General features: G+C 41.9%; 1 protein-coding gene across 1 annotated transcript; it reads left to right on the top strand.

Moving 5' to 3' along the window:
* The first annotated feature begins 12916 nt into the window (after window positions 1–12916).
* On the top strand, window positions 12917–33275 carry xkr9 (XK, Kell blood group complex subunit-related family, member 9). The gene is made up of 3 exons (XM_073040675.1): window positions 12917–13805; window positions 19248–19435; window positions 31414–33275. Exons 1-3 carry the CDS (start codon window positions 13510–13512, stop codon window positions 32157–32159), a joined length of 1230 nt encoding a protein of 409 aa, XP_072896776.1. The 5' UTR covers window positions 12917–13509; the 3' UTR covers window positions 32160–33275.
* The last annotated feature ends 27673 nt before the right edge of the window (window positions 33276–60948 follow it).

Genomic DNA, 60948 nt, shown 5'->3' with positions numbered 1-60948 from the left:
TGGGGGGAAGAGGTGGAAGAGTGAAAATAATAAAATTGAGTGGGGGGCAAACACGAGGAAATCTGCAGATGCTGGAAATTCAAGCAATGCACACAAATGCTGGTGGAACACAGCAGGCCAGGCAGCATCTATAGGAAGAAGTACAGTCGACGTTTCGGGCCGAGACCCTTCGTCAGGACTAACCAAAAGAAAAGATGGTAAGAGATTTGAAAGTGGGAGGGGGAGATTTGAAATGATAGGAGAAGACAGGAGGGGGAGGGATTAAGCTAAGAGCTGGAAAGTAGATTGGCAAAAAGGATACACATCTGGAGTAGGGAAAGGATCATGGGATGGGAGGCCTAGGGAGAAAGAAAGGGGGAAGGGAGAACCAGAGGGAGTTGGAGAACAGGCAAGGAGTGATTGTGAGAGGGACAGAGAGAGAAAAAAATAGAGGGAAAAAAAGGGGGGGGAATAATAAACAAACAAACAAGAGATGGGGTAAATTGAGGGGGGTGGTTTAATCTAAAACTGGAAATGTCAATTTTCAAGTCATGGGGTTATAGACTACACTGGTGGAATATAAGGTGCTGCTCCTCCAGTTTGGTTTGGGCTTCATCCTAGCAGACAAGGTGGCCAGGGGCAGAGGTCAGTGTGAGGAGAGTTGAAATGATGTCCCTTTGGGAGCTTGGGATTGCCACCGTGGACTGAGTCTCGGTATTGTGCAAAGTGGTCACCACGTCTCTCTTGATCTCACTGATGTAGAAGAGGCAACATCAGGAGCATCAAATGCTGTAGACAAGGATGAAAGAGATGTGTGTGCTTCATTACAGTTTTTATGGGATATTAGCATCAGTGATGTTGCTAACAATTATTATCCATCTGCATTATTGAGGTGGTTTGGTGATATGGAGGTGAAACTTCTAAGCAGGAGCAGGAATAAGCCTGTGATGTGGCCTCGCTAATGTCCTGTACAACAATAACAGGACATCCCAATTTTTATACTCAATGCTCCGACTAATGAAGGCCAACGTGCCAAAGCCCTTCTTCACCATCCTGACTACCGATGAGACCACTTTCAGGCAAGGAAAATATCTTCCCTATATCTAGCCTGTCAAGCCCTTGAAAGATTTTATGTTTCAATGACATCTCTTAATTTCCTGAGCTGTAATGAGTACAGTCCTAGTCTATACCATCTGCACACAGCAAACCTACTGTCCATGGAACTAATCTAGTAAATCTTTGAGGCACTCCCTCTATGGCAAGAACTTCCTTTCTTAAGTAATAAGATTCAAACTTCACTCTTTCAGGTGCATTCTCACTCAGACTATATAATTGTAAGTCTTCTTATTCCTGTAATCAAGGCTTTGTGTCGTGAAGACTAATATATAGTAACATATGTCCTTTAATTGCCTGCAACATCTGCACATTTGCTATGTACAAGTACCACCCAGGTAACCTTAGTGTAAATACTATCGACCCTCCCACTGTTTAGCAAACATCCCACTTTTTCATTATTTGCATTAAGAGGATGATTTCACATTCTTCCACCTTGTATTCCATATTCTCGCTAACTTACTCAGTTTGTCCATTTTCCCTTAAAGCCTCTTTATCTTTTTTTTCCCCTGTTCAAAATCCCACCTAGTTTAGTATTGTTAAAGATTACTTGGGACATCTTTAGGAGTTGTGGAATAAAGGGAACAGCTAGTAATTCAAATTCAAATTTGTTAAGAGCACCAAATTTCTTGGTGTTCACCTGGCAGAGAATCTCACCTGGTTCCTCAACACCAGCTCCATTGGAAAGAAAGTCCAGCAGCGTCTCTGCTTTCTGTGAAGGCTGAGGAAAGTCCATCGTCCACAACCCATCCTGATCACATTCTACAGGGGTTGTATTGAGAATATCCTGAGCAGCTGCATCACTGCCTGGTTCGGAAATAGCACTATCTCGGATCGCAAGAACCTGCAGTGGATAGTGAGGTCAGCTGAGATCATCGGGGTCTCTCTTCCTGCCATTATGGACATTTACACTACACACTGCATCCGCAAAGCAAACAGCATTATGAACGACCCCAAGCACCCCTCATACAAACACTTCTCCCTCCTGCCATCTGGGAAAAGGCACCGAAGCATTCCGGCTCTCACGACCAGACTGTAACAGTTTCTTTCCCCAAGCTATCAGATCCCTCAATACCCAGAGCAGGGACTGACACCAACTTACTGCCCTCTACTGTGCCTATTGTCTTGTTTATTAATTATTGTAATGCCTGCACTGTTCTGTGCACTTTATGCAGTCCTGGGTAGGTCTGTAGTCTAGTGTAGTTTTTTTCTGTGTTGTTTTTATGTAGTTCAGTATAGTTTTTGTATTTTCTCATGTAGCACCACAGTCCTGAAAAACGTCTCGTTTTTACTGTGTACTGTACCAGCAGTAATGGTGATTTGACTTTAGGATTGGTTTTTAAAAAAAAAGTTCACAGTTTACCTTCCACTGATACTTTAAGGATATCAAAACCAGTCATCAGGTGTGATTGTGATCCTGTACCACTATAATTACACAGTGGAAAACAGGAAAAGAATGTTCATATTAATCACCCACATTGAAAACCTCATAATGAGACGCTGGAAGACATTAAGAGGCCATTTCCTGTGGTAAGACTTTGTCCCTGTCACTCAATGCACAACTCAAGACATGCCTACTTTGTAAATTCATATCTTGCTTGTTTGCATATTCAGGGAGCCATATCTCAACTTAGTTTTAAAGAAAAGTATTCCAATCACAAACAAGAGAAAATCTGCAGATGGCTGGAAATCCAAGAAACACACACTAAATGCTGGAAAAACTCAGTAGGCCAGGCAGTATCTAAGTACCGTCAACGTTTTGGGCTAAGATCCTTCAGCAGGACTGACCAAAAATGAAAGTATATTTACAGTGTTTGCTGTTTTATACTCAGACTCTCTTGGACCAGCCACTGACATTTGAATTATCAAAGGGTTCTGTCATTAATGATTTGCTTCCATTATAAATACGTACTAGTCTGCATGTAAAATATTTAATTAGGTAACTACAGCCATTGAAATGGCAGTTAATGATGGTCTTTTAAAAAGTATGAAAAATTTTTATGCTGTGGAATATGGGGAGAAGAGAAGTAGATTCTCCAGATCTGCTTTTGCAAGACAGAAACCAAACAAGATTGTATCTACACTCACTGCTAACCAAATTATAGGCAAATTAGAGGACAGCACCCACAGAAACGGACAGCCCACGGTGGCTCCCACTGTCAGTACTGATGTACGCAATGTGATCATGATGTACACAGCAGTTTTATTACGGACCAGCAAAACAACTTGTTAGTGAACAAGGCCATCAGCATCAGCAACTGACCTATCTTGCCTAGAACTGGAGAAGCTATTGTTATTATTAGTGTATGGGGGGGAGGGACAATAAGGATGCAGATGCTGTAATCTGCGGTGAGCCTGGGATAACTGAGATGGAAGGAATGTACCTTCCAGTGGATTTCTTGGTATGCACATACACTGCCTTGGGGATAGATACATTTGGTAAGGCAGGTGTCATAGATTTGGGGAAAGGAGAGATTCTCTGGACAGCTCAGAGCCAGCAAACTCTGAAATCCACAACACGGCCCTTAGGAACACAACAGGCCCGATCAGGGACTGGAGCCAGAACAGTGAATATGAATTATATCGCAAGTATAATCAAACTTGAAATTGGGACATTTAGTTCCTCCAGCTAAATCACTGAAATAAATTGTGTCATGTACCCCGTGACCGGGTTAAGAACCAGCAGAAATGGAAAACACTTTGGAGTCTGGTATTACTGTAAACTAATAGTGTTTATTAGTAAACTAAGCAATACAGTACTATAAAAAGCAGATATATGAAACAGGTTAGCAATAATATATATACAGAAGTGTGGAAATAGGAACCAAAACCAGGCTCTTTCAGAGCTAGGGGTAAATGGATACAGTCTTACGATATGATGCAGAGTTCAGTTCAGGTTGAGGTAATTGAGTATCATTGGAGAGAGTGAGAGGTGATGCCATTGCTGTCGATCTTCCCGTTGTCTTCCTGTTGTGGTCACCGACTATGACCGTACCATGTATGACCATTCTTCAGTGGTGGACCTGTCACCCAGGCGAGGATGGACACACAAACAGTTCCCCACCGGTCACACCTTTACACACTGTGAGCCACTGATTGATTCCCCGAATTGATCCTCCAAAACCCCCACCTTCACATGGGTGCACAAAGCTCGTTCAGTGTCCTGTGGTGTGTCTGTCTGTGTCTTAGCAGACCTGCTTTTTATCTCAACATGTCGGACATCGGCTGTCCATCAACCGGCTCCGCCCTGCTGTCTCAGCAGGAATCTTAACAAGCAGGCAAAGTGTCCTTGGAGAAAGGTAAATAATCAGCCGAAGAACCATAACATTAAATCTTCTCTCTCTCTCTCTCTCTCTCTCTCTCTCTCTCTCTCTCTCTCTCTCTCACATTTGCGTTGGATGCCTCCCCCTCTCTCAATAGCAGCATAGTTCATGGGGTCAATTCTGGACCCCTTCTCAAACTCGGTTTGCCCATCACAATTGTGAAACAAAGATATAAATATTCTTTTCCCTGATTGATTGCTCAATAAACTGTCTCAATTTCCATGAATGTGTCTTGTATTCCATGCAGTCATCCATAATTACTTCATTGCTTCTTTTACAAGCAGCTCTAATTTCTTGATTTATGTCACTTCTAATATATTAACTACTTATTTGGTGACCAATTGCTATTTCTTAGTGTAACCTAAAATGATTCAAATTGTAAATCTTGATCTATCATGCCAAGTTTATTTTTCACTAATGCACTAATCTTCTCTCTGACTAATACTGCTATACTATTTGCTTTACCTTTTTGCCTATCTTTTCTAAATGTTGAAAATCTCGGTCCTTGGCCTTCTCTTGTACCAAGATGAGGTCACCCTCAAGGTGGAGGAGCAACACTTTGCATTCCATCTGGGTAGCCTCCAACCTGATGACATAAATATTGATTTCTCCTTCCAGTAAAAAAAATGCCTCACTTCCTCTGTTCCCCACTCTGACCTTTTGCTTCTTCTTATCTGCTTATCACTTCCCCCAGTTCCCTTCCTCCTTCCCTTTCTCCTATCGACCACTCTCCTCTCCTATCAGATTCCTCCTTCTCCAGCCCATGACCTCTCCCACCTGGCTTCACCTATCATCTTTCAGCTAGCATCCTTTCCCTCCTCCACCTTTTTATTTTGGCCCCTTCCCCCTTCCTTTTCAGTCCTGAAGAAGGGTCTCGGCCCAAAATGTCAATCGTTTATTCAGTTCCATAGATGCTGCCTGACCTGCTGAATTCCTGCAGCATTTTGTGTTTGTTGTTTTGGAATATTTAACTCAGCTTTTGTCACCCTGCAGCCATGTTTCCATAACTGCAATGAGATCACACCCATTTACAGAAAAGAGAAAATCTGAGCAACACACAAAAAATGCCGGATGAACTCATAAGGCCAGGTAGCATCTATGGAAAAAAGTACAGTTGACGTTTCTGGCCGAGACTCTTTGTCAGTCCAGCATTTTATGTGTATCACACACATTAATTCTATTTACAACATAAGTTCATTTATCTTGTTATGAATCCCAAAAACATTCGGATAGAACATAGTTAATTTTATAACTTTCATATTTTTCAACACTCTGCTTTTTTTGTGCTGTCTGTTCATTTACCTTCCTTTTTTTTTAGCATCCTCTTTATGCTTTTTTTCTCTCCTTAAATTTCTAATGAATTCCCATTTTCCCTGCCACACTAGATTAAATCCTCCCTGATAGTATTGGCCTCAACTTACATCTTATTGCAGAAATGAAAATGCAAAAAAAAAGCAGACACTTAAAAGTTAAAACAAAAATCAGAAAATGCTGCAAAAATCAACAGGTTAGGTGGCTTTTGTGGAGAGAGAAACTGAGTGATTCAGATTGAAGAGCCTTTGTTAGAACAACAAAAGAGAGAATATCATATTTAGTGGTAAAGATGGAGGGGGCCTGAATAGGACAAAGAAGAAAGCTTCAAATTTAAAGCAAAAGATATTTCAATAACCAACTCTGCCATCTTCATCAGGGATCATCCCTGATGAAGATGGCGGAGCTTGTCATCGAAATATTGGTTATAATCCAAACCTGTACCTGGCTGGAAGTCCAAGAAGAGTTTATTTGTCATATACGCTGAGAAAGTACTAGATCCTTTTTCATTTATACAGTACTTCACAGTTAATCAATTTGGGACAGGGACATCATTTCATATACATATTTGCTTCAGTAACTCGAAGACTTCCACTTCTGCAGAACTAGTTAACAGGATGCTTTATGTGGGCCTCATAGCTATTTCCATGGGCCTATTTAGGGTAAGTTTCCAATTATTGGAAACAGTGGTGAAAGAGTAGGTTGATTCAGGACTAGACTGGGATAGAGACACCAAAATCAGGTTATGTCATGTCCTGAGTGCTCCATGTAACTGGAATCTATCAGTGAGAATGGTCTACCATGCTGCCAAATTACAGCAATTGGCCTCAGCTGAGCAATCCTGAGTAGTATCAAGGGATCTCTGTCACAATTCCTTTTTCGTTTTCCCCAGTAGTCTCTGATTACTGTAGATGCGAATTGCTGCACAATTCAGAGCCCAACATCTCTTATGCAGTAGGATGAATGACCACATAGAGTCATAGTGCACTACAGCACAGACCCAGGCTGTTCGGTCCATCTAGTCCAGGCTGACCTGATTTTCTGCCTCGTTCTATCTACCTGTACCCAGAATCTAGCTCTCATAACTCCTCCCATCCATGTGCCTATTCAAATTTCTCATCAATGCTGCAATTGAACCTGCACCTACCACTTCCACTGGCAGCTTGTTCCACACTCATCACTCTCTGAATTCAAATTTCCCTTCAGGTTACCCTTAAATATTTCACCTTTCACCTTAAACCTATGACCCCTAGTTCTAGTCTCAGCCAACCTCAGAGGAAAAAGCCTGCATGCAATCACTCTATCTATACCCCGGTAATTTTGTATACCCCTATAAAATCTCCTCTCATTCTCCTATGGTCCAAGGAATAAAGTCCTAACCTTTTCAACCTTTCTCTGTAACTCAGGTCCTCAAGCCCCAGCAACATCCTTGTCAATTTTTTTGCTGTACTCTTTCAAACTTACTGATATCTTTCCCATAGGTAGGTGATCATAACTGCACATAGTACTCTAAATGTGGCCTTACTGACATCTTGTACAACTTCAACATAACATTCCAACTCCTGTACACAGTGTCCTGATTTATGAAGGCCAATGTGCTGAAAGCTTTCTTTACAATCCTATCTACCTGAGCTGCCACTTTCAAGGAATTATGGACCTGTATTCCCAGATATCTCTGTTCTGTGGCACTCCTTAGAGCCTTACCATTTATTGTGCAAGTCTCAACCTCGTTTGTCCTCCCAAATTAAATTTATTGCATTAAATGGATCACAGCATTAAATTCCATCTGCCATTTTCAGCCCAGTTTCCCAGCTGATCCACTTCCTGCTGTGAGCTTTGAGAGTCTTTCATGCTGTTCACTACATCCCCAACCTTGGTGTCATCTGCAAATTTGCCTATCCAGTTTACCACATTATCATCTAAATCATTACTATAGCTGATGAGCAACAATAGACCCAGTACCAGTCCCTGTGGCACACCACTCTTCACAGGCCTCCAGTCAGGGACAACCATCTACTGCTACTCTTTGGCTTCTCCCACTAAGCTGAGATTGAATCCAGTTGGCTACCTCATCCTGAATGCCAAGTGATATAACCTTTTTGACCATCCTCCCAAATGGGACTTTGTCAAAGGCCTTGCTAAAACCCATGTAGACAAAGTCCACTGCATTTCCTTCATCAACCTCCTCAAAAAACTCTAAGATTGGTTTCACATGACCTACCATGCACAAAGCCATACTGACTATCCCTAATCAGGCCCTGTCTTTTGGATATAAAGGTTCATGTTCGAGCTGGAGAGATGAGTCTATTAGCAGGACAAAGGGAGTAGATGGAATGAAGAATTATTAACAAGAAGATAAATAAATGGCAAGAGAGCAGGGAGGAGAAAAAACAACAAGGAGTAATGAGTTATAACTTGAGCCTTTTTCTTCAAAGAAGCATACATACAATGAAGCAAATGAAGTGAGAGGTGAAGAGAAAGTGATGAATGGAAGTGAGAGAGCAATGAATGACAAAACAAGGGCAAATGAAGCTAGTAGGAATGGAAATGTGAATGGAAGGTGACCAAAGTGAGATAGAAAATGTGAATCAATCCAAGTTTAATTGTCATTCAACCATACAGGAACACAGTCGATAAAGAGAGTGTTACTCCAGGGCCAAAGTGCAAAACACAGTACTAACAGTCACACACAGCAAAAAGCACACATGCCACATACAAGATAGCAAGCACATGTAAGATATCAGTAAAATATCACCACGCAAAAATTAGTCCAATCCCTGAGTCCACGAATGCCACAGAAATTTGCAGTCGACCGCAATTCAGCTTGTCTTTTGCCGAGCGAATACAGGGGCGTGGGGGGGGGGGGGGGGGGGGAGTGTAGCACTGACTCCAGTCTGGACGTCTGGTGGAGCACACTGGCTCCACATCGCTCTTCTGACAGCTGTAAACAGGCGACAACAAGGCTTGAAGCCTAGTCCTTGCTATGATCGAGGTCACACACAGTTCCCCCACCGTCTGCCAATAAATTAGTGAATGAGTCTTGCAGCATTCCACATTAACAGTATCCAAAAGGGTCTTGCGATCACAAGAAGGGTGACTAAGACAATCACTAGACTGCATGCACCGACTCCTCTGAAGTCTCTCTGATGCAAGCAGTGGCACGAGCTGCACCAAGTCCACATCTTCAGTTTCTTTACCAGTGAGAAACTCACTGATGGGGTAGACCTGCAGGTCATGAAGTTCTTAATGTCTAGAACAATCTTGTGATCATAAAAAAAGTTTAAGAAGGACAGTAGCACCCTTTGTTGACCCCATAGAAGATGCTGTGATCAAATGTGCTCAGGGTTGGAAGAACGGGTGATTTCAAAGTTCAAAGTAAATTTATTATCGAAGTATATACTCTATATGTCGTCATATACAATCCTGAGATTCATTTTTTAAATGGGCATTCTCAGCAAGTCCATAATAGAATAATAAGCATAATAAAATCAATGAAAGACCACACCAAGTTGGATGTAGAACCAGTGTGCAAAAGACAACTACTCATTTGCAATTACAGAAAAAAGGAAATAATAATAATAATAAATAAATAACCAATAAATATCAAGAACACTAGATGAAGAATCCTTGAAAGTGAGTCTATAGGTTGCGGAAATGTTTCAATGATAGGGTAAGTGAAGTTAAGTGATCTTACCTCTTTGGTTGAAGAGCCTGATGGTTGAAGGGTAATAACTGGTCCTGAACCTGGTGGTGTGATTCCTAAGGCTCTTGTACCTTCTTCCTGATGACAGCAGTGAGAAGAGAGTATGAACTGGGTGGTGGGGTTATCTGATGATGGATGCTGCTTTCCTGCAACAATGCTTCATGTAGATGTGCCCAATAGTGTAATTAAGAGTAAAGGCAATCTATATGGACTCTTGATCTCACAATCCACCTCGTTATGATCTTGCATTTTATTGTTTATCTGCACTGCACTTTCCCTGTAGCTGTTAGCCAGGGTATTTCTTGTCATAAATACCCTTTTTGTGCAAGATAGTGGAGCCATAAACCTATCTCCAGTTGAAGCCACCGACTTCTGCAGCTCATCCAGAGTGACCGTCGGCATCACAGTAGCCTCTCTTACAAGTGCAATTCCCCTTTGGCAACTAAGTTTAGAGGGGCAGTCTGACCCAGGCATTGTGGCTGTGGTTTTATATTTTTTCCACTTTTTCACAATGGACTGCACTGAGCTCCGAGGTATGTTCATGCCTTTGAGAAGGTCTTGTAGCCGTCCCCAGATTTGTGTTTCTCTATTTTCATTTCCATGACTTGTCTTGAATGTTCTTTTGCTTTCATTTTGGATGGGTCTGTTGAAAATCTACCATACCGTTGGACCTTACAGAGAGAAGGAATGTTTATTCTTATGAATTCATTGAAAACAGGTGATCCTCTGATTTTCTACATCAACAATTGAGTGAGTTGGTAAGGTAATACTGCACCTGAGGGAAGTTAGCGTAGTAATTACAAAGGGGATGAACAGTTCTTCAGCCTCGCAATTCTGGATTTTAATTTTTTTGTAAATTGTTGACAGGTTTTGGAATTTTTCTTTTGATTTGACACGATGCACACCATTTTGGAGATTAGTTCAAAGATCCTACTTCAATATATTTTACATTTAGAAAGTGGGACAGTAAAATGTAAAACGTTATGGGGTCTGTATGCTTTTTCAAGACACTATCTGAAAGTAAGAAGAGGTGTGAAGCTAGGTAGGTTTTCTAACATAGCACAGGTATAGACTCAGAAGACTGTCAGGTTGTTATGTGATTTAACTCCCCTGCAACTCCAACCTAATTATTGCATTATGCAACAAATGCATTGTGGGCTGAATGGTCTTTTCTCCTTGCATTATTCTATGATCCTATATATTATTTTGTCAGTGAAAGAATTTTGAATGTTTATGAATACTTTAGAACGGCTATCATTTTCCTGCAACAGACAATACATTATAATCTAGTTCACATGAAAGCAGGAAAAAGTAAGTACAAAGAATGCATTTCCATTGTACTGTTATTAGCATGATCCAGTGGTAGATGGGTTTCATTGGAATAGCATGAAATAATAAAAGGAACTGGATTTTACTTGTATTATCTCCAAGGGCACAGGGCAATTAAAATAATATTACAATCTCTTGAGTGTAAGTTGGGAATTAACTAACAGAATTCTTAGATGCAGTTGCACAAAGCTATCACTTAGTTTTAAAAATGCAAATAATGCTTATTGACTCACAGAAGTCCAATGCTCTCTCTCTCTCAATCTCTCTCTCTCATAATCTCTCCACTAAAATACTAAGCTAAAACTACCCCAGGAAGAAAAGGTCTTACCATCTTCCTTTGACATTCAATGATATGACTATTGCAAAGTCCCCCACAATTCACCATTGACCAGAATCTTAAACAGACCAACTACAAAAGAACATTGGGCTTGTGAGATCAGATAGAGAGACTGTACTTATATTACTGAGGCAAGTGACTCACCCCCTGTCACACAAACTCTTTTCACCATCTGCAAGTTCAAAGTCAGGAGAGTGATTAAGTACCCTCCATTTGCCCAGATAGATGGAGTTCCAACAATACGTGGAAACTCCCCCCATTCAGGACATCCAAAAGTTGTGGGGTTGGGAGGTGCTGTCAAAGTAGGCAAGGTATTTTTTTGAAAAAGGTTCACATGGCAGCCCCAGTGCACTGGCTGTGGAGGAAATGAATGTTCAGAATGGTTAGAATACCAATCAAGTTTTATTTAGGGAGATCACGTACAAATCCAAGGTTAGTTCATAATTTAGTTCTGCTGGTTGCTGCCACATTTCTCAAGTGCTTGGTGGTTTCTACAGTTCTGGATAATTCCTAAAGTCTTTAGGAAGTGGTGTTGGGGGCACTGAAAATGCTTACCTTAATTTCAAGGCATCTGCACCAACAATTGCTCGCCAATATGGGTGCTTTAATACACACTCACGTTGGAACCCATACCATACTGAGGGCACACAGAGGAGATGCTTCTTGAAGGAGAGGGAGGAGGATGAGTAAAAGCCAATGGGAAGATTGCTCAAGCAAGAGAAAATCTGTAGATGCTGGAAATCTGAGCAACATGCACATTTCCTATCAGAGCCAAAGCAATGATCTTCAGCAGGGAGGAAATCTACAACCTGCTGCAGACATTATCAGAGCAGGGCAAGGGCAGAAATATCCAGTCATTGTGACTGCAGTCATAAAGTGTCAACAGATTGTTTGAATGTTTCTTTGTCTCCGAGTTCACCCACATTTCTTGCGTAGTCTTGAATATTTGGGCCTTCACAACACAGAAGTACCTTCTTCTGACACAGCCAGTGATCCGCAGATGAACTCTCCACCTTCAGCCAGTGCCCCTGAAGTTATTTCTTTCAGAGCCCAGTGCATGAGAGTAACCTGGATCAATGCAGCAATGAGTCCCCGTGAGAGACATGTTTCTCAGTCTTTGCTTATATATAGTTTTTCTTTGTTTTTGTAGTTTTTGCATTGTTTCATGTAGCACCGTGGTCCTAAAAAACGTTGTCTCGTTTCTACTGTGTACTGTACCAACAGTTATGGTCGAAATGGCGAAAGTGACTTGACTTCTATTGTACTCTATCTTTCTGTAAACACCTGTAAGAAAAAAAATCTCAAGGTATTATATGACTTATATATAGTACGAACTTTAATAAAGGTTGGTTGGCATCCGTCTGTCTGGAAGGACAATGGGTGATGATGATCATCATCACAAGCCTGGGCGGAAGGTACGGAAAGAAATCCTGAGATGCCCACTCGTCAAGATCCCCCTCTCGGCTTCACCAGTTTAATATTAAACTTTGTTAATAGCTATGGCTGAAGTGTTTCCATTATCTTTGGAGAATCTATCCGGAAGGGTTCCTACGCTGTTCATACATGTGCAGGAAATTATTGATACCCCCTGCTTAAACGCTAGGGCTCTTTGGGGGAGAGGGGGTGGGAGGCTAGACTGCAAGCACCCTAAACTGGTGTAATTGTCGGCGCAAAGTTTCGCGCTTCTTGCATCCAGGTTGTGTTAGGACTTGCACTTGTTCCCGTGACTACGCCTGTTTCCTCCCACATTTCAGAGACAGGCAGATGTGTAGATTAATTGGTAACTCTAAACTGCTTCTGGTGTGAAAAGAGAGTGGCGGAACCTGGGCGGGGTGATGGATGTGGGGGAAAGAATGTCAATGGGTTTTTAGGGGTTCGCTTCCGTGCTGTATGACTTTCTAGGAGTCAGATTTTTCACTAATTTGTTTAATTAGAAACTTGAATTCCAAGTCGAGAAAGCAGACCGCCTCCAGCGAAAGTGAAAGCCTTGTGTTTGAGTCACTGTCAGGGCTTTTATGAGGTAGGAAGCCGTTTGCCTGTGGGAACTTTTAACTGGCCAAGTGTTTTCACATTAGTAATTTAGAAAAAAGGAAGTTGCAGAACTTCTGAATAAGGATGTCAGAAGACTTCTAAACACATGAATGAGCAACAGTTGTCACGTTCGGATGTGAAGGCACGGAAACAACACGCTGAAATCCTCCGCCTCTTCGTCAGTTTACATATGGACTTTACCCCAAACTCTGGAAATAACCAGTGTCATCTGACGCTCACGCTCGTCCCGACCCAAATGTAAACTAATCTTAACGATGAATCAATTAAAGCGTCATTTCTGAGAACCGGGTCACAGAAAACGGAAAGGAACTCTTCGCCAGGAAAGGGTATGGATTGAAAGCTGGGAGGATTAACGGTGGATTATGATAATCGAGCGAAATTTTGGCAAGTGCAGCTTTGCGCTGACCCTACTTGGATTTCTGCTGTACCTGTCCGACATTGGGACCGATCTCGGGGTTGCGGCAGTGTACCTTATCGATGGACACTTTTTCCGGTTTTCGCTGGTGCTGTCTGTGATCCTGGTTTCTGCTATAATCCTGCAGAGTTTCAGTTGGTCGTGGTACAAAGATGATGAGAACAGTTCACATGGAACACACGCCCGAGGCTGCTCGTCGTTGTTCGGTGCACTGCATATTTTCCAGATGGGCGTGCTGCTACGGTGAGTACCACTCAACCACTCAGTCTCCGGTTTGTCCAGTTCGCTTACATCCATTTTTTATAATATTCGTCTAGTTGGTGCGAATGATCGTGAAATTTAGCTGACTGGACAGACGTGGCAAATTTAGAATTACTGGGAATTGGAAGGGAGGCATATTTTATCTCAGTTATGAAAAGCTTGTGAAATTGAGCGGGTGGCAATTTGCTAACTTCCTAGCCCATCAAGGCTCACTTTTATTCCGGGGCAAAAATCACTCACCCAGCTCGAAACCACATTGTTTTACACTTTGAAAGGACGTAGAAGGGGTCCAGTTCGGGAGATTCACACAGTATATCATGAAATGATATTGGCTATTGGTAGTTCAGGATGGTTGACAATGATCACAAATTGCAGAAACACCTCCCACACCCCATTGTTACCCATGTGGAGATCTGTTTGACGATACCACCGGCTAAGGTAGTGTAGATGTTACCACCATAGCAGTGTTAACGATCTTTCCCTTGGACCCATCTAGTCTGTTAGCTGTGGTTTCCAAGTGCCTGGCCCTAATGCTATTTGCAAAAGCTGTAAAAAGTGTTGATTTAGTGTCCCCATTTAGTACCTGCTCACCAGAATTGCTGACAATTGGAAATTGTTGAGAGTTTGAAAGTTGTGCTGAATCATTCAGTGTTGATGGACCAACATGTTTTGTACATGGACCCTACAGATATAGATCATTATTCATCTTCCCACATGGCTTTCTTAATTTCTTATTGCAACTTATGTCTTGCAATGTGCTGCCACTACAAAACAAATTTCATGACATACGTCAGTGATAATAAACCTGATTCTGATTCAGTTGTACATGAAGCCCAAAGCTTCACATGCAAAAACAGTAATACTATCACAGCACCATCAACACAGGTTCAATTCCTACCACATTCTCCCTATGACTGTGTGTGGGTTTCCTCCTACATTTCAAAGATGTACAGGTTAGGTTAATTAGTCACATGCATGTAATTGGGAAACGTGGGCTTGTTGGCGCAGAAGGGCCTGTTACTGTGCTGTATTTCTAAATAAATAAATTAATGAAATCCGCTCTGGATAATTATTATAGACAAAAGTCTTTCTTTCACTTTGTTGGCCAGAAAGAGTGACAGTTTACATACAAATCAGTGAATTCAAATAAGTCAAGGACAGTGGAAGTAGACAAACCAATTGTCTTTGTCCTTGCCATGAAGTTGGAGGAATGGAAGCTGCCATGTTGTGGAGCTGCTCTGCATCCTCCATTTTGTGAAATGGTTTTGCTTGGTCGAATCAGTGTTTTTAAGCAGAGACAATGATGCTCCAGGAAATATGCAGGACTAGACATCATTTCCAAATTAAAAAGTTATTTGTGAAGTGTTCTTTGCTATGATGTAACATGCAGGCTTTTGAATGATGGGGTCTGAGTGATTTGAGCTGGTTACTGGTTTGGTAACCTATTTTGAACAAGGAGCCATAAATTACCAGGTGTCTCTTGTGGAAGAGGGCAAGAAATGGATGCTGGCTTGGACCAAAGCCAATAAGAAGGTGATATAGGTCAGTCAGGTGACCCACAGCCAACAAGACTGAATTGTGACTCTTGAACTGGTAAGAAACTGTATTTAACAGTACTTCCCCTATGTTATTATGTATTGTGTTATACTGCTGCTGCAAAGTTAACAAATTTCACGACATATGAAATGACTAGCATGAGAGGGCACAGGTTTAAGGTGCTAGGAAGTAGGTACAGAGGTGATGTCGGGTAAGTTTTTTACGCAGAGAGTGGTGAGTGCATGGAATGGGCTGCCGGCAATGGTGGTGGAGATGGATACGATAGGTGGATATGATTAAGAGACTCCTGGACAGGTACATGGAGCTCAGAAAAATAGAGGGCTATGGGTAACCCGAGGTAATTTCTAAAGTAAGGACATGTTCACAGCTTTGTGGGTCGAAGGGCCTGTATTACAAATACAAATACTTTATTGTCACCAAACAATTGATACTAGAGCGTACAATCATCACAGTGATATTTGTTACTGTGCTTTGCGCTCCCTGAAGTACAAATCGAAGTAAATATAAAAAACATTTAAATCATAAATCATAATTAGAAAATAGAAAAGGGGAAGTACGGTAGTGCAAGTCAGGTCCGGATATTTGGAAGGTACGGCCCAGATCCGGGTCAGGATCTGTTCAGCAGTCTTATCACAGTTGGAAAGAAGCTGTTCCCAAATTTGGCCGTACATAGCTTCATGCTCCTGAACCTTCTCCCGGAGGGAAGTGGGACAAAAAGTGTGTTGGCTGGCTGGGACTTATCCTTGATTATCTTGGCAGCACTGCTCCGACAGCGTGTGGTGTAAAGTGAGTCCAAGGATGGAAGATTGGTTTGTGTGATGTGCTGGGCTATGTTCACGATCTTCTGCAGCTTGTTCTGGTCTTGGACAGGACAACTTCCATACCAGGTTGGGATGCACCCTAGAAGAATGCGTTCTACGGTGCACCTATAAAAATTAGTGAGGGTTTTAGAGGACAGGCCAAATTTCTTCAGCTTTCTCAGGAAGTAAAGGCATTGGGTGGCCTTCTTGGCAGTGGACTCTGCTTGGTTAGACCAAGTCAGGTCATTTGTGATATTCACCCCGAAAAACTTAAAGCTGTAGGTTTTCTATGTTTCTATGAAAAGAGTATAAAAGCAAAGGCTTCGAATGCAAAGCAGCGATAACTCCCCAGAGACCAACCATCACGTGGAGATCAGAGCAGGACCACGAGGAATGCATGGCCAGCATAGACTTCTTTTACTGCCATTACCTTTTCTATTCTTTGACTCTTCATGGAGGCTCAGGAAAACTTAGGTGTGCACACAGGTGTTCTGTTGTGTAACACAGTAAAGGTACTTGTCAGCAATTACAGGTTCTCTCTATGCCTCTCTGATCATTTTTACTAAGGGGTAGATCCTTGTAACAGCCTCAAGGTTAGATCAAGGCCATGGGCAAGTCATGTTTGTCATGAGATACTGGGCTATTAACATTGTGATATTGTTGTTGGTTTGAATGAGTAGCTGGAGTTGTGTAGGAGGTGAGAATCAGTTCTGGTGGGGATGCTGCTGCTAGGTTTGCCTACACAAGGATTGCCGGGAAAAGCATCTGATGTGGTGAATGAATTTGAGACAATGTTAACTTGACTACATACATAAGTCCCATACTTATATCAAGTTTTACTTATTGATGTCAAGTTGTCAATTAAATTGTATGTAATTCACTTATGTTCAGTTTCTAACACCCTACAACAGCTTTTATGCCCATTACCATAATGTACATTGAAAATACCTGAAGGGTTTAATTTGGTGCCTCTTTGCCATTCACTAAATCATCGAAAGATGCAATGATAAATTCAACCTTCACCTTCACTTGACTTCACCTCTGTCTTTACCTCCTGTTCTCCCCTGTCTGTAATTTGTCATATTGGTTACCTGACATCAAGCAGAACTTTGTCAGGGAATTGGAAAGATAGCAACATAAGTAGAGAACTAAGTTTCCATGACATCACCTTTCCTTTAACTTCCAGTGAATATAGTTCTGGTACACTCAATCTCCCTTCCTATCAATATCAGAGGATCTTGGTTGGTGAATTGTTGTTATACTGATGTGTATGCTCCTAATGAAGATAAATTGTAGATTCTGGATATCTGAGGTATTCAAGGTGCATTTATTATCAAAGAATGTATAAATTAGACAACCTTGATTTGTTTGCTTACAGGCAGTTGCAAAGCAAGGAACCTGAAAGAACCCAATTAAAAAAAAGACCAAACCCCACATAGAAAGAGAGAGAAAAAAACAAATCATATAAACAACAGAAGTGAGCAATGACAACAGCATTCCGAACCAAATTGAGTCCTTAGATGCAAATCCCCGGAGCAGCCCCAAGTAAGCCCAAAGTTTATTCGGTTCATCATATTAGTGGGGCAAATTGATGCAAAGTTCGCAGACATGAAGCACAGCAGCTGGGGGGCAGTTTCTTAGCTGTAGTGTCATGGGCAGAGGAGTCCACGGTCTATCTGGGCCGGTATTTAAATTGTCCGCACAGCAGATTGCACCTCACACTAGGACCCGGGCCTCATCACGGCGATTTGCTTTGGACCTAGATTTTGTTGCCAAAGAATCCGTTCTTGGCCTCTCCAAATTGGCTCGGCACTTGGAGCGATCCACCCTCACACCCAGGCCAGCTGGAACTCTCCATCAGGCCAGGCAACTTTTGTAGATAGGGAACTGAGTAACATTACAGGGCCCAAAATCAGGACCAGGAAAGAAGAAGGAAAAAAAAAACAAAATTAGTTTGGTTAGCTGCGAAGGTGGTGGATGTACAGACAGAACAATGGGAATATATTTGATACGTTGAGACCAGATGGCTGAATGTGACAGTTAAGTAGTAATTAAAATCAAATTACGGTAAGCTTTTTATTTTGTGTCCTTGAGGCCCTCTGTTGGGCTCACATGGATGTTGCATCCCAGCTGTCCAGGTGATATGCAGGCCAGGGCAGTACAATATGGAGAACGATCTGTTGCTCATGCGGCAGGCTCTCCCTCGCCGTACAGCTGATACAGCAGAGACCGATACAGTTTGGCACCGGCGGCCTCACGGGAGTTGCCTGTCAGCATTAATCTCAAGGTTGCACTGACTAAGAGACTTCAGCTCCAGATTTTTCCTCTGGGTTTGCTCTCAGCGCCTTCCCCATGGATGGGTATAGCCACAGGCAGCGGAGGTTTGAGGTCAGAGTTTTCCTTCTTGCAGGTGAGCTGTCAACCATGGCTGATGAGCCCAAAATGATTGGTTTTAAGGTGACAGTAACCCACCTTTGCCCCTTCCGCTACCAGTAGAAATGATTCTGCCAGGCTTAGCAGCTAAGCCACATGTGCAGGCCAGGAGCTGGACTTGATTGTTAGAGGCTATTTGAGATGCAGACTTTTGGGAGCATTTAATAGGTACTGGGAGCTTATCCCTACTACTGCCCCTGTCCAAAACAACCTAGCAGAACCATTCTTTCTAATGTGTTCTTAATGGCACTTTTGTGGAACATACATGTGTTCTGTTTCATTTGTTTATTCCTATTCCCTGCAATATTTACATGATAAAAATCTGTTGCCCTACACGACTTTTCTTAATCTATCAAATCCTATATTTAAAAATATATTCTGAATAATTACAGAATCCATTCTTCTTTACTAACATCCAGCAGGTCTGGTAGTTTTGTTTAGGACATGATTCTGAATTATTTATTTCAAATCCTTTAAAATATAAAGCACATTAAATTAATTTTCAGCATGAAAATTTAAGGCTTTCTATTGCACCTGTGCACTTATGTACTTGTGCTTATGACAATGAACTTGACTTTGACTTTTTGACTTTGCTATTATATTGAGAAAAATAGCTTTTTCCTTGTTTTCAAAGGTTTATCGAGACACTTAAATATGGATACAAGGCAGCGTTCAAAAAAGAAGAGACCATCATGGATGCCATATACTCAGCTACAGATTTAAGCATGTTACGATTGTTTGAGGCATTTTTGGAAGCAGTACCTCAAGCTGTTCTTCAGGGCTTCATTCTCCTGATAGATAATAATGGAAAATATATTCAGTGTAAGTTTGCTTTTATTAAACCTGTTATTGCTGTTACGTACCATTGCTTAAAATTGGTTTATGAATTAAACAGTGGATTTTCCTGGGTCTAAGCACAATTGGTCCCTGTGCTATATTCTACAGTTCTGTCTCGTGGTGCTCCTTTGATACACCAAAAAAAATTAGGTATATTCTTCCATTGTTGGGATGGGATTTCCACAGAAATTTTCAGATCTCCCATTAGAACTTTACTCACCAAGTTACAAGCTCCCACCATTTATCATCTAAAGTTAGAAAATAATTGAAAGCAATAATTTACCTTGCAGTGTTGTATTGAAACCATAGCCTTTATTCATGTTGGCAGCTATACATTTACCAATATCTAAATAATTTTCCAATTTGCCTTATGCCTTAATAATTAAGTACAGCTTTTGTATTCTTCTATGCAACCATTCCTGGCTCCTGGAATTGAAGCAGTAATGTTTTAGTTTATGTTTGAGAGGATTCGAGTCTCAGCATGTGACTTGTCCTTATCGCCTAGGTAGAGCAATAGCATACTTTTTGTATTTTATTAATGGGACATGGGTATAGGTAGCAGAGTCAGCATTTATAGCAGCTTGAGTTACCCCTGAGAAACTCATGTTTAACTGCCTTACAAATATATTCAATGTTGTTGGAGCAGCACCCATCCCAGCAATTGGAGAGCATTTTCATCACACATCTAACTTGTGCCTTGTGGAAGATGGAAAAGCTTTGTCTTAGGAAGTGAAACACTTGCTATACAATACCTAACCTTTAGCTGGCTTCTGTGGCAAATCATTTGTATGTCTAGTCTAGATGAGTTTCTGGTCAAATCCATCCCCAGAATCTTAAAGGTGGGTTGTCAGTGATGCTAGTTACATTGAACATCAAGGGTAGATGGTTCCACTCTCTTGTTGAAGATGGTTGTAGTTTAGCATTAGCATTGGTAAATTTAACCTGTCGCTTCTCGGCTTCTGCCTGAATGTCTAGAACTTGCTGCGTGCAGGCAGTTATTGAGGAGTTGCAAATGGAATTGTAAATTGTGCAATCATTAGTAAATATCCATATCCCTGACCCTATCATGTGAGGAAGGTTATTGATGACTGAGTCAAATAAACTCCCCATAGGAACTCCTGCAGTGATGTACTGGCTTAAGATAATTGATCTTCAGCTAGAGCCTTTCAACTTCAGTTTGTGAACAGTTTTCCTCTTAATCCTAACTGATTTACCTGGGTTATTTAATACCATACCCTCTTAAATTCTGCCTTTATGTCAAGAACAGTTACTGTCACCACGTCTTTGGAATTCTAATCATTTGTATATGTACTTGGATTGGTTCTGTAATGTAGACTCAACAGAATGTAAAGGCTGTTGAAGAATAAGTGCAATTGAATCATTTAGTTAACAAAACTTTCAATTTTTTTTTCTTGATGAGTGAGCCCAGGCTAATGCCATGATAATTATTTGCATTGAATTTGCCTTGCTTTTGGTGGACAATTCATACCTGGGCAATTTTCCATGTTGCTGTATTAAATGGCTGATTCTGGACCACGGGTTTATGGGACTCAAGATGGCATGATGTCTTGTGCCACAGCTTCACTCTATCCATTGCTCTCAGCTGTTTCTTTCTATCAAATGAAGGGAATTGAATTGCCTGAACACTCTTCTGTGATGATGGGATCTTAGAAGAAGCTGAGATGAGTCATCCTCTCGGTGCTTCTGAAGGAAGATAGTTATAGCCTGTTTTTGGTACTGGCTTCTGCTAATGATAAAGAAGGAAATGAACCATCTAGTAGATATTCAGTAGTTCCACCCTGGCTGCTGGACCTCTGCATTTCCATTCATTATTGGTGGCATAGCCTAGCTTTGTAGGCTGTAGAACATATATGCCAACTTTTGTTGCTAGTTGCCTTTTTGGCTGTGTATCCTCACCATTATATCAGTAGTTAAGGAAGAGGGCTTTGGACAGCTGATGCAGACACAAGAATGTCTCTGGTAAGGACCTCCTGTCAAAGTAAATTTATTATCAAAGAATTTGTAAATTATACAACTTGAGATTTGTCTGCAGCCACAAATCAAGAAACCTGAAAGAATCAAATTGAGTCCTTAAATTCGTATCTCTGGAGCAGCCCAAAGTAGGCCCAAATCCTCGGTCTCAGTTCATCATATTAGTGTGGCAAATCGCCACGAAGCTCAGACAGAAAGCACAGCTGCAGGAGATATGTCACAACCTTAGCTCCATGAAGAGAGAAGTGAACATTGTAGGAGAGTGAGTGAAATCGGTCTGACATCCTGCCTTTCCAGTCTATTTGGGCCAGTGTTTAAGTTGTCCAAGCAGCAGATTGTGCCCTGCATTAGGACCTAGGTAATTGCTCTGGCATCCCCAATTATATTGCCATTGCCACCACAGGAGCTGATTAGTGTGAGACTCATTTAATAACATTGATGGTCCTACTGTGTCCTTGATGTCAGTTCATAGCTGATTGTTCTATAAAGAATTCCATTTATGTTACAGGCACAACATGGTGGCTAGTGCACTGCCATTCTGGGGCCAATAAAATGATGTAATTTTGTTGTAATATTAAATATTGGTTCAATCAAGTTTTCTGCAACAATTTTCAAAATCATTACAGATGTTCTAAATATAAATACATATGGAGTGTAGACTCAGTTTTAAAAATGGGTTTGCTTGGAAAACATTCATTTCAAGACGAAGATTGATCGCAGTTCCTCACTTCCTCCCTCACCACCATTCAGGGCCCCAGACAGTCCTTCCAGGTGAGGCGACACATCACCTGTGAGTCGGCTGGTGTGGTATACTGCATCCGGTGCTCCTGGTGTGGCCTATTATATATTGGTGAGACCCGACGCAGACTGGGAGACCGTTTCGCTGAACACCTACGCTCGGTCCGCCAGAGAAAGCAGGATCTCCCAGTGGCCACACATTTTAATTCCACGTCCCATTCCCATTCTGATATGTCTATCCATGGCCTCCTCTACTGTCAAAATGAATCCAAACTCAGGTTGGAGGAACAACACCTTATATACCGGCTGGGTAGCCTCCAACCTGATGGCATGAACATTGACTTCTCTAACTTCCATTAATGCCCCTCCTCCCCTTCTTACCCCATTCCTGACATATTTAGTTGTTTGCCTGTTCTCCATCTCCTTCTGGTGCTCCCCCCCCACCTTTTCTTTCTCCCAAGACCTCCTGTCCCATGATCCTTTTCCCTTCTCCAGCTCTGTATCACTTTCGCCAATCACCTTTCCAGCTCTTAGCTTCATCCCACCCCCTCCGGTCTTCTCCTATCATTTCGCATTTCCCCCTCCCCCCACTACTTTCAAACCTTGTACTATCTTTCCTTTTGGTTAGTCCCGACGAAGGGTCTCGGCCCGAAACGTCGACAGTGCTTCTCCTTATAGATCCTGCCTGGTCTGCTGTGTTCCACCAGCATTTTGTGTGTGTTGTTGTTTGAATTTCCAGCATCTGCAGATTTCCTCGTGTTTGATCGCAGTTTACAATGTGGATGGGGATTATCTGATTAGTGGTATCCTCTTCAGGCCTTTTTAATGGCAACTAATATCATTTATTTGGTAGAGTCTAGCTCGATGGGTGTGCTGGCATTGGAGAGGGTCCAGATGAAGTTCACAAGAATGATCTCGGGAATGGAAGCGTTGATGTATGAGGAGTATTTGAAGGCTCTTGGCCTGTACTCGTTTGAAGAATAATAGGGGATCTTATTGAAACATATTGCATATTGAAAGGCCTAGATAGAGTGGATATAGAAAGGATGTTTCCTAGAGTGGGGGAGTCTAAGACCTGAGGGCACAGCCTCATAATACAAGGATGTCTCTTCAGTACAGAGATGAGGAAGAATATCTTTAGCCAGAGGGTGGTGATTCTGTGGAATTCATTAGCACATACTTTTGAGGAGGCCAAGTCTTTGTTTATATTTAAAATGGAGGTTGAGTGTTTTTTGATTAGCAAGGGCATCAAAAGTTATGGGGAGAAGGCAGAAAAATGGGGTTGAGAGGGATAATAAATCAGCCATGATGGCAGAATAGACTCGATGGGCTGAATGGCCTATTAATGCTCCGATATTTTATGGTTTATCATCATTACTTTTTCCTTTTATTTTTTAATCCCTTCATGATTAAGTGCAGTAAATTAGCTACTCTGCACTCTCACTGAGAGGGTGAAAGAGCTCTGCCCTTGATAAGGGTGAAAGGTGCTCTCAGTCTCCCCAATGATTTTCAATTCCCTGTCGCTGACCGCCTCATTTTTACCATGGATATCCAGTCCCTGTGCACTTCTATCCCCATCAAGGAGGCCTTAAAACTCTCTGGTTCTTTCTCAGCTCAAGACCCAACCAGTTCCCCTCCACCATCATCATCCTCCATCTGGCAGAACTGGTCCTCACCCTCAACAATTTATCCTTCTGCTCTTTCCACTTTCTCCAGCCTCAAGGGGTAAGCCATGCACCCCAGCTGTGTCTGCCTTTTGTTGGCTGTGTAGAACAATCCATGTTCCAATCCTTCCCTGGTAATGCTCTCCAACTCTTCCTGCACTACACTAATGACTGCATTGGTGCTGCATCATGCACCCATGCTGAGTTTGTCAATTTAATCTGTTCTGCCTCCAACCCTGCCGTTAAATTCACTCAGTCCATTTCTGACATGTCTCTCCCCTTTCTCAGTTTCTCTGTCTCCATCTCTGGAGCCAAACTGTCCACAGACACCTTTTGATAAACTTGCTGATTCCCACGGCTATCTTGACTATACCTCTTCATACCCTGTCTCCTGTAAAATGCTGTTCCATTTTCTCAGTTCCTTGGTCTCTGCTGCATCTGTTCCCAGGTTGAGGCTTTCCTTTCCAGGATATCAGAGATGTCCTCCTTCTTCAAAGAATGGGATTTTCCTACCTCCACCATTGACACTGCCCTCGTCTGCATCTCCTCCATTTCCTTTACATCTGCACTCACCCCATCTTCCCACGGCCTTAACAGTGATAGGGTTCCTCTTGTTCTCACCTACCACCCAATGAGCCTCCACAGCCAACAAATGATTCTCCACAACTTCTGCCATCTTTAACAGGATCCTACGGTCAAAAAAATCTTTATCTCCCTCATACCCACCATTCTCCACTTTTCACAGGGATTGCTCCTTCCATGATTGGCTCCATTTGTCTCTCCCCTCACACTAATCTCACACCTGGCACATATCCCTGCAATTGACAGAAATGCTGTACTTGCCCATTCATCTTCTCCCTTACCACTATTCAGGGCCCCAGCAGTCCTTCCAGGTGAGGTAACAGCCAGTAGCGACCCATCTTAATTCCTATCTTCAATCCCGTTCTGACATGTTCTTCCTCTTCTTCCATTATGAGGTCACTCTCAGGGTGGAAGAACAACACCAATAAGACAGGAGCAGCGTTAGGCAAGTGTGCCCATTACATCTGCTCTGCCGTTCCATCATGCTGATTTATTATTCCTTTCAACCCCATTCTCCTGCCTTCTCCACATGATCATTCATACCCTGACTAGTCAGGAACCTATCAGCCTCTGCCATAAGTACACTGGATGACTTGGCCTCCATTGCCACCTGTGACAATGAGTTCCATGCCACAGATTCACCACTCTCTGGCTAAAGTAATTCCTCCTCATTTTCATTCTAAAGGGACGTCCCTCTACTCTTAGGCTCTGTGCTCTGGTCCTAGACTCCCCCACTACAGGGAAGTTCCTCTCCATATCCCCTCTATCTAGGCCTTTTAACATTTGATAGATTTCAGTGAGATTCCCCCTTGTTCTCCTAAACTCCTGTGAGTACAGGCCCAGAGCCATCAAATACTCCACATATGATAAGCCTTTCATCCCCGGAGTTCGTCTCGAGAACCTCCTCCCAACCGATTCCAATGTCAGCACATCCTTTCTTAGATAAGGGGGCCAAAACTGCTCACAATACCCCAACTGAGGCCTCATCAGTGCCTTATTAATATTTATATCCTTGATTTTATATTTTAATCATCTCAAAATAAACACTAGCATTGCATTTACCTTCCTCATCACCGACTCAACCTGCTAGTTAACCTTTAGGGAATCTTACACGAGGACTCCCAAGTTCCTTTGCATTTTGGATGTTTGAATTTTCTCCATATTTAGATAATAGTCTAAGCTTTTATTCCTTTTATGAAAATGCATGACCAACACTTCCTGACACTATTCCATCTGCCACTTTTGCCTGTTCTCCTAATCTCTTTAAGTCATAGAAACATAGAAAACCCACAGCACAATACAGGCCCTTTGGCCCACAATGCTGTGCCAAACATGTACTTACTTTAGAAATTACCTAGGGTTACCCATAGCCCTCTACTTTTCTAAGCTCCATGTACCTATCTAAAAGTCTCTTAAAAGATTCTATCGTATCTACCTCCACCACCATCACCGCCAGCCCATTCCACACACTCACCACCCTCTGCGTCTTTAAAAAAACTTACCCCTGACAACTCCTCTGTACCTACTTCCAAGCATTTCTATAGCTCCTCTAAACTTCCTCTACTTCCTCAAAATTACATGCCTATCTACGTGTCCTCATATTGTCTGCAAACTTGGCCACAAATCCATCAATTCCATTTTTCAAATCATTTATATATAACGTAAAAAGAAGCAGTCCCAACATCGACCTCTGTGGAACAGCACTAGTCACTGGCAACAAACCAGAAAAGGCTCCCTTTATTCCCACTCTTTGCCTCCTGCAACTCTGCATATCAGCCAATCCTCTATCCATGCTAGTATCTTTCTGGTAATACCATCAGCTCTTAACTTGTTAAGCAGCCTCATGTGCGGCACCTTGTATTCTGTCTAGAAAGCCTCCAATCTGATTTCTCTTTCCAGTAACTTTTCCCCCTCCTTCTTTCCTCCACTTCTATTCCCCACTCTGGCCTCTTTCATCTTCTCCTCACTTGCCTATCCCCCGGTGCCCCCTTTCTCCCATGGTCAACTCTTCTCTCCTATCAGATTCCTTTTTCTCCACCTGGCTTCACCAATCACTATCTAGCTAGTCCTCCTTCCCTTCCCCCCACCTTTTTATTATGGCACCTTCCCCTTTCCAGTCCTAAAGAAGAAACTTGGCCCAAAATGTTGACTGTTTATTCATTTCCATTGATGCTTCCTGACTTGCTGAGTTCCTCCAGTATTTGGTGCACATTGCTCTGCCCTCTCTTCCCTGGCTTCATTTTTCCACACTGCCCAGAGTCCATGTCATAGGCAGCAGTTTGCTTTTGAAAAATAATCTTATTTTCCTATTTATTTTGGAACATTAATGTTTACCTTTTAGAGATCAGTGAGCTGGAATGAATACTTCTGCATGCTCCTCTGATGTAATTTTTTTTGGAAAAGTATTTTGGAACACAGTCTGACATCGTATCTTCCACTATGTCCCTAATTTTCCATTCGGGTCTCTGACGTCTGAAGCACAGAGGTATCAAATAGTGGGGGCAGAGCAGTTCCTTATTACAAGTGCTTTCATGCAGTCGTAGTCTTACTCAAGACACGAGTCCTTTAGTTAAAGAGGAGCTGTTAAGGCAGGACCCTGTCCATGGGTCCAATGTTGGTGCTGGAAGCATGGTCACTCTTGTGGGTTGACCCTCAGACTGCATTGGTCATTATCACAAATGACCCCTTTCACTGTATGTTGGCCAGTAAGAACTACAATCTACAAATCAGTGAACAGGAATGAGACAAGGGCAGAAACAGACAAAGCAACAGTCTTTGTTCTTGCCTTGTGGTGGCAGGAATGGAGGTGGCCATTTTGTGAGACTGTACTTGCAGCCACCATTTTGTGAACTGTGTGGTGAATTATTCTTTTTCCCTGATAACTTAATCAGTGCAGTTGAACATGGACACAGAGTTTCTGCTAAGGATCTGCTAAGCCTGAGACTACTCTTAGATAAGCAGCTGCTTATTATGTAAAATGGCAGTTTTGCTGAAGGAACAGTCTATGATGTGATCATCTGGGCCCCGTGTTTGTTCCTCAAATTTGAACCCGTCTGAGATGGGGGAGAAAAACAAAAGGAAAATCACCTAAGACATGAGGCTTGAGGAAAGGCCATGAAGGCCCTGGGCTACATCCAATTATAATCTGACAAGTGACCTCAAGCCAACAAAAGTGAAATATAGTAGATTGATCGGATAAGGAAAATAATAAGGTGGAGAATTGTGGGACCAACAGCTCTGGAGACCCATCACCACAGATGTGAATGACCCTATGTCAGACATGTGGAGATCAGGTTGGGACCATGCCTGTCCAGCATCAACCTTTATTTTTCCCCCTGGGTATTACCTTTTCTATTCTTTGACTGTTCATGGAGGGCCAGGGAAACCTCACGGATATGCATACAGTTAGTCTGCAAATTAATATGCTTGTTACTGTAATTGAAACAATAAAGGTACTTGTCAATAAATACAGATTTTCTCGGTGCCCAACTGATCATTATTGTTGAGGGTAATCCTTGTAACTGTATGTTTTGAAACTTTGTGCATGTGACAAATATAGCTAAATCTTTATCTTTAAGCAGCTGATTGTTACTGTAACCACCACCCCCTTCCTCATCTGATTGTGACTCAGCACTTTTGACCTGTCCTGACCATCAGTGTCCTTAACCTCTTTCCCCTGACCACTTCCATGATAATCTGGCCCCATGACTTGCTGTACTTCTTTCTTTGCCTTTTGATGTCGCACCACACACTCAATGTGCTCTTTCACGTACCAGATGATTTCATGGTCACATATTTTATGCATGGATCAGCACCTGTTCCTTTGCTAATGGTGCAACTTTGACTAAGGAGGCGAAACTCTTCATTTGCTGATGTGAGCCTTATACTGCTTGGGACAAAGGCTGTCTGTACAAGAAAACCAGGTATGACTTGTGGAGGGCTATTTCGAGAGCTAAGAAACAATTCCTTCAAAGGGAGGATAAAATTACAGTTATGAGGATCCCTGCAGCACCCGGTGACCCTGTGATCTCTGTCTCAGAGGCCGATGTCAGACTGTCTTTCAGGAGGGTGAACCCTTGCAAGGCGACAGGCCCTGATGGAGTTCCAGGTGAGGCTCTGAAAACCTGTGCCAGCCAACTGGTGGTGGTTCAAAGATGTTTTCACTCTCTCATTGCTACAGTCAGAAGTTCCCGCCTGCTTCAGAAAAGCAGCAATTGTACCAGTAAGCAAGAAGAGCAGTGTGAGCTGCCTTAATGGCTACTGTCCAGTATCACTCACACCTGCAGCGATAAGATGCTTTGAGAAATTGGTTATGTCTACAATCAACTCCGGTCTCAGTTTGCCTATTGCCTAAATAGGAATACAGTCGATATGATCTCACTGACTCTCCACGCAGCCTTGGATCATCTGGACAATAGAAATATCTATGTCAGAATGCTGTTTATTGACTACATTTCAGCATTTAACGCCATCATTCCTACAATACTGATCAAAAAGCTCCAGAACCTGGGCCTCTGTACCTCCCTCTAACTGGATCCTCGATTTCTTAACCGGAAGACCAAAATGTGTGTGGATTGGAAATAACATCTCCACCTCACTTACAATCAACACTGGCACACCTCAGGGATGTGTGCTTAGAACACTACTCTACTCCCTCTCTACCCATGACACACACAGCTCAAATGCCATCTATAAATTTGTTGACAATACAACCTTTGTTGGCAGAATCTCAGATGGTGATGAGAGGGCATACAGGAGTGAGATATACCAACTAGTTGTGTGGTGTCACAGCAACAACCTTGCACTCAAAGCCAGTAAAACCAAAGAACTGATTGTGGACTAAAGAAAGGGTAAGATGAGGAAACACATACCATTTATCATAAAGAGAGCAGAAGAGGAGAGAGTGAGCGTTTTCAAGTCCCTGGGTGGCAATATCTCTGACCATCCAGCCCAAGATCTTAAGGCACAAACTAACGGAGATGGGAGTAGACTCTCACATGGTGGATTGGATAGTGGACTACTTGACAGATAGACCTCAGTATGTGCGGCTGGGAGACTGTAGGTCTGACACGGTGGTCAGCAGCACAGGAGCGCCGCAGGGGACCGTGCTCTCTCCGGTCCTGTTCACCCTGTACACATCAGACTTCCAGTATAACTCGGAGTCCTGCCATGTGCAGAAGTTCGCTGACGACACGGCCATAGTGGGGTGTGTCAGGAATGGACAGGAGGAGGAGTATAGGAAACTGATACAGGACTTTGTGATATGGTGCAACTCAAACTACCTGCGTCTCAATATCACCAAGACCAAGGAGATGGTGGTGGACTTTAGGAGATCTAGGCCTCATATGGAGCCAGTGATCATTAATGGAGAATGTGTGGAGCAGGTTAAGACCTACAAGTATCTGGGAGTACAGTTAGACGAGAAGCTAGACTGGACTGCCAACACAGATGCCTTGTGCAGGAAGGCACAGAGTCGACTGTACTTCCTTAGAAGGTTGGCGTCATTCAATGTCTGCAGTGAGATGCTGAAGATGTTCTATAGGTCAGTTGTGGAGAGCGCCCTCTTCTTTGTGGTGGCGTGTTGGGGAGGCAGCATTAAGAAGAGGGACGCCTCACGTCTTAATAAGCTGGTAAGGAAGGCGGGCTCTGTTGTGGGCAAAGTACTGGAGAGTATAACATCGGTAGCTGAGCGAAGGGCGCTGAGTAGGCTACGGTCAATTATGGAAAACCCTGAACATCCTCTACATAGCACCATTCAGAGACAGAGAAGCAGTTTCAGTGACAGGTTGCTATCAATGCAATGCTCCTCAGACAGGATGAAGAGGTCAATACTCCCCAATGCCATTAGTCTTTACAATTCAACTGCCAGGAGTAAGATATGTTAAAGTGCTGGGGTTGATTGTATTTAATGTATTTAAGTAAACTACTTAAGAACTTTTTAAAAGCTATTATTAATGCTTTTTGAGAGAGTGATTTAGATGCATATCATATTTTTACTGAGTTAAGTATTGTATGTAATTAGTTTTGCTACAACAAGTGTATGGGACATTGGAAAAAATGTTGAATTTCCCCATGGGGATGAATAAAGTATCTATCTATCTATCTATCTATCTATCTATCTATCTATCTATCTATCTATCTAAAGGCAAGACAGTGGGATATTTCAATAGGTGTTTGAGGAGATTTTGGTATGTCATCAAAAACACATGCAAATTTCTACAGATGTACAGTGGAGAACATTCTAACTGGCTGCATCACCATCTGGTGTGGGGGGAGGGTGGTGCAGCTGCACAGGATCGAAGAAATTGGTCAGCACCATCGTGGGTACTAGGCTCCATAGTATCCAGGACATCTTCATCAAGGAACAGTGCCTCAAAAAGGTGTTCCATCGTTAAGGAGCCACACCACCCACATCTCCTCTTCTCATTGCCATCTGGAAGGAGGTAAAGAAGCCTGAGGGCACACACTCAATGATTCAGGAACAGCTTCTTTCCCTTTGCCGTCTGATTTCTGAATGGACATTGAACCCAAGACCATTACCTCACCACTTTTTTTATTTCTTATTTTTTGCATAACTTATTTAACTGATATATACTTACTGTAATTCAGCCTTTTCTCTCTATTATTGTGCACTGCTGTATAAAGTTGACAAATTTTACAACACATGCCGTGACATTAAATCTGATTCTTCACTGGAGTTGTTAACCAAATCCCTAGTGGCAATGGTTTTACTCAACTTTGCTCTTCCACCTTGCTGCAATTCAACATCATCCTGACAATAATTTAATAGTATATTAAATGTGAGATGAAAGCATAGTGAATGATGATAATATGCTATGAAACATTTTTGTATTTTCTCAGAATGACCTTGTCTATACTGTACAATGACAAAAGTTGTAGAATGCAAAAGATTGCAGTTTATTAATATTAATAATTAGTATTGAAATTCTGAATTGTATTTGACACTGTGTTCCTTTTCTTTTGCAGATGTGTCTGTGATTTTGTCATGCATGAGCATTTCATGGGCTACTTTGGACTACTATGCAGCACTAAAGAGATCTTTGCCTGACCATCCAACACTAATTTGTGGACTCCCTTATTTACTGTACTACTTATATAAGTTATTGACACTATCTGCAAGAATTTTGCTCATAACTCTTCTGGCTACGATAGATATCATCATTATGACTGTCTACTTGTTTGTTTTATGGCTAATCATGATTTTCTATGTCCTTGTGCAGAAGACCAATTTTTGTACATCAAAGATTCAGGAAGTCATTTACCGGGCAGTGGTTGCCATCATCTTAGTTTTTACCTTTTTCAATATAAAAGACAAGAATACAAGAATAATTATGCCCATCTATTACGTACTTAGATGTGTTGAAACTGTTGCAGTACTTGCCATCTGCTGGTCTAAGAAATGTTCTACGGATGTTAAAAGCTACCATCTCCCTGTTAGTATTACCATTGTGTTGTCACTAACTCTAGGGATCATTTGTCTTGTATTGTACTACAGTTGTTCCCATCCAAAAAGGGCAACTGATAGAGACTTTAATCATACTGACAATGCAGTAGAATCATCCCTTTCTTATGATGAAGTTGATGGACCCCCAAAAGAAAACTCAACAGTTATACCGAAGAATAAAAATGAAAATAGCATTATGATAAATTCAGCAGATACTAGATCTGGAAATGTAAATTATCGAATAAAAAATTTTTTAATCATTAATTAAGAATAAACCACCACTGGAATGAACTTGACTTTCCTCTACAGATGGAGGTTGTTATATTTGGTGTTTAAAAAAACATTTTGCACATCATCATTTTTCTATTGGATTGTATTTATAATTTATAATGAGCAAGTTCTTGAAATGAAGCTCTACCTGTCAATTTAGGTATATGTTAAAGATTCTATGGCACGGTTTATGAAATAGCAGGGAGTTTTCTAGACAGCAACTCCTTGCTCAACCAAGATAAACAATTCATGGTTGCTCATCTCATTTTGGGGATCTTGTGTAGTACTTATTTGCATAATAATCAAAGCATGGTAACAGGTAACTGGAAAACAAAATGCTTGGCAATATGGCAATGCAATTCAAATCCATTTAATAATATAAATACTCATTCTGCTGTTAATAACTTTTGAATGGAGATCTTAAATATGCTCTAGAATTGATAAGCTGTAAAAATAATTTTTAATGGCTATGTAGAATACAAACACAGGTAAAGGTGCAATTTTCCACAGTGACTGCTTTGAATCAGTACAGAAAACCTATTTGTTTTTTTTAAGTATTCTGACTTTATTGTACAATGTTATTATCAGCATCACTGAAATAATAATTTATTTTAATAACTAAGAAAATAAAACTTGAATATTGCAAATATATTTGGTCTGAAGTTGAGATTTAAAACTTAAGTTGAAAATAAGATGCCAAATGAAGAGGCAAATTTAGCAAATAATGAATAAAATAGTACCATGCAAACACAGAGTTCTCTATCCAATCAGTTAGAAAGCTATTTAGTAGTCGGAATTTTGAATTGACTTACTAATTTGCTGCTGTCCAAGTTGCATGCCATCTTGGACAATGTTTCCCATCCACTCCGTAATGTACTGGTTAGGCACAGGAGTACATTCAGCCAGAGACTCATTCCACCGAGATGTAACACTGAGTGGCATAAGAAGTCATTCCTGCCTGTGGCCATCAAACTTTACAACTCCTCCCTCAGAGTGTCAGACCCCCTAAGCCAATAGGCTGGTCCTGGACTTATTTCCACTTGGCATAATTTACCTATTATTATTTAATTACTTATGGTTTTATTGTCTACACTATTCTTGGTTGGTACGACTGTAACGAAACCCAATTTCCCTCGGGATCAATAAAGTATGTCTGTTTTGTCTGTCTGTAATTTCTCACCAGTCGTTTAATTAAATATGAACAGAAATCAAATAGTCAAATGAGTCCTGAGGAAGGGTCTCGGCCCAAAACATCAACAGTGCTTCGCCTTGTAGATGCTGCCTGGCCTGCTGTGTTCCACCAGCATTTTGTGTGTGTGGTTAGAAATCAAATAGATTTTAGGATTAGAATCACCATTATTTTAATTATTTTCAAGAGTAGGAGCCTCATATCTATTTTCTGTCTGTATTTTATTTTGTGTTGTGCATTTACTATGGGTAGTTTGTCACATGGTTGAGGCATGATAAGTGTGAAGAGTATAGTTGTGTGTTCATGCTTTGTCTTCAGTGCAGTTTTTAGTCTAGGTTAGAACCAGAGGCAATTAGAATGATGTAACACATATATCGTGTGTGTGTGTGTGTGTGTATTTATATGTATGTATAAAATAATTTATTTACAATGAAATAGATGGATAAAATGGGAAGCAATAGTGGTTCCTGTTGGCCTTGTCATTCTTGGTCAGGTCATGCATTGGGAGGCAATATTGGAATAGAAACTCAATGCACTTTGTAGACACTTTGTGCACTTTGAGGGCTATGGTTTGGATGTAGGTCGATGGGACTGGGCAGTTTAAATGGTTCAGCATGGTCTAGATGGGTTGAAGGGCCTATTTCTGCGCTGCAGCTTTCTGGCTCTATGACGATGACAGTATGGACTAGAGTTGTTGTGCACCAGTTGAAGAAGTATTGAATGTTCAGGGTCGTGAAAAGAATATCAATCAAATGGTCACTTTATGTCAAGGCTTAGTAAAGTTGTTTTAGCTGTACTACTTTAGGTAAGTGGTTAGAATTCCATCACTGTTATAGAGGGTAGAGAGGCTTTGGAATGTCAGGAGGTGAATCAGTCTCTTCAGGACACCCGACCAGAAGTGTTGTCATACTCACACTACTTTGGGGCTGGTCATCAGTGACCCTCAGTGTGTTAATGTGGGGATTTGACAATGATAATAGCACTGAAAGCTCATGGAATGTCTCATTGGAAATGGACATTGTTTGGCATGGATGTTTCTTGCTCATATGATGCTATGATGACTGAATGTTGTTTAGGACTTAGTGAGTGCAGCTATGGACTACATCGTTTGCTGAGGAGACCATAAGACATAGGAGCAGAATTAGACCATTTGCCTCACCAAGTCAGCTTCATCATGGCTAATTTATTATCCCTCTCAACCTCATTCTCCTGCCTTCTCCCCTGAACCTTTGACACCGTTATAATCAAGAAACTATCAACCTCTGCTTTAAATATACCAATGATTTTACCTCCACAGTGCTCGGTATTGGAACAGAAGGCTGGAGAATGTTGTGCATAATTGTTTGAGTTAGAATCAGGATGTTAATCTATGTCCCACTGGGTTGTTGAAGGCATAAATCTGAAGTTAATAACTATCTGGGAGGAAAATATCAATGGAGTGTTGATAGTCAAAGAAAGCATGGTGGGTACGATGAATGGCATCATTTCATAAGGATTGATGTCACCCTTGAATGTTCCATATTTGTGTGTCAAATACTCGTGCAACTGGAAGTAGTGTGTCCTATTCACCATAGGACTTTAATTGCACATAAAATATGTGCTATGTACCTGGACTTGTGCGTCTTAGATTTTGCTCCCAAGTCTAAAGGCTGACGTAACTGCACCCCATGTTAACCAATGATTAGATTTTGCTGAGTTTGTGCAATCTTGATTTAAGCCAATTGTTCCTGTAAAACTTCCTGTATTGTCCCGGTACCGAAGAAACCACAACCAAAGGAGTTGAATGACTTCAGACCTGTTGCCTTGACGTCGCACGTGATGAAGACCATGGAGCGGCTGATAATACAGAATCTGAGGCCACAAACCAGGCACGCCCAGGATCCTCTTCAGTTTGCGTATAAGGAGAAGGTGGGAGTGGAGGATGCTATCACGTATTTGCTGCACAAATCACTCTCTCACCTAGAGGGGGTCAGTTGTGCTGTGAGGATTACATTCCTTGACTTCTCTAGTGCCTTTAACACCATCCAGCCCAAGATCTTAAGGCACAAACTAACGGAGATGGGAGTAGACTCTCACATGGTGGATTGGATAGTGGACTACTTGACAGATAGACCTCAGTATGTGCGGTTGGGAGACTGTAGGTCTGACACGGTGGTCAGCAGCACAGGGGCGCCGCAGGGAACCGTACTCTCTCCGGTCCTGTTCACCCTGTACACATCAGACTTCCAATATAACTCGGAGTCCTGCCATGTGCAGAAGTTCGCTGATGACACGGCCATAGTGGGGTGTGTCAGGAATGGACAGGAGGAGGAGTATAGGAAACTGATACAGGACTTTGTGATATGGTGCAACTCAAACTACCTGCGTCTCAATATCACCAAGACCAAGGAGATGGTGGTGGACTTTAGGAGATCTAGGCCTCATATGGAGCCAGTGATCATTAATGGAGAATGTGTGGAGCAGGTTAAGACCTACAAGTATCTGGGAGTACAGTTAGACGAGAAGCTAGACTGGACTGCCAACACAGATGCCTTGTGCAGGAAGGCACAGAGTCGACTGTACTTCCTAAGAAGGTTGGCGTCATTCAATGTCTGTAGTGAGATGCTGAAGATGTTCTATAGGTCAGTTGTGGAGAGCGCCCTCTTCTTTGTGGTGGCGTGTTGGGGAGGAAGCATTAAGAAGAGGGACGCCTCACGTCTTAATAAGCTGGTAAGGAAGGCGGGCTCTGTCGTGGGCAAAGTACTGGAGAGTTTAACATCGGTAGCTGAGCGAAGGGCGCTGAGTAGGCTACGGTCAATTATGGATAACTCTGAACATCCTCTACATAGCACCATCCAGAGACAGAGAAGCAGTTTCAGCGACAGGTTACTATCGATGCAATGCTCCTCAGACAGGATGAAGAGGTCAATACTCCCCAATGCCATTAGGCTTTACAATTCTACCGCCAGGACTTAAGAACTTTTTAAAAGCTATTATTAATGCTTTTGAGATAGTGATTTAGATGCATATCATATTTTTTTACTGAGTTAAGTATTGTATGTAATTAGTTTTGCTACAACAAGTGTATGGGACATTGGAAAAAAGTTGGAATTTCCCCATGGGGATGAATAAAGTATCTATCTATCTATCTATCTATCTATCTGTTGTTATTCCTTTTTTAAAAAAATCACCCTTATGTTCTTGTTTCTTCTCTGCTTCCTGTCTTCTTGCTTGCCCATGCTTCCTCTCTGTTTCTTCTTGTCAGCAGGGCTTCACTTCATCTTCATCCTTAATTCTTGATGCAACAGCTCCCCAATCTTCTCTCCTGCCGTTTCTTTAACTGCAAATGTTTCATTTGCTTCTCTCTCTCTTTTACACTGTTGAATTCTATTGGCACATGCACTCTGTAAGTTACTGAGCAAATTAAGTTTTTGCTAAGTTTCTGCAGCTAAGCTCTGATAAAGTTATGAGCTAATATTCCTATAATAGTAACCTTATCAATTTGGTTAACAGCATTAAAATTTAAGTATTATCTATGCAAACTATTTGGTGGAAGTTGTTCCCATGAAATTGGTAATGAAATTAAGTCAAAATAATAGTGTTAGCTATCTACTGATAATATTTCACACCCTAAGATAAATGGCAAAGAATAGTTAATTTCATTGTTCACGTAGATATATTATAGGGTAATGCAATGAGTGACAGATGACACATTGTTCATAATAGAAGCTGCTCTACATAATTCACAAACACTGTCATTGAGTTGTGTTCACTTTATGAGATGGTGTCTGACATAATGCTGTCAATGTAAGGTGACTGCTTTTGCTTTGTTTGTAATGGAAGTAAAGGGCTGTGGCTTTTGTTAAGCATATAAAAGGACTATGCAGAAAATTCTACATTGGTGACACGGACGCACTCAGACGATTCCAGAGTTACTCAACAACATGTTGACCTACGCAGTTGTTTTGAAGCTGCTGGAGTTTTGGGACTAGCATGCTACCATGTGGTTTGCACGGCAGAAGCCCAGTTTGCGTTGTAAGAAATCACCAATGACAATACCAAATTTTACTATGTCATGGCATCGCCAAGTACTTCCACTGCAGCCAAAGTGGTAAGTCTACTGGAAGATCCGTCTGCATGTGATAAAGATGTCGCTCTGAAAACACCTATTCCAGACTTTTGGACTGTCTGAGCGCACCACCAAACAGTTGCTCTCCTTGCCTGGCTTGGGTGGCACTAGGCCTTAATGGATCACATGCTATCTCTCCTGGGCAATCACAATCCTTGTTTAATTTTTAAAGAACTCTTTATGCAACAAATGCCTGATCAAGTTCGCGTAGCCCTCACTAGTACACCCGTGAAGAACTATAGGGAGCTTTCTTCTCCTTTCCCTGTCTCAGTAAATCCTGTCAGCAGACCCTCCAGCGGGCTCATGCCCATTGCTGTGAACCTGACAACGAGTCTGTTTTTACCACACGCGCTTTGCCATGAATGCCAAGAAGTGCTAACTGCCATGCAACTTCGACAGTGCCAACACATTGGGACTTTGGAGATCTGTGAACACCATGGGTTCCAGCTGTCAGAGTGGGATATCCTTTTAGGGCAACACTTTCTGTGTGACATGGGCACTCAAGTGATGTGCTGTCAGCATTGCCCATTGATTTCTAAGGCATAGAGCAAGGGGCCCTCACTGGAGGCCACCAATGGCAGCAGGATCAGGACCTTTGGGACATGACTTGTGACGCTGTGCTTCAGTGGATGACACTATATATGGTACTTTGTCATGGCTAAAGCTGTTAGGCTGTGGCTCAGTTGTCCTGTGAGCCTAAGATCTTAAGAACTGCCGGCTTGTAGATGAAAAGGACTTCGGGTTGTTACACTGCACCCCCAGTAAATCCCCACAATGACTCTGTCTTGCATATGCTCCACTACATGTGAATTCACTCACATATTGGGTGAATTCCATAACCTCATCAAGTCCACATTTTCCACCCTGATCACGAAGCATAGGGTTGAACAACCACATTTCCACATCTGGCTTGTCAGTCCATGCCCCTGACCGTACACTGGACTCAGAAAAGCTGGCCAGCGCAAAGGCTGAGTGTGCTACCATGGAAATGCTTGGGAGTGTATGCAGGTCGAATAGCCCTTGGGCTTCACCTCTCCATATGGTCCTTAAGCTCGATGGTGGTTGCCGTAAGTGCGGCGATTACCACAGCCTTAATGAGGCCACCACCTGAAATCGTTCCCCAGTCCCACATATTCAAGACTTAGTGACACATTTAGCCTGTAAGAACATTTTTTCTAAGGTGGACTTAGTCAGGGGCTACCATCAAGCGCCTGTGCACAATGAGGACGTTCCCAAAACGGCTGTTAAAGCCCTGTCTGGTCTAGTTGAATTTCTATGCATGCCATTTGGGCTGACAAATGCAGCACAAGACTTTCTAGTGACTAATGGGCTCTGTGTTAAGACTTAGATTTTCATTTTGTTTACCTGGAGGACATGCTTGCCACCGGCGCATCCAAACCGAACACTTACCACACCTCCACACACTTTTCAAGCCCTTGAGCCAACATGGGCTAATTATTAACCCCACTAAATGCCCATTCGGGTTGTCTACTATTGACTTTTTCGGCCTCTACATCACTGCAGAAGGTGCGACATCCCTGCCATTGAAAGTCGCCTCTATTATGGACTTTCCACTGCTCTGCACTACCAAAGGCACTGTAAGAGTTTTTGGGTACAGTATTGCGAATTTCCATCATCATTTTATTCTGTGAGCTGCAGAACTTAATCAACATGTAGCAGCTTGCCCGTAGTATTCAGAGCCGCTTGCGAACATTCAGTCTGATTACTGACAGATCCTGCTGTCTCATCCCAGAAAAGCAAGTCACGGCTGGTGTTATGCTTCAAAACATTAAACTAATTCAAAGAAATTCACAGGAATCCAAAAATATGGGCGGAGTTTGAGTTTACTTTTAAGGGAGGCATGCATGCAGCCTGACGACATATGCAATTAACATATTTTTACATATAACCTGTAATGAATTATTTAAATGAGCAAGAATGTTTAATCAAGCAATATATACAAGATTACTCAAATAATATTAAAACACTCCTCCCAGCTTGGCTATAAACTCCAACTCAGTAGAGAATGCATTTCAACTATATACACAGTATATAATATAATACAACTACTATATGCAGACATCCACAGCATAGTAAATTTTAAATTGTCCCATTCAGGCTTAATGATTTAATTGCTGTGGAGGATTTCATACTCTTGTGGGATACCGTTTTTCCCGACCCGGGGTGATCACTCTACTTGGCAGATGAGACTTGTGGCTGTCAAACAATCTCAGGTTCTGGGGTCTCCTCTGTGGTGGTTGTAGGAGTTGACTCTTAGACTGCATTAAGTGGTTCTAACGTCTATGTACATCTTTCTTCTTTTCTCTCTCTGGATCTACTTCAATCCCTTTCTTTTTCCTTATCATGTTCTTTCTCACGGTCTGTCTCTCTTTAACACCATTCTCTTTCTCGTTCACTTTCTTTCTGTCCATCACTTCCCTTCATTTTCTTCTAGTTTGTGCATCTGGATCTTGGGAAGATGCATTAAGTTCTCTGGAATATTCTCTTATTAATCCTTCTATTGCTCCCTTTACGGTCTGATCACTGGTTCCTCATCTACAACATCATCTGACAGATCCTCTGATTTCATATCTCCATTGACTCTGTTCCTGTTAGTCTTCCATTTATCCTGCTAGGCTTTGGTCTTTGCATCTGCTTTTACAAGCAGCTCTTTGTCTTCCACGTGAAGTTCATGCAGTAACAGTAATGTACACAGAGTGACACTATGTACTCACAAAAACCAAGTGCTTGCAACTTTCCTGAAGCTCCTTGAGCTTTCTTCCAGCTTAAGCGTAGCCATATTTTGCAATTAACTGCCTAATCAATATATCAGAAGCTTTCTTGGATATGTTGCCTACAAAAACTTGTAGTCTCACCACTGCTTCTGTCACTTACACTTTTCAACTGAGCAGCATGGTCCTTCCTTGGTTTAATATGTTTTCTAACCAGAGACACAAAGGTTGCCTCCAAAACCTGTTTGTCCTCTGTTGGGCAACGGTTCATGGTGTACAGCATGGAGACAGTTGTGGCATCATCTAGTACCTTTCTTTCAGTTGCTTTCAGTTGGTTTCATTGCAGGAGATGCCACATGCGAATAGTGGATGGATCTCCAATCAAGTTGTAGATGTCTCAGCCAATCAGGCCCCCAGAATGCTGTCCCACATAAAAGCTCAATGTGGCTCATTGGTAGTTGTATTTCACGGCTGTGAATGCCATTCTGATAGGAGTTATCTTTTCTTCAGAATAGGTTCTTTGAAACCGGCAGGCTTCAGTTTAGTACAGAGTCTTTGAAATGCCATTTAAACTCATTTTGGGGAATGACTGAAACAGCTGGACCAGTATCTAATTCCATTTAAATTAATTTATCGTTCACTTCTGGTGTAAGCCATATTGCTTGGCTATTGTTAATTTTCACACTGTTAATCTCAAGGCTACACAGTCCTGTGTCACTCTCATCATTATCAGAATTCTCATCAATGGCGTGCTGATTAGTGCTCTTTTGGAAACTGCAACTTGACCATACCTGAGCTGTCCATTTATTTTTGACTGCTCTTTGTATGTGTCCTACTTTGTTGCACTTTCTGCAAGTTTCACCTTTGAATCTACATTTGTTTGGTGTATGTGAGCCCCTGACACAATGATAACACAATTTGTTTGGGCAGGCTGGTTTCTCAACTGAGTCTCTGTCTGCAGTCACCATTGAAATAGCAATTTCCACTGCTCGTTTGAATGTAAGTTGTGCTTCAGTTAGGAGCCATTTTTGAATGCTTTCTTTTAAGATTCCACAAACTAAACTATCTCTCAGTAATCATTAAGCTCATTACCAAACTGAGAATGCTCAGATAATCTCTTCAATTCAGCCACGTACGCTGAAAAGGACTTCCCTTCTTTTTAATTTCACTTATGAAACCCAAAGCATTCTGCAAGCAACAATGGCTTGAGTTCTAAGTGTTCCTGTATCACTTTGACTACACAGGTTTCCCCACTATCCAAAAGTAGAGCATTCCTATGAAACCATTCGTAAGCCAAAATGACATAAAGCGAAAAAGCAATTACCATTAATTTATATGGGAAAAATTTGTGAGCGTTCCCAGACCCAAAAAAAACCTATCAAATCAAACCAAATAACACATAAAACCTAAAATAACATTAACATATAGTAAAAGCAGAAATGATATGATAAATATACACCCTATATAAAGTAGAAATAATGTACGTATAGTATATAGTTTCACTTAACAGAATCGGGAAGATTTAGCCATAACCGATTTGTAAGAAAAAAAACACACCTGCCCACACAAGGCTTCACGGTCATGCTAGTCTTTCTCCGGGTAAACACAAGATTAAAGCGGGCGCCTTTTTCCCAGAAGCAACAATCCTCTTTGGATTTCTTTCGGTTAGCGAAAACAGGTATTAACATAGGTCTTTAGTAAAAGTGAAGTGGCGTAAAGTGAAATTTCGTAAAGCGGGGACACCTAATAGTAGCAAAGCTCATTTCTGATGGTTTGGTTGGAGCAGTCAAACTTCGTAGCAAACTGTACGCCTTTAAACCTAATGCACTCAGCAAAATTGGCACTGGCTATTTCATTTGCCAATACAGTTCCAATAGTTCAATATACAGCACATGAGCCAATTTCCCATTGTGTATTCAAATTTGTCGATCTTTCCAAAGTAGCCAATCATTTCTGAATTTTTAAATGATTAGTATCACCCAGTACTCACAGTTAATAAACCTTGAATTCTTCTGTTTTCTTACTTTTTCTTAAAAACCTGATTGTGTCTTCCCTTCCGAAGAGTATGTGTTGTGCTGCGGTTTTAAACTTGGCCATCTTGCTGCATGTGCTGGACTAGGTATTTTACTCGACATTCATCTGCATTTTGCTTAGTTCAAATGTCTTGCTGCACCTTAACAGGTCGGTAGCCATGTTGGGTTCATTTTAAAATACCTCATCGCCAATATTATGTTTTGTGACTTTAAAACATTAAACTAATTCAAAGAAACTTGTAGGAGGCCAAAAATATGGGTGTAGTTCATTTACTTATCAATTGGTAGTGTGATGTCATATGCAATTAATGTGTTTTAACATATAACTCATAATTAGTTATTTAAACAAACAATATTGCTTAATCAAACAATATATATACACAAGATGACTCAAATATTGTGGAAATAGTGAATATACAACAGCTGGGATGGATACAAGCAGCCATACTGGCAAACCCACAAGGTAAGTATAATATCCTCAACATATCTAATAGACATGTTATGCAATGCTGATAATATCGTTGGATTTTTTGAATAAAACACGCGAGAGTCGTTTTATGTGCTTATCAAAAGCAGCCCTTACTTCCATTATGAACAAACCAAAAGCAGAGATGAGGGTTTAAAATTAAAATATTACTTAACCAGAAGCTGTTTCAAGTGTATGAAATATGGATTGACCGTGTATTCTTTAGAGTCCACAGTTTTTCTTTCTTTCCTCTGTGTGCCTAAAACACAGGGAGAAAGTAAGTGCTGTTCAGTGACACAGGCAGTGCATGGGTGGTTGTGTGTGTGTGTGTGTGTGTGTGTGTGTGTGTGTGTGTGTGTGTGTGTGTGTGTGTGTGTGTGTGTGTGTGTGTGTGTGTGTGTGTGTGTGTGTGTGTGGCCAAGTGGTTAAGGCATTGGTTTAGTGATCTGAAGGTCGCTAGTTCGAGCCTCAGCTGAGGCAGCGTGTTGTGTCCTTGAACAAGGTACTTAACCACACATTGCTCTGCGACGACACCGGTGCCAAGCTGTACCGGGCCTTGCCCTTCCCTTGGTCAACATCGGTGATGTGGAGAGGGGAGACTTGCAGAATGGGCAACTGCCAGCCTCCCATACAACCCTGCCCAGGCCTGCGCCCTGGAAACTTTCCAAGGTGCAATCCATGGTCTCTCGAGACTATTTATGTAGTCTATTTATAGGATATTTATAGTCTATTTTTATAGGATGCCTATTTATGTAGCCTGTGGATGGCAAGGTTCATCCACACAGAGGCAGGGCTTTCAACACTTATGAGACCTGCTATGTCATTTCCATAATGGAATATATCTGATAAAGTCTCATCAAATATTTAATAGGGAATCATGGGAACATGAGATGATGGCTGGTGATAGGTGGAAGAGGCAAAGAACTGAAGAAGATGGACCCTGATGGGAGAGGACATGTACTAAAAGGGGAGGGAGGAAGATGTGGATAATGGGCAGGCCTTGAGGGTGGGGAGGGGCCAAAGGGATGAGGGAAAATAAAAAGGGGGAGGGTAATGGTTAACAGGAGTGAGAGAAATTGATGTTGATGCCACCAGGATGAAAACTCTCAAGTCGGAATATGAGGTGCTATTCCCCTAATCTACATCTAGACTCAACTGGGCAGTAGAGGAGGCCGTGGATGGACGTGTCAGTGTGGGAATGGAAAGTGGAATTAAAATGGGTGGCTCCTGGCTGTAACAGACAGAGTAAAGGTGATCCCCCAACCTGTTTCAGGTCTCATCAATGGCTGCGGTAAATGACACTGATGGATTCACATGGGGAGTGCTGTCCCACCTGGAAAGACTGTTTAGGGTCCTGAATAGCGGAGAGCGAGGAGGTGTAGGGCCAGGTATAACATTTGGAATGGTTCTGGAGTTGAGTGCTGGGATGGGAGGTGTGTCACCGGTGAGGAATGAACAGGGAAATCGCAAAGACGGACCCCTGTGGGAAGTGGAGAGGAGAGTGAAGGTGGAGATGTGCTTGGTGATGCAATCCTGTTGGAGTTGGCAGAAGTTGTAAAGAATGATATGTTGGATGCAGAGGCTTGTGGGGTGGTAGGTGAGGACATTTGGAACACTATCCCTGTTATGTCTGGGGTGAGGGCAGATGTGCAGGAAATGGAGGAGGCTGCATTCATAGCAATGGAGGACATCTCGGATGTCCTGGAACAGAAAGTCTCACCACGAGAGCAGCTGCAGTGGAGAAGGAGGAACTGAGAGAAGGGAATAGCAGCCTTGCAAGAGACAGGGTGGGAGGAGGTGTAGTCAAGTAGTCAAGTGGGTTTGTAAAGATGTTGGTAGGGTACCTGATAATAGAGGTGGAGACAGAGAGATCAAGAAAGGAGAGAGAGGTGCAAGAGATGGATCAAATAACTTTGAGGGCAGGGTGGAAGTTGGAGGCAGAGGTGATTCATTGAAGAGCTCAGCATGGGTGCTGGAAATGGCACCAATGCAAACATCAATGTGGTGCAGGAAGAGTTGGGGAGAATTATTGATGTAGGCTTGGAATACGGAACGTCCCAGGTAGTTGACAAAAAGGCAGGCATAGCTGGGGCCCAGGTGTGTGCCCATGGTTACACATCTTTGATCTGGAGAAAGGATGAGAAACCAAAAGAGAAATTGTTAAGGGTGAGGACCAGTTCCACCAGATGGAGGGGGATGGAGAGTAGGACTGGTTAGGCCCATTGTCAGGAAAGAAGTAGAGAGCATTGAGGCTTTCCTGATGGGGAAATGGAAGGGTACAGGGACTGGACGTCCATGGTGATAACGAGGCAGTTAGAGCCAGTGAACTGAAAATAGTTGAAGGGTTGGAGAGCATGCGAAATGTCACAAATGCAGGTGAGCAGGAGGGTAAACCAAGAGGGAGAAAGTGGAGTCAAAATACGAGTTCATTGAGGCAGGAGCAGCCAGCAACAATGGACCAAATGGACCTTTGGGATTGTGGATCATGAGTAGGAGGTAGAAATGGGCAGTTTGGTCTTGGGGAACCACGAGGTCAGAGGCTGTAGAAAGGAGATCTAAAATTCTATGGTTGTTACTACAGGCTGTATGAAGTAGTTAGGGAGAAATAGTAGAAAGCAATTCAGGATCTGGCTGTAGGATTCTTTACAGCATGCTGCACAGTTCCAGAGGCACTCGGTTTTTAACATCTGCACTTATCTGAGGACTAACATCTGAGGACACAGCCTCAGAATAGAGGGACGTCCTTTTAGAACAGAGATGAGGAATTTCTTTAGCCAGAGAGTGGTGAATCTGTGGAATTCTTTGCCACAGGCAGCTGTGGAGGCCAAGTCTGTATGTATATTTATACTATATATTTAAGGCAGAGGTTGATGGATTCTTGATTGGTCAGGGCATGAAGGGATACGGGGAGAAGGCAGGAGAATGGGACTGAGAGGAAAATCAGATAAGCCATGATGAAATGGTGGAGCAGATGCGGTGGGCCAAATGGCCTAATTCTGCTCCTATATCTTATGGTCTTATTGGTCTTTTGGTGAAATAACTTGGTGAGTTCATAATGTAGCAAGCATCGAGTGACATCTTGTGGTGAAATGTAGAACTGCAGAGAATGACTGCACTGACACAGTTTCAATGGATCTTGTGATGCTTTCGTCACTTGTGTGAAGCTGCTGTGTGCTATTCTTTACACATAGTGACCTGACTGAGGAAAATGTAAGCAATAAAATCTTAACTTGTATACGCATGTTCCTGAGGCTTTCTCAGTTTAATAAAATTGTAGAATATACTAAGTATGTGGCAGAAGACGAAACTATTTGGTCCATTGCATCTGTGCAGATCAGAAAAAACTGTCAGGTAACTCAGTATCATCTTGTGGTGTTAAGCCTAATGCTCTGCATGCTCTTTAAGTGCTCATCCAGGTACTTTTTAAACGTAATGAGGGTTTCTTCCTCTACCACTCTTCATTTATTTTTTAACTTTAGAATAGACCCTCCTGGCCATCAGCAACCTTCTGATTTAACCCTAGCCTAATCACAGGACACTTTACAATGACCAATTAACCAACTAACGGGTATGTCTTTGGACTGTGGGAGGAACTGGAGCATCTGGGGGAAAACCCATGTGCACACAGGAAGGGAAGTAACAACTTGCTGACAGAAAGCCCCAGAACTGAACTCTGAACTCCAGCGCCCGGAGTTGTCATAGCTTCTCACTAACCGCTACATTATCATGAGACCCAGTGAGTTCCAGATTCCTATTAACCTTCCTCATCTCCCTTTGAGTTCTTCCATCAATAACTTCCTATTAACTGATTTTTTTAGGATCTGCATGTTTCTTGCCAGGATATATTTTCCAATCCAGCTATATGGGTGAACCACCTTCTTAAACGTTGCAGCTTTCTGACGGAAAGTTTACTCGAATTTTCAGAAGGCTATTGACAAGGTGCCACACATCAAGCTGCTTAACAAGATAGGAGCCCATGGTGTTACAGAAAAGATACTAGCATCTTGTACCTTGTATTTTACAGCTCCTGGCTGTATACCCAGCAACACTATGCCACTGCTGACAAAAATTGTTGCCTTGTAGTTCCAGAGGCCCAGATTCAACCATGTCCTCTGGTACTGTCTGTGTGGAGTTTGCATGTTCTCCTTATGACCATGTATTTTTAAATCTCTTGATTTTCTTGTTTCTTTTCCAAATAGTAGAGGATATGACTTGAGACATGAGAGGGAAGTTTAAGGGCAAGTTTTTAAATGCAGAGAGTGGTTAGGTGCTGAAATGGACTGCCAGGGGTAGTGGTGGTTGCAGGAACAATTGTGTTATTTAAGAGGGTTTCAGAAGCACATATGAAACTGCAGGGAGTGGAGGGATGAGGATCGTGTACAGGCAGGAGAGATTTATTTTAATTTGGTACCGCACTTGGCACAGACATCCTGTGCTGTGCTGTTCTAAATATCCTCTCCCAAGCTCATGGGATTGTCAGGTCTCTGTAAATTGCCCTAGTGTGTAGGTGAATGGTAGAATCAGGGGGAGAATTGACGGGACTGTATTGAGAATAGGTTACAAGGAAAGCTTGTGGGGAGTGGCATTTTTCTATGAGCAGTGTAGGCTCGGAGGGCTCCCTGTATGATGTAAGGAGATACAGATATGGAAAGAAGGACAATATGTTTCCAAATCAGGATAGTGTACGGCCTGGAGGAAACCTGTGTTTCCATGTACCAACTGCGTAGAGGATACTGGTTTATCAGGCGCTGTTGAAGTAGTCTTGGCAAACAACTACAGTGCTGTTTCGTAAATACAAGAACATAAGACATTGTGTTCTAGCATTCCGTTGTAGCTGATCTGTTATCCCTCTCAACTCCATTCTCCTGCCTTCTCCCTGTACTCTCTGATGCCCTTACTAATCAGGATCCTATTTAATCAAACTCCACTTTAAATACACTTAATGACTTGGCCTCTACAGCTGTCCATGGCAATGAATTCCACAGATTCACCACCATCGGGCTAAAGGAATTCCCCCTCAACTCCATTCTAAATGAACATCTCTGTATTCCTCAGCTCTGCCCTCTGGCCATAGACTTCCCCACTGTAGGAAACATCTTCTCATCATCCACTTTATCTAGGGTTTTCAACGTTCGACAGGTTTCAATAAGATCCTCTCTCATTTTTCTTTTAACTTCAGCGAGTACAGTCCCAGAGCCATTAAATGCTCCTCATATGTTAACCCTTTCATTCCTGAATCATTGTTGTGAATTTCTTCTCGACCCTCTCCAATCCCAGTAAATATTTTAGTTAAGGGGCTGAAAACTGCTCACGATACTCCAGGGTGTAGCCTGACCAGTGCCTTAAAAAGACTCAGCATCACATTTGTGCTCTTATATTCCTGTCATCTTGAAATGAATACTAATATTGAATTTGCCTTCCTAAACACTGGCTCAATCTGCAAGCTAACCAACAGGGAATCTTGCATGAGAACTCCCAAGTCTCTTTGCACATCAGTTTTTTTTCTCCCTATTCAGAAAATAGTCTGCCTTTATTCCCCCTACCAAAGTGTATGACCACTTCCTTATACTATATTGTATCCATCACTTCTTTGCCCATTCTCTCAATCTGTCTATGTCCTTCTGCAGACTCCCTGTTTCCTCAACACTACCCACTACCTGCCCCTCACCTATCTTTGTATCATCTGGAAATATGGCCACAAAGCCATCAATTCCATTACCTAAGATGTTGACATGTAACATAAAAAGAAGTGGTCCTAATACTGACCCCTGCATAACACCACTTGTCACTGGCAGCCAACTAGAATAGATCCCCTTTATTCCCATTCTTTGCCTCCTGCCAATCAGCCTTCTGAAAATCCAAGTAAACAACATCCACTGACTCACCTTTGCCTATTCTGCCTGCTATTTCCTCGAAGAATTCTGATAGATTTGTCAGGCAAGATTTCCCCTTAAAGAAACCATGCTGACGTTGGTCTATTTTATCATGTGCTTCCAAGTACCTGAAAACCTCATCCTTAATAATGGACTTCAGCATCTTCCCAACCACCGAAGTCAGGTTAGCTGGTCTATATTTTCCTTTTTTCCGCCCCTCCCCTCTAAAAGAGTGCAGTGACATTTGCAATTTTCCAGAACCAGTCCAGAATCAAGTGATTCTTGAAAGGTCAATACAGTACTGATGCCTTCATAATCTTTTCAGCTACCTCTTTCCGAACCCTGGCATGTAGGGCATCTGGTCCAGGAGACTTATCTACTTTTGGGTCTTTCAGCTTCCCAAGAACCTCCTTCTTAGTTGTACTCACTTCTGTTTCCTGACATTCTCGAATTTCTGGCATACTGCTGTTGTCTTCCACAATGAAGACTGATGCAAAATATTTCTTAAGTTCCTCCACCATTTCTTTGTCCCCCATTACTACCTTTCCGGTGTCATTTTCCAGCCATCCGATATCCACTCTCACTTCTCTTTTACTCTTTATATTTCTGAAAAATCTTTTGGTCTCCTCTTTGATGTTATTGACCAGCTTACCTTCATATTTCATCTTTCCTCTCCTTATGGCTTTTTAGTTACCTGCTGTTGGTTTGGAAAAGTTTCCGAATCCTCTAACTTCTCACTATATCCTATATTATATGCCCTCTCCTTTGCCTTTATGCTGAATTTGACCTCTTTACAGTCACTGTTGCTCATTCTTCTTTCAGAATACTTCAACTTAGGGATGTATCAGTCCTGCGCCATTTCAGCCATTATTTGTCGAGGGAATTAAAGTGTAGGTTGGTTCATGGGGTGTCAGCCAAACTTCTGAATACGGTTGAGCTTGCTGAGAGTTGTTGCTATTGAACTGATTCAGGCAAGTTGAGTATGTTTAATTACATTCCTGACTTGCGCCTTGCTGGAGAGGTCATTGGAGATTGGGAGATGAATCACTTGCCACGGTTTCTGTCCTCTCTCTTAGTCACAGTATCCTTGTGCTAAAGCAGAAGTTGATAGATTCTCGATTAGTAAGGTTACTAAAGATTATGGAAAGAAACAAGGAGAATGGGGGTTGAGAGGGAAATAATCAGCCTTGATGAAGTGGAGAATCGTTCTCAATGGCTTAATTCTGCTCTGATATCTTATATGCACTCTGGGGTGAACTTGTAGTATTTCCCAGGAGAAGCTCAAGAGCAGGGCAGAGCTGCCAGGATAAGAAGAAAATGAAAGCATCTCCCTCAAGCTCTCATTCACGCTTGTATTTCCTATTGATCTGAAGGGTGGATTTACACTGGGAGATATCTTTCCTCTTGACTTACTATTCTCCATTTTAATGCTAGGCTGAAATCCCCCAGTTTTTGGAGGAAGCGCTTTTGGCTGAGAGTGGAAGCTGGTAGCTGCCCTTTCCTTTAGGTATGCCAGGAGCCTCGGCTGGCATTACACAGGGAGTTGTGAGGTATTTGGCCTTATTGGAGTAGATTTATAAATTGCTTACTGCATATAGATAAGCTGCTTGCCAAGTTTTACTTAGATTAAAATCAATTGAAATAATAGTCAGAAATGTTATACAAATCCTCCAACAAATCCTCAATGTCAGTATTATATTTGGGCTTTAGTTGACAATATCCGCCTCAGTCCTAATTTACAACATGATTATGTGATTTTACAAAATTCTTAAAAATTAGTTCTTGCTGTAAACACCTTCAATATTAAATAAAAGAAGGGCTGTCGAGAAAGTGACTAAATAGGCTGACATGTCCATGTTCCAACATTATCAAAACTTAAGGTTTGTAACTAAAGTTATAGGATACAAACTCCTTCTTGAAATGAGATGTGCACTCAATAACTAGCAGAGAGATAGGTGAGTTGAACAGCAAAGGAATAAATCTTGAGTTTGAAACCAGTTGCTAAATGACATTTGATAAATTCCTGGGATTCTGAGTTGACTGAAAAGAGTGAAGCAGAAAGAAAGAACCAATAGGAAAGCAAATTTACATATTCAGATATATAAAGCGGTTCAAATATGGAACTGGAGCATGTGTGGAAACCAGCAGTGGAGCTGAACTAAACTGTTTTGCTGAATGTTATCTTCTATTCCTACTTGCATATTCTTGTGATGTAGAAGTAAATAGTTCTTCTTAATTTTTGGAAAAAAAAGTTATTAAATAGGCAGGACTTTTTTTCAGAAAATGCACGACTCCTGCTAAATCAGCAGAATTGTGAATCTTGCTGGAGCCTACACCTAATGAAATGGACTATTTGAAAGAAATAGCTCCCAAAATTATTTTCATGTATCATGACGTACTTCACATCATAGTTATCATTAAGCACAAGACTCTAAGTGTATCACACTAATATTCATTGGTGTGGAAGACACAACAGTATTCAGAGCCCTGAACTGGCTACAAATCCACCACCATAGGGGTCATTTATGTTATTTGATAAAGTGCTCAATTGCTGAAAAAAGTGCAAAGTGTCACGTTTAAAAAAAGACTTTGAAATTAGTTGAACTGTGACGTTCATGCTCCCCCTCAGCAGACTTGCTCAAATTCAATATAACTGCAGAGAAAGATCCGATGCACTTGGTTTGGGAAGGATTTCCTAGTGTAAAACTATTTAAGTTGATTTGTTGTCCATTTCCCCTCACTGTGTGGAGTGGAATGTGACCAGAGCACCTCTAAAAATAGCCACAAAACTATGTGCTGTGTAGACTGCTATTGTAAAATAGAAAGGAAGGTTGGCTCGAAATTATGCTCCTTAAGCAGATCACTCTCTTATAGTTTTCAAAAGAATTAGAATTAGAGCCCAAACATCAGTAAGTATCCAGGAAGCCTGTTTATAAAAAGAGGAGAGCATCCAAACTCTGCTGAAACTTTCTAGGTGAAAAGTAAAGTCAAAACATGGCTGGAAGCTCTCAGCAGGTCAGCTTCTCTGGGAGAGAATGAAACACAAAGAGAATTCAAATTACCTTAAAACAGTGACTTTACTTTGAATATACTCAGAATTCAACTTCCCTCTCTATAATCAAAAGAAACAATTATATTTCCTTGGCTGCATTTGCTGCTGCTAATGGGAGAAATTTGGATTCATGTTTTGTTTGGTTCTTATATAGAAAAATGTTTCCAATGACTGCTGGAAATCCATAAAAAAATTACTGTATATTTTCTCCAGTCAGCTGTGGGATGAGATGTACATACCAACAAAAGATAACACATTGAATTCATGTTTCTTTCTTCATTCCTGCGCTCTTTTATTTTAACTGAACTCACTCTTCTTTATGCTGCTGCTTGTGCTGGTCAGTAGTAAACATGGAATATAGGCCAAAGTGCTGAGAAAACTGTACTATATACAGAAAGCGTGATATGTGACTTCCATGGTCAGATGTCAGATTGGGCGAATGGCAGGGTGGATGAGGCCACCTCCCCCCCCCCCCACCCCCCACCACCGCCCCCCAACCCTGGTTAGCAAATTGGTGGTTTCTGGAGTCAGAGTTCTGTGTAGGCAGGAGGAACTAATTCTGATGAACCCTGGGTTTGTGAGTTCCTGAGACTGGACTCTGAGGCCTAACGTTTGGAGTCCGGAGTGCGAGGCCTAGTGTTCGCTGATTGCCATGTCCTGGGATCAATGACAAGGAGTGAGGCCAGAGTGTCGAATCGGATGTCTGGAAGTCAAGTTCCAAGCCTGCAAGTCTCTGTGAGACCAGTGGGGAGGTTGAAGCTAAATACCTGCAGGTCTGAGTCCATGTCAGCTGGAGGCTGGAGGCCTGTCTTGGGGTAAGAGTCTTGTGTGTGTATGTATGTGGGGGGAATGGGATATGTTTGTGTTGCTGTTGTTTTGCAGCTTCTTGTGTTCTGTGTCACTCTGCTGAACACTGTGGGCATGCTATATTGGCATTGGAACGTGCAGCAACACTTGCGACCTGTCCTCTCGAGTGTGTTGGTTGTTAATGCAAATGACGCACTTCACTCTGTTGTGATGTACACATGACAAATAATCTTAAATGTTGAATCTTGAGCTAGACCATTCTCAGTGAAGACTGGTGTCAAACGAGGCTGTACCATTGCTCAACAACTTTTTCAGCCTTTCTTGCCACAGTGTTGCACCTCACCTCCTGTAGGATTTAATTAGTTTGATGGGAGGCTGTTTAACTTAAAGCAAGCACACTTCAGAACCAACAGAACTAATGTTATCCAAGCCTCCGTAGCTGAGTGCAGAGTGCAGATGATGCTTTCGTTTGCACACACTCAAAGCTGATCTCCAAACCATTGTTGAGACCTTTCCTGAAGCCTATTCCTGCAACACAAAGGTCCCCTGTCAACCTGCTTCCACTTTGCCACAAAATGCCGGAGGAACTCATTGGGTCAGGCAGCATCTATGGAGAGGGATAAAGAGCTGACGTTTCACACTGTGACCTTGATGAAGGGTCTCAACTCAAAGCGTTGGTTTTTATTCCTCACCGTAGATGCTGCCTGACTTGTTAAGTTCCTCTAGCATTTTTTGTTGTTACTCTGGATTTCCAGCATCTGTAGAATCTCTTGTGTTTCACTCTATCACTCTGCCTTTTGATAAAGGTGCTTCACAGTGAGTCTCTGGAAACTCCCATATACAGTACGGGGAGCCACCTCTTCGTAAAGGCACAGATTGACAATGAAATTCACCACCACCAGATTGCCTTTGGTCGATTAAGGAAAATGGCATTTACAGGTCTAGATCTCAGACCTGGTTGAATGGCAGCAGTGATCTTTGCCTTCCCTTACGCTTCTGAGTCCTGGACCACCTACTTCTTCATGAAATGGGTTAACACCACAATGCTGTAGCAAATTCGCTGGGAGCACCAGCAAATCAATGTTGTCTGCCTCCCAATTCATCACCTCCAGTTAAACTCAATTAACTTCAACTGGCAGGCAGCATTGTTCACATACACAATGGACATTCATTTCCTAGCTCTGTTACAGGAAGAGATTACCAAGAAAACATAGGCAAAGGTATATCGATATATCAATTTCCCCTTGAAGAAATGCAACATCTCCACTGACTCCCAGTGAACCCCTGAAGCTCCGCATAAGTGATGCAAGGATTGAAACACCACATAATATACAGCCATCTGTCCTATCAGCCACCATGCAGTCCATCTGTGGACGAGTCCAGGTTGTCCAGTCCACCTCATCTGCCACCTCAAAATCCATGACACATGAATGTACGTAAGCCATCCCTGATCCCGAGGGGCCTCTAAAGACTGGGTAGATGAGAGGTGCAATGTTGAAGAGCCAGTGCTAGGTACAACCTGTTGAGACAGACAAAGGCATTCAGAGTATGTAAGAGGGAACTCATAAGGTAGAACTGGATTCATTACATTAACTGAGTATGATGGATGAGGCCAACATTTATTGGTTCCCAGTTGGCTCCCAAATGGTATTTTTTATTGTTTCATGCCTTTCCCTGACATTTCCCTGATAACTGATGGTTGGTAGTAGTGGGAAAGGTTTAGTTTAAGCTGCCCCTACTTTCTCCCCATAGTCTTAACTCACATTCCCAAAGTGGAAAAGAGCAACATTAGATGTAACTACTGCTGGAACTTATTTAATTTTATTAAAATCAAAAACATAGTGAAATAATTATGGCCAATGTAAAAGTCTGGTAAATGGAATTAAAAAGAAGGAAAGTAATCCTCTTCATGCTCCATAAGGAATTTATCTGCGGACTAAACTTTCTGACATGAATCAGGCTGTATTTTATACAGCCATAAGCAATATATCACGCTGATAGAAACTGCACTTGCAAATTAGGAACAAGTGGAAGATTTTAACTGTAATAACAGCTTTATTCTGAAGATAAATATGAAAAAATGAGTTAACTTTAAGATAATTAAATGAATCAATCTTGTTGTTGCTGGGTTGAGACTGCTATGCAAGCCAGATGGGATTCCTAGGAATTGTTTAAGTCACATTATTTGTATGTAGCCTGGCGTATGGTGGCACCAGTGAGCTCACCTGAAAAGCATGCAGATTACCACTTAACTCTTCTTTGGCCTATGAAACAGTTTGAAAATAAACATTAAGTGCAGTAATCACTTCTTAGTTCAGATCAAATTCGATTTTCTTATGTACATGAATGCCTTTTAACTGTTGCCACTAATATGTCTACTGTCAGAAGCACTCTATAAAAACAGCAAGTTACAAGGGATTAAGCAGTGGTAAACTGCCACTTATCTAAAGACTGCAGCTTTATTTTAGTGGGAGGTAAATACCTTTGGACTAGGGTATAAAGATAACATTAAAAATGCAATTATTTAATTTTTTTGCTAAATCCCTGAAAATTTCAACTTCAAAGATGTAGCATTCCAAATTTGTATATGCAGTCTCCTATATTTATAAAACATTTGGCATAATTAAATGCAAGTTCTAGCCTAATGAGCTTTCAAGTAAAAAAATCTGGCATTCATTATCAAAATTATGAGTCAGCTATAGATGTGGTTAAATAAAAGGAATTTTTAACTGTCTTTCAGACTCTTTTGACATTTGATTGCCTTTTGGAAAGAACATGATCTAAATTGGTTCACATGTGGCTTCTGTGGTATTTGGAATTGTATTCTGAATCAAGCATTTGTCTTTAATGCTCCGTTGTTAAATCACAGAACCCATATGAACAAATTGCTCCTGTCAAAGACAGATTATACAATGAAAAGGGTTAATTATATGCAATCTGTTTCCCCAATGATCAGAGCAAAGTGCCAGTTTTAAAAAGCACTGGTTTTCCTCAGACGTAAGTACAATGGATATTCAAGATCTGATGTTCTCCATAACATTTTAAGGCCTACTGAACTGCACACGTGGTAGAAGACGAGCGAAGGAGAAAGCAAAAAAATTGTTTTTTCTCTTTGAGCCATTGGACTGACAACTCAAGAGCAGGGCGAGCTGCCTTAACAACTATCACCCAGGAGCACTTAGATCTATGGTGCTGAAGTGCTTTGAGAGGTTGGTTATGTTTAGAATTAACTCATGTCTCAGCAAGGACCTGGATGCATTGCGGTTTGCCTGTTGCCACAAAAGGTCTATGGTGGGCACGATCTCATTGGCTCTTCATGCGGCTTTGGATCACCTGGGCAATACAAATACCTATGTTAGGATGCTGTTTATTGACCACTGCTCAGTATTTAGAACAACCATTCCCACAGTTCTGATTGAAAAGCTTTAGAACCTGGGCTTCTGTACCTCCCTCTGTAACTGGATCCTTGACTTCCTCACCGGAAGACCACAATCGGTGTGGATGGGAAACAACATCTCCACCTTGCTGACAATTAGCACTGGCACAGCTCAAGGATGTGTGCTTAACCCACTGCTGTACTTTCGCTACACCACAACTGTGTGGCTAGCCACAGCTCAAATACCATCTATAATTCTGTTGATGATACAACCATTGTTGGCAGGTTGTCAGATGGTGAGAAGAGGGTGTACAGGAGCAAGATATATATCTTCAAATTTAACCTACCAAAATGAACCACTTCACACTTATCTGGGTTGAAGTCCATCTGCCACTTCTCAGCCCAGTTCTGCATCCTATCGATGTCCTGCTGTAAACTCTGACAACCCTCCGGACTATCCACAACACCCTCAACCTTTGTGTCATCAGCAAACATACTAACCCCTCCTTCTACTTCTTCATCCAGGTTATTTATAAAATCACAAAGAGGAGGGGTCCCAGAACAGATCCCTGTGGAACACCACTGGTCACTGACCTCCATATGAACCATGGAGGAGGAGCTTACGAGAATCGATGGCATCTAATGGCGACTCCTTTGCTTGCATCTTCGGAAACAGCTCTATTTCTATCGTTAGTATCTCTATTTTCCCTTTCAGGGTTCTTTTGAAGACCCTAACCTGGATTTACATGTTGACTATGGTTCTTTGTGGTAATGGGACCCACTCTCGGGGTTTCATGACTGGCCGTTATTCGGCACACAAAGGGCGTGGCCTAAGAGCTTTGCTTGTCTTCGGCGGTCCGAAATTTCGTGGCTCTGAAGACGGGGGGATCGAAGGTTGACGTCCGGGCAAGAGATTGGTGTGTTGTGGAAGTCGGAAGATCTAAGGCTATGTGCCCAGATACCCGAGATCTTTGGGCACAAAGCTCGGAAAAAAAGTGATGCAACGGACTTTTAACATTGTAAACCAGTGAGTTGTTTGTTATGTCTCCCCTCTCGCTGTGAAATGGAGACACCTCTTTCTCCCTTATTAGTGAGAGAGAGAGAGAGCCTGTGGTATGTTGAATACTGGGTGAACGAGTAGTCTTTGGAGTACTGCAAGTCTGTGTCTTTGCTGTTGCTTTCCTCACACTTGAATGCTCAGTGGCAGGAGCTGATTTTTTTTTTTGCCTGTGGGGAAAGGGGGGGGAATCGTTGCTTGCTGCCACTTACGCGCGGGAGGGAGGGGAGATGGAGGGGGGGACTTTGGGGTTCTAACATTTAAATATCATTCGTTCTTTGGGAGCACTCCGTTTTTTATAGATGGTTGTGAAGAAAAAGCATTTCAGGATGCATATTGTATACATTTCTCTGACATTAAATGTACCTTTGAAACCTTTGAAACACCCTTTGTCTTCTGTGGGCAAGCCAAATCTGGATCCACAAAGCAATGTCCCCTTGGATCCCATGCCTCCTTACTTTCTGAAGGAGTGAAATGCCTTACTGAAATTCATATACTCTACATCCACTGCTCAACAAATTTCGTGACATATGCTGCTGATATTAAAACTGATTTTGATTCATTTGCGTGTTTGGGAATTAGCGAATACTGGGCAACTGGAGGAATCAGGGCTCTCAAAACTTTAAATGGTACTGTGTGCTGAAAATACACTTAGCTTCATTTCACCTACTTGCTTCGATTTCTCACAGTAGTGGTTTGGTGAGGTCAAAGTAAATTGATGTTTCTTGTTGAATGAATTAGTCTGAATTTTAATGAAGTTTTTGAAAAAATTATTTTGTTTAAAAACCTCTAAAATTCCACCAGTGCATAGAATACTAGTTTTGACCTGAAGGTGATGCTTTGAAGATAATTCCATTACATTCCAATATAGCTTATAAAATTACACTTTGGAAGGTGTTTTTGAAATTTTGAGTTGGCCAGTTTGGAAAAATGTTTCAACAAGCACCTGGAGAGAAGTAAATGCAGATTGGCAAAATAGAGAAATCACAGTTAGCTGAGGTTTTATACTTTTGAATGAAACCTACATCATAGCATCCAAAAGACTTTAATATTACACATTTTTAAGTGCTTACATTCATAAAGTCTTTGCATTCTTAGAATTAGTTTTTTAATCCCTGTACCAAAATTAATTACTACAAAGGGACTGAAACTCTGTTAGACCATAAGACCATAAAACAATAAGATATAAGAGCTGAATTAGGCCATTTGGCCCCTTGAGTCTGATCTGCTATTTCATCATGGTTGATCCAAATTTCTCTCAGTCTCAATCTCCTGCTTTCTCCCTGTATCCCTTCAGCCTCCGACCAATCAAGAATCTATGAACCTCTGCCTTAAATATACATAAAGACTTGGCCTCCACAGCTGCCTGTGGCAAAGAATTCCACAGATTCTTCACCCTCTGGCTGGAGAAATTCCTCCTTACCCTGTTCTAAAAGGACACCCCTTTATTCAGAGTCTGTGTCCTCTGGTCTTAGACTCTCCCACATTGGAAACATCCTCACCATGTCCATGTCCACCATTTGATAGGTTTCAATGAGGTCATCCCTCATTCTTCCGAATTCTGTTGCTACATGTCATCTACCTAACACTAATAAGCTGCTCATTCTGCTGGAGTGAATTCAATTACTGTGTAATGTTTCCAATCAGATTAATGATTATACTATTACTATGGCTATGGTCAAAATTTGTTAAGATGCACTTCATGCCGTGTCAAGCCCTCCCAAATAAGCTAAATTAAACAGGAATCACAGTTTTATTATGCCAAAGTAAATATCCTCAATTAATTTATCTTAACTTAGACAATGTTAGAATATTTGACAACAGATTGTAAATAATTCGAGAAATAAGCCTATGGTTCTCATACTAGCTGATCAAAAGTCAGCAAGTTTTTCCATATGGCGTTCGGTGTGTTGGCATTCAGCAACCGTGGGACTGAGTTCAAGAGCAGTGCGGTAATGTTTCAGCTATATAAGACCTTGGTCAGACCTCAGATGGAGTACTGTGTTCAGTTCTGGTCAACTCACTACAGGAAGGATGTGAATATGCAGAGGAGATTTACAAGGATGTTGCCTGGATTGGAGGGTGTATCTTATGAGAATAGGTTGAGTGAATTTGGCCTTTTCTCCTTGGAGCGACGGAGGATGAGAGGTGACCTGATAGAGGTGTATAAGATGATGAGGGACATTGATTATGTGGATAGTCAGAGGCTTTTTCCCAGGGCTGAAATGGCTAACATGAAGGGGCATAGTTTTAAGGTGCTTGGAAATAGGTACTGAGGGGATGTCAGGGTAAGTTTTCCACACAGAGAGTGGTGGGTGTGTGGAACGCACTACTGACAGTGGCAGCGGTGGAAGTGGATACAATAGGGTCTTTTAAGAGCCTCTTAGATAGGTACATGGAGCTTAGAAAAATAGAGGGCTATGCGCTAGGGAAATTCTAGGCAGTTTCTGGAGTAGGTTACATGGTCAGCACAACATTTTGGGCCGAAGGGCCTGTAATGTGCTGTAGATTTCTGTGTTCTATGTTTATGTCACCCTGTTACTTCAATGAATTAGTCCAGTAACTAAAGTACCTCACTCTGATTCAGGTTGCTAGGTAGAGGAGTATCTGTACATAAAGCGATTGACAGGAAATGATAAAGTAGTGGTGGTGAGGGGTGTGGTGGGGTGGGTTAATGGGTGGAGGTGTTGATCAGCCGACTTAGGGGAAGTATCTGTTTTTGGGTCTGGCAGTCCTAGCGTGGGTGCTGTGTAGCCTCTTCCCAGATGGGTGTGGGACGAGCAGTCCATAAAAGGGTGGGTGGGATCCTTCATGAAATTACTGACCTTTATCCAGCACCTTTCTATATATATATGTCCTTGATGGCGATTAGGCTGGTGCATTTTTAGCTACCTGTTGTAGAGCCCTCCCGCCTGGCACTGTGGAACTTTTGTACCACACCGCGATACAGCATGTTAGGATACTCTTGACTGTGCATCTATAGAAGGTCATGAGAATTCTAACGTTCCCTCCACACTGACACACATTGCGTGCCTTGTACAAAATCCACGACCGCTAGTCACTCAGACAGCATCACCCAAATCTGTGTTCACTACCACCAAGCTCAATAAAGGCAGCAGGTGCAGAGGGACATGGGGAGCACCACGAGTGGCAGTTCTCCTGCAAGTCACATAATCCTCGCTTGAAAATACACCGCTGATCCTTCACATTGCTAGGGAAAGGATTTGAGAATCCTGGAGATCCATATACCCTCAACAGCAGGCCAGCAGGGAGGAACACGAGAAGGGTGGAACACTGGCAGTACATATAGAACATCTGCCTTTCGGTGTCAGAGACATGGATATATTCCTGACCTCAGGTGTTGTCATAGAGTCAGAGAGGCCCATCTAGTCCATGCTGAGCCATTTCAACTGCCTACTCCCATCAACTTGCACCGGGACCATAACCCTCCATACCCCTGTCATCCATGCACCTATCCAAACTTCCCTTAAACGTTGGAATCAAGCTCACATGTACCTCTTGCATTGGCAGCTCATTTCACACTCTCGTAACCCTCTTAGTGAAGAAGTTTCCCCTCGTGTTCTCCTTAAACTTCTCACCTTTCACCCTTAACCCATGACCTCTAGTTGTAGTCGTATCCAACCTCAGTGGAAAAGGCTGCATGCACTTACTCTATCTATACCCCTCATTATTTTGTATACCTCTATCAAATCTTCTCTCAATCTTCTAAGTTCCAAGGAATAAAGTTTGTGTGGTGTTTGCACATTCGCCCTGTAACAATGTGTATTTCTTCCAGGTGGACCCAGATCCCAAATCTGAGGAGGGTTGAGGTGAGCGTGGGAGAATAAAACAAAATATGATTAATGTACATTTGGGAAATTGAAGGTAGGGATGGATTTGGTGAGCCAAAGGCCTGTTTCTGTTCAATAGCTCCCTGTGACTCTATGACTGTAGTGAATCATGAATATGACTCACTTCTTCTTTTATAAGGACAGGCAATAAATGCTGGTTTTGGCACAATGCTCATATCTTGAGCGTGAGGATGTAAAAACTTGGTCTGTGTCCTTCTCTATAGGTTTGATGATACCATCAAC

The sequence above is a fragment of the Hemitrygon akajei genome, chromosome 1, assembly GCF_048418815.1.
Source record: "Hemitrygon akajei chromosome 1, sHemAka1.3, whole genome shotgun sequence".
Taxonomy (NCBI): Eukaryota; Metazoa; Chordata; class Chondrichthyes; order Myliobatiformes; family Dasyatidae; genus Hemitrygon; species Hemitrygon akajei.
Note: the sequence above shows the minus strand (reverse complement) of the source record. Positions and strands in the feature narration are given on the sequence as shown.

Excerpts from the sequence above, each read along its gene's own strand:
- xkr9 (XM_073040675.1), top strand. The coding sequence starts at position 13,510 with ATGATAATCGAGCGAAATTTTGGCAAGTGCAGCTTTGCGCTGACCCTA. Across the intron at positions 13,806-19,247 it reads CAGATGGGCGTGCTGCTACG|GTTTATCGAGACACTTAAAT; the intron begins GTGAGTACCACT and ends TTGTTTTCAAAG. Across the intron at positions 19,436-31,413 it reads TAATGGAAAATATATTCAGT|ATGTGTCTGTGATTTTGTCA; the intron begins GTAAGTTTGCTT and ends TTTCTTTTGCAG.